Source organism: Lolium perenne, chromosome 6, assembly GCF_019359855.2.
Source record: "Lolium perenne isolate Kyuss_39 chromosome 6, Kyuss_2.0, whole genome shotgun sequence".
In the NCBI taxonomy this organism is placed as follows: Eukaryota; Viridiplantae; Streptophyta; class Magnoliopsida; order Poales; family Poaceae; genus Lolium; species Lolium perenne.
The window spans coordinates 37718999-37791087 of NC_067249.2; the positions used below are offsets into that span (position 1 = coordinate 37718999).

The 72089-nt window shown below is 47.5% G+C and overlaps 2 protein-coding genes across 3 annotated transcripts in view; one reads left to right on the top strand and one right to left on the bottom strand.

The window, feature by feature from the left end:
- Window positions 1–21729: 21729 nt before the first annotated feature.
- Window positions 21730–56895, bottom strand: LOC127308327 (putative disease resistance protein RGA1). 2 transcript variants are annotated; one of them, XM_051339119.2, is made up of 5 exons: window positions 56618–56895; window positions 56357–56445; window positions 24728–25893; window positions 22264–24643; window positions 21730–21931 (listed from the first exon to the last, which is right to left on the bottom strand). In XM_051339119.2, the coding sequence occupies exons 3-4, from the start codon at window positions 25881–25883 to the stop codon at window positions 22518–22520; spliced, it is 3282 nt and encodes a 1093-aa protein (XP_051195079.1). In that variant the 5' UTR covers window positions 25884–25893; window positions 56357–56445; window positions 56618–56895; the 3' UTR covers window positions 21730–21931; window positions 22264–22517. The 2 variants fall into 2 exon arrangements, with proteins under 2 accessions (XP_051195079.1, XP_051195078.1); XM_051339118.2 differs by having other exon boundaries at window positions 22264–25893.
- Window positions 56896–71771: 14876 nt separating this feature from the next.
- The window catches only part of LOC127309721 (uncharacterized), a 1595-nt gene continuing 1277 nt past the window's right edge, over window positions 71772–72089 (top strand). Inside the window, exon 1 of the mRNA XM_051340466.2 lies at window positions 71772–72089. This exon is cut by the window's right edge and continues 171 nt beyond it. Within this exon, the coding sequence (XP_051196426.1) occupies window positions 71923–72089 (167 nt within the window). The 5' untranslated portion in view covers window positions 71772–71922.

The following is a 72089-nucleotide window of genomic DNA, read 5'->3' on the forward strand; positions in this document are numbered from 1 at the left end:
AGTATAGGGGATCGCAACAGTCTTCGAGGGAAGTAAAACCCAATTTATTGATTCGACACAAGGGGAGACAAAGAACACTTGGAAGCCTTAACAGCGGAGTTGTCAATTCAGCTGCACCTGGAAAAAGACTTGCTCGCAAGAGTTTATCAGTAGTAACAGTTTTTTAGCAATAGCAGTAGTGAAATAACAGTAGCAGAGTAACACAGACAGCAGTAGTGATTTTAGTAAACAGCAGGATTAAAATACTGTAGGCACGGGGACGGATGACGGGCGTTGCATGGATGAGAGAAACTCATGTAACAATCATAGCAGGGCATTTGCAGATAATAATAAAACGGTGTCCAAGTACAAAGCAATCAATAGGCATGTGTTCCATATATAGTCGTGCGTGCTCGCAATGAGAAACTTGCACAACATCTTTTGTCCTACCAGCCGGTGGCAGCCGGGCCTCAAGGGAAACTACTGGATATTAAGGTACTCCTTTTAATAGAGTACCGGAGCAAAGCATTAACACGCTGTGAACACATGTGATCCTCACATCGCTACCATTCCCTCCGGTTGTCCCGATTTCTGTCACTTCGGGGCCATCGGTTCCGGACAGCGACATGTGTATACAACTTGCAGGTAAGATCAATAAACAATGAATATCATGATGAAACAATAACATGTTCAGATCTGAGATCATGGCACTCGGGCCCTAGTGACAAGCATTAAGCATAACAAGTTGCAACAATATCATCAAAGTACCAATTACGGACACTAGGCACTATGCCCTAACAATCTTATGCTATTACATGACCAATCTCATCCAATCCCTACCATCCCCTTCGGCCTACAGCGGGGGAATTACTCACACATGGATGGGGGAAACATGGCTGGTTGATGTAGAGGCGTTGGCGGTGATGGCGGTGATGATCTCCTCCAATTCCCGTCCGGCGGAGTGCCGTAACGGAGACTTCTGGCTCCCGCGACGGAGTTTCGCGATGTGGCGGCGTTCTGGAGGGTTTCTGGCGACTTCGACTTCTCCCCGTGCGTTTTTAGGTCGAGGCCGATAAATAGTCCGAAGGAGGGCGTCGGAGGCCGGCCGAGGGGGCCACACCACATGGCCGCGCGGGCCCCCCCTGGGCCGCGCCGCCCTATGGTGTGGGGCCCTCGGGCCTCCACCTGGTTTGTCCTTCTGGCTCCGTCAGTTCTCTGGGAAAATAGGGCCTTCTGCATAAATTCTGAGGATTTTCCCGAAAGTTGGATTTCTGCACAAAAACGAGACACCAGAACAGTTCTGCTGAAAACAGCGTTAGTCCGTGTTAGTTGCATCCAAAATACACAAATTAGAGGCAAAACAATAGCAAAAGTGTTCGGGAAAGTAGATACGTTTTGGACGTATCATCCACCTACCATCCCCTTCAGCCTACAGCGGGGGAATTACTCACACATGGATGGGGGAAACATGGCTGGTCGATGGAGAGGCGTCGGTGGTGATGGTGGCGATGATCTCCTCCAATTCCCCGTCCCGGCGGAGTGCCAGAACGGAGTTTCTGGTCCCGAGACGGAGTTTCACGATGGTGGCGGCGTTCTGGATGGTTTCTGGCGACTTCGACTTCCCGTCTCGTGTTTTTAGATCGAAACCCTTAAATAGTCCAGAGGGGGGGCGTCAGAGGCTGGCCGAGGCGGCCTCACCATAGGGCGGCGCCCCCCCCCCCCCAGGCCGCGCCGGCCTATGGTGTGGGGGCCCTGGGCCTCCCCCAGGCTTGCCCTTCTGGCTCCGTGACTCTTCTGGAAAAATAAGCCCTTTGACATAAATTCCGGGGATTTTCCTGAAAGTTGAATTTCTGCATAAAAACGAGACACCAGGGCAATTCTGCTGAAAACAGCGTTAGTCCGTGTTAGTTGTATCCAAAATACACAAATTAGAGGCAAAACAATAGCAAAAGTGTTCGGGAAAGTAGATACGTTTTGGACGTATCAGGTATCGCCTTGCCTTAAACCTTTTTTTGTCTGGAAATATCTAACAACATCATCATTGACCTTGATAGCAACACTTCCTACAAAAACAAAGTTATTAATTAGAGCGCGCCACTCATCGGAAAAACCTTTCATCCTGAGTGTATGTTGAAGAAAAGACCATTTGACCTTGTCATAGGCTTTTTCAAAGTAGATTTTGAGTATTACCCCATTCAACTCTTTGCGGTGCATCTCATGAATTGTTTCATGCAAAGTGAAAACACCATCTAGGATGTATCTACCTTGCATAAAAGAAGTCTGGGATGGAAGTACCACATGATCAGCCACCGAATTAAGCCTAATAGTAGCCACTTTTGTAAAAAAATTAAAGCAAACATTAAGGAGACATATAGCTCTATATTGCTGGATCCGTTCTGCATCAGTCACTTTTGGTAAGAGAATTATTTCACCAAAATTGATGCGAAACAGTTCAAGTTGCCCCTTATGTAGTTCACTAAAAAGTTCTAACAGATCATTCTTAATAGTGTCCTAAAAAGACTTATAAAATTCTGCTGGGAAACCATCCGGCCCGGGCGCCTTATTATGTTCCATTTGGAAAACCGCTTTTCTTATCTCCTCCTCAGAATAGGGGGAAGTCAAGAATAGCGTTTTCTTGTGGGGACACTTGAGGAATATCATCAATCTGGATTCATCCATGGATATATCAGATTCCTCGGGGGCTCCGAACAGACCTTTGTAATAAGATGTAATATGGGACTTAAGCTGTTCATGAACTTCAATCACGCCCTCTTCCAGGACTAAAGAATTAATGAGTTTCTTTATGTGTCTGCCATTGGCTACACTATGAAAGTATCTTGTACCGAATCTCCTTCCAGCAAAAAATGGGCTTTAAATCTTTGGTACCACTTGAGTTCCTCCTCCCTTAGTAGACCCACTAACGTTGCATTGAGTTGACTTTTAAGATCAATCTCCTGCGTAGTTAACGGTCGTACCTCGGCGAGTGCCTCCAGATCATCTACTTTTGATGATAGGCTGAGTTTCTCTTTCTTTAGTACTCCAGTCATGTGCTTGGACCAACCCCCAAGGTATCTACGTGTCGAGCACAATTGATTATTCCACCTTTTGATTGGGTTGTTCTCAGCAACTGGCTTGTCCCATATAAATTTAATCATATCCGAGAACCCCTCGCTTTGTAGCCATCCAAGTTCAAATTTGAATGGACGTCTACAATGAGGTATTGGGTTCCCGGTTGAAAGTAAAATAAACGCATGGTCTGACAAGGCTTCAATACGTGGCAGAACCCGTACCGAGACTAGGAGAAATTTTAATTCCCAATCTGAGTCCATCAATACACAGTCTAGCTTCTCGTAAGTAGGCTCTGGGAGGCTATTTGCCCAAGTAAATTGTCTCTCAATCATTGAGACCTCCCTTAGATCCAAGCTATCGATGACGACATTGAATAAGAAGGGCCAATGCGTGTCAAACCTGCCCCAGCTCTTTTCCTGAGGGTATCTTAGCATTTAAAATCGCCCCCGATAATGATGGGGTGCGGATTATCCTTTGCTAGATTCACCAACTCACAAAGAAAAGAAGGTTTAGCAACGTCCTGAGCCGCCCCACAGATGGAAACCAAACTCCAAATGAAATTATCAGATTTCTTCCGGATGTGGAGTTTGATATGAAAATCTCCTCCAGAATTATCTAAACTTTCCATAGTAGAAGTTCGGACTGCAACTAGTAGGCCACCCGAACGCCCCCGAGGCGGGCGGGATACCCAAGCAAATTCTTCCCCGCCTGAAAGGCGATTTAGAAAACTTGTTGAATAATTCCTCTTACCCGTTTCAGCAATAAAATCAAGACAATGTTCCCTAATGCAATCAGCGATGTGTAAGTGTTTAGCCAAGTCTTTAAGACCTCTACTATTTCTGAACATGCCATTCATTTGGAAACAATAGGAGATTTAGTTGCCTTTACCTTTTTGTTAGGCCAAGCATTTCTTTTAATAGAGGAAGCTCTGGATTTGCGTTCCGCTGCTTTTAGTTCAATACATGAACCCAACGTCTCATCATCCAAACCAACCTCCGAAACCTCTCCAACTAGATGTGTGAGAAGTTGTCTGTCTGAGACGGAATACACTTCCTCATCATCTTCGTCAGAAAGTAAGGTATCATGCTTACTCAAAATCGTAAGAGAGAGTTTAAAACTATCAAACTCCATACGTCTAAGAGCATTAGCCGAAACCGAAATAGCATTAACAGACTTACCAATGAAACCCCCACATTATTAAGATTCACATTAATTAGTGGTGTTGGGAAAGTTAGAAAGGATTTAGAACTTCTATTTATACTTGAGAAGTCTAGGTTTGTTATCGCCTTGCGTCCAATCGCTCTAGCTAGCGAATCCTCATCCGACGCCGCAGCCCCGTCTGGGCCGACACCATGGCGCATACTTCGCCTAGACGGAGTGGCAGCAGCCGCCCTAGGCGGAGCCGTCGGCCCCTTTAGCCGACCGAGAGAGGCACAATCAGCCTTAGGGGAGGCAGGTGAAGAATGCCTTCCCCTAAAACTAGATGGCGGCAATGCCGCACGATCCTCCTCCACCGTCACCGTCTTGGTCACAGTTGGGGGAATAGGTGAGGTAGATATCCTCCCCCATGACAAGCCGAGGCATGCCCGCCTCCCACTGTAGATGAAGACGACTCGTAGAAGGCGTCGGAGGAGGTAAAGGTTGGAGAAGACCCTCCCCCGCCAACAGCCTCTGCTGTAGGCATCTCGGCGTGAACTCCCACCGGAGCCACCGGGGAGACGACCACTGCAGTACCCCGCGTAGAGGAGGGCACAATAGCGTGCGGCATGGCTGGCCAGGCTGCAACTGTTCCGGGGCCTGCCCAGGCCGGATGGCTGCCCCAGAAGATGCCGCGCCTCTCTCCAGGTGTGCAGCCCCACGTGGCGAGGCCGAGCGCGGCGAGTCCCTGCCAGCCTCCGTAGTCGGTGTAGAGGAGGCACAACCCGAAGGCGAAGCAGAGGCACGACGCGACGCCGAGTGGGTGAGGCGCCCAAGGGTGTGAACGCGCCCTCTAGCCATCATGTCCGAAGGTGTAGAACGCAAGCCGGGGTGGTGTCAAGCGCACCGTCCGAAGGCCGTGGAGTGACCGATGATAGAGCCCTCTCGAGCTCCTGTGCAGAAACAATAGATCGAGGAGACCGTCTCTCGAGACCGGGGCTCAGGACTCGTAGCTTCGCCACCACCGCCTTGGCCAGCTGAGTTTGCGGGTTGGGGTTGAAAGGATTAACTACAATGCAAACTATCCGTGCACCCCTGGCACCTCCAGAGCTAGAAGCAGCATTCTGAGCGTGCAGCGTGGTGGACTGTGCAGGCTCTAATATGGCATCAGATGTATCCATCGCATCATCATCAACACAATCATCATTACCTCCCTCATCGATGTCATCCTTCTTCACCCAAACTAGCGGTAAGAACCTAGCATCAGGCACAAAATCATCTGGCTCGCGGGGAAAACGAAAATCAAAGCCCTTGAACTGAACCAGTACATCAGTCTTAAACAAACACAGCAGAATCTTGCCTAAGATTCTACAGCACCACATAGTCCATCATGGCTACCTGAATGCGAATAATCCCCATGCACTTGAGAGTGGTGAGGTCTACATCCACAGTCTTTCCCACAAGAGAACCAGCCGTCCATAAGCCTAGAAAGTGGCGCACACTGTGTGGCACCCCCTCCACATGAAGCCAGATCTTTTGCAATTCAAAGTTATGGGGCACCTCAGTAGAAATCCACCTGGAGATAGCCAAAAAAGAGCCAAAACCTGGGACCCCGACCTGGATCCCATCCACTCTGTCCAGATCCTCAGAAGAAGGAACACGGATCAAAAACTCCATGTCCCCATTAGGCAAAGCTTCCAATTTCTAGTTCTGGCTATCAGCACACCGTCTCGCAACCTGCTTGGCGACCACATCCGCAGACACTTCATCACCTAAAATGACCACCCTTGCAACCGGAGACTGACTGGGGACCAAGCCATCAAGAACCACAGAGTCAGGAAGCGACGTGAAGTAAGTCTCTAGTTGACCTGTTCCCAAAACAAGTGCAAGGGGTCTAGGTGCGCGGAGAACTAGCAATAGTGCTGAGCCGGATGAGCTCGCTAATCACACACATAGCAATAGTGCCTCAACTTACAATCCTTGGTCGCATGCGTGTCCACCGTGCACTTCCAACACCACACCCCTTTCTTGCCTTTACCGGAAACCCTGACTACTGACTCCACAGGCGCTACCACCGGTTGCACTGAGGGAACGGGAGGGCCAGCCGGAACCTGCGTCTGCTGCGGAACAGGCGAAGGAGCCATTGACCGCTGCGGTAAAAACTGAGGCATGAACTGTCCCTGCTGAACAAAACGATGTGACTATGGAATAGAAACCGCGACCCCCGGCTGCTGCGGCACAAACTGAGGCATAAAATTACCCTGATGAAAGAGCTCCTGTCCCTGCGAAACCTGTCCATGAGCAACCTGCACTTGTTGATCGCCGACAAAGCCATGATGGGGTTGGTCTTGACCGGAAATAGGATGGATGACCTGCTACCCCGACCTCTTTTTCTTGTTCTTCTTTGGCTTCAGATTGACACCTGGAGCAAATGCAACCGGCTGCTGCTGAGACACCGTTGAGTCAAGTCCTTGTTGCTGCCCAAACGAACTCCCCATATGCTGCTGCGGCTGACTCGCAAAATGCTCACCGGAAAGGACCCCAGGTTGGGAATACCCGTAGACCGGTGGCCGGTATGGAAAAGCTTACTGCAGCACTTGTGGCTGCTACTGTTGAACTTGAGGCTGTGGCTGCAGCGGCTGCTGCATGGGCGTAGGAAGGAAGGTCCTCGGGATGGCCGGCTGCAAAGGTGGGGGCGGCCGCATCCCCGGGGCAGCGAGAGGAGGTCGGACACCACCCTATTGAGGTTGGCCAGGGTCCCGTCCCGACGGTGGCTGCTGCGTCCCCACCATCGGTAGCCGCGGCAGCGCCGCAACCTACGCGAACGATGGGCGGCGAACCGGGTTCCAGCCCCGGCGCGTGGAGCCAAAGAGCGGGGAAGAAGTCGATGGCGTCCGGAGTGGCGACGATGGAACCAGCGGCACTGTCCCTGGCGGTGTAGAGGACGGAGCGGGCGGGACTCGGTGGGACGACGAACTTAGGGGCGGCGCGATCGGAGATGGAGGCGAGCGTGGCGGCACGACGTAAGCTGAAGGAGATGAAGCACTCGTGAACGTGTGTGCATGCGGTTCCAAAGCCCCTGCATGCGCTGGGCCAGGCCGGCCCAGGAGTAAGAGCGCTGGGCCCCACTGTCATGCAACGATGCCCGAAACCGTTCCTCCGTCTCCGCTAACGGACGCGACGTGGATGGCGTGATCGGCAGCGAGGACTCCATCGCAGCCGGGAAGAATTGTCCCAAGACCGCCGGCGGAGAGACGCGATGGGGCGGCACCGGCCCTCTCCACGCGCCGGACCGTGGCTTCCTCGGCACCGTAAAGACGCGCGATGCAGTCGCCTGCTTGGCCACCGCTGAAACCTGCTGCACCCCCACGTCGACGTCTTTCCGCTCCGCCGCAGCCGAAGAAGAACCAGCGCCAGACCTGCAAAAACGAAGCTCATCATCGTACTTACCTTCGGCTGACGGAGACGCAACCTCCCAGAACCTTGAGGCCGGGGTGGGATAGCCTATCTCGTTCCAGAAATCCCGCGCAAGCTCCTCGTCCGAACGCCCACCTTGCCGGACCACCGCCGAACCATGACGAGACGTAGGGGAGTCGAGAACGTCCTCCGCCGATTCAAACGGCACTTCGGAGTCACACGAGTCGTCGCTATCGACGTCCTCGATCAGCACCTCGAACCGCGACCCCGAGGGTGAGAGCCTATCCGCCGACGGCTTCCCCTCTCCGATCTGGAGACCCCCAGGAGGTAGCGTGAGTCTACGTCGCCGGCGGGCAAGGGCGCCGGCCGCGGCTACCTCAGACCCAACGGTCATTGTACATTCAATATAGAATATTAATTCTATATCTAACCTTAAATGATATACTTCAAACTTCAGTGCAAAACCTTTATGGTAAATAAATTATCATGATCAGGTATGCAAACACGGAAATGTGCATAATTATGTATTGGTAGCTTTAGACTATCCATAATTATTCACAGCCATGACACTAAGTTATCTATTTATATACATGTTCCTTTATAGAACCATGTTATATATCCGGCACAATTATCTTCGTTCCTGAGAGAGCTGCTCAAGTACAAATCAACTATGTTATATTCTTACTTCTTTGGTTGTTTTCAATTTCTGACACAGTTTTATTTGCATAGTACCTGGTTGCTCTGCATGATAAAAGCCCTCCTGCTTCGATTACTTCAGAAATTATGAGACCATTTTATGCTTGCTATGGAGCGGTTAACAATGCACTGAATTTAAGATGATTTTTTAGATGTCTATAATATAAATCTGTTTTCTGGGTGCTTCCTGTGCACATGTATATATACTGCATTTTATTCCAACTTTTGGTTATAGATACATTGTAGGTTTTCTACCAGATACAAAACGTTTTCATATCTTATCTTTGTCACTCTCCTATATCTTTTTTCATATTACATCCCATGTTAAAGCCTGTCTTTTGTCCCAAGGTGATATGCTTGATAGTTTTTTTTACATATACATCACCTTGGGTCATCTCCTCTATCTTTTTTTACAAATGTCATTTGTCGTACTAATGCACATGACTTTGGATTTCGCTAAAGAATATTTTTCATTTCAAAATATATAAGAGTATAAAAACATTTATGAATGTTTGTCGTATTTTTATCTCATCTCCTTATTTTTATTTTACTTTACTTTATTTTTCTCAACCATTTTTACGCTACCAAGAAATTCTACACTAATTAATTATACATGCAAAACTCAATATATATTCTCTGTTAAACATGTCGTGTGGCTCTCACAGATGGGGTCGAGGTGGGCGAACGGTGTCTTCCACGTACATGTCACCCCATGGTTCTAGCATCAGGCGGATCAAGGTCTCGCTCATTAGGTCAAAGGTGGAGAAGCTATCTTCCATGGACGCTTCCCGAGAGTGAAGAGTGAACTAGGCATGGCAAGGTAGAGTCGGGGGGGGGGGGTTCTTTTTTGACGAAATCGAGGGAGATCTGTAGTCGGGAGACATAGAGCAACAAACGAGAAACGTAGAGAAGGTTGCGTCATAATTATGGAGCAATATCGCAAGACGCAGTGCGACGAGGATGGGTGTTGATCCGTTGGCTAGCAACTCTGGTGAGAAGAACGGCACGGTGGTGCTAGCGAAGTTGTGAGATAAATCGAGGGGGGTGTGAGTAATGTTGTTGTGATGGTTCTCTTTTGCTGTACATTTTTTTAGCGCAACCATGGAGACATGGGTGACAAGACCGAGTGGAAAACTTTTTACCAAAAGAATCATTCTGGAGCCTGTAAAATAAATACCTAGCCAAAACTTAATGGGAAAACAGAGAGGCCCATCATGGTGGAGAGTGAAAATTGTGATTACACCTCTCCCTTCTTCCTGTCATTGCTCCTTGTCCCTAGAACTTCTTGTCTATTTTACTATTGAGGAAAAGCTACACTAGAAAAATGATTGTTCGGTTTTTCGACAGGTTTTGGTCATGCGCATTACAAACAAAAATACACAGGTATCCAAATATTAATACCTAAATCTAATACTAGGTACATTGGTAGGTAGACAACAGAAGCTCGACTGCAGGTTATATACCAGTCTGTAAATGCTCATTGAACTCATCAGAATTAGAATTTTGTAGAAAGATACATCATTGATACGCGTACAGCACGCGTCCGTTGGGAACCCCAAAAGGAAGGTGTGATGCGTACAGCGGCAAGTTTTCCCTCAGTAAGAAACCAAACTTTATCGAACCAGTAGGAGCCAAGAAGCACGTTGAAGGTTGATGGCGGCGAGATGTAGTGCGGCGCAACACCAGGGATTCCGGCGCCAACGTGGAACCTGCACAACACAACCAAAGTACTTTGCCCCAACGAAACAGTGAGGTTGTCAATCTCACCGGCTTGCTGTAACAAAGGATTAGATGTATAGTGTGGATGATGATTGTTTGCAGAGAACAGTAGAACAAGTATTGCAGTAGATTGTATTCTATGTAAAAGAATGGACTGGGGTCCACAGTTCACTAGTGGTGTCTCTCCCATAAGATAAATAGCATGTTGGGTGAACAAATTACAGTTGGGCAATTGACAAATAGAGAGGGCATGACCATGCACATACATGATATGATGAGTATAGTGAGATTTAATTGGGCATTACGACAAAGTACATAGACCGCTATCCAGCATGCATCTATGCCTAAAAAGTCCACCTTCAGGTTATCATCCGAACCCCTTCCAGTATTAAGTTGCAAACAACAGACAATTGCATTAAGTATGGTGCGTAATGTAATCAATAACTACATCCTCGGACATAGCATCAATGTTTTATCCCTAGTGGCAACAGCACATCCACAACCTTAGAACTTTCTGTCACATCCTGCATTTAATGGAGGCATGAACCCACTATCGAGCATAAATACTCCCTCTTGGAGTTAAGAGTAAAAACTTGGCCAGAGCCTCTACTAATAACGGAGAGCATGCAAGATCATAAACAACACATAGGTAATAGATTGATAATCAACATAACATAGTATTCTCTATCCATCGGATCCCAACAAACACAACATATAGCATTACAGATAGATAATCTTGATCATGTTAGGCAGCTCACAAGACCCGACAATGAAGCACATAAGGAGAAGACAACCATCTAGCTACTGCTATGGACCCATAGTCCAGGGGTGAACTACTCACTCATCACTCCGGAGGCGACCATGGCGGTGAAGAGTCCTCCGGGAGATGATTCCCCTCTCCGGCAGGGTGCCGGAGGCGATCTCCTGAATCCCCCGAGATGGGATTGGCGGTGGCGGCGTCTCTGGAAGGTTCTCCGTATCGTGGCTCTCGGTACTAGGGGTTTCGCGACGAAGACTATATGTAGGCGGAAGGGCAGGTCAGGAGGCGTCACGGGGCCCCACACGCTAGGGCCGCGCGGGCCCCCTTGGGCCGCGCCGCCCTAGTGTGGCGGCGCCCCGTGGCCCCACTTCGTCTTCCCTTCGGTCTTATGGAAGCTTCGTGGCAAAATAGGCCCCTGGGCGTTGATTTCGTCCAATTCCGAGAATATTTCCTTACTAGGATTTCTGAAACCAAAAACAGCAGAAAACAGCAACTAGCTCTTCGGCATCTCGTTAATAGGTTAGTGCCGGAAAATGCATAAATATGACATAAAGTATGCATAAAACATGTAGATATCATCAATAATGTGGCATGGAACATAAGAAATTATCGATACGTCGGAGACGTATCAGCATCCCCAAGCTTAGTTTCTGCTTGTCCCGAGCAGGTAAACGATAACAAAGATAATTTCTGGAGTGACATGCCATCATAACCTTGATCATACTATTGTAAGCATATGTAATGAATGCAGCGATCAAAACAATGTAAATGACATGAGTAAACAAATGAATCATAAACCAAAGACTTTTCATGAATAGTACTTCAAGACAAGCATCAATAAGTCTTGCATAAGAGTTAACTCATAAAGCAATAATTCAAAGTAAAGGTATTGAAGCAACATAAAGGAAGATTAAGTTTCAGCGGTTGCTTTCAACTTGTAACATGTATATCTCATGGATAATTGTCAATGTAAAGTAATATAACAAGTGCAATATGCAAGTATGTAGGAATCAATGCACAGTTCACACAAGTGTTTTCTTCTTGAGATGGAGAGAAATAGGTGAACTGACTCAACATAAAAGTAAAAGAAAGGCCCTTCGCAGAGGGAAGCATCGATTGCTATATTTGTGCTAGAGCTTCGGTTTTGAAAACAAGAAACAATTTTGTCAACGGTAGTAATAAAGCATATGTGTTATGTAAATTATATCCTACAAGTTGCAAGCCTCATGCATAGTATACTAATAGTGCCCGCACCTTGTCCTAATTAGCTCGGATTACCTGGATTATCATCGCAATGCATATGTTTTAACCAAGTGTCACAAAGGGGTACCTCTATGCCGCCTGTACAAAGGTCTAAGGAGAAAGCTCGCATCGGATTTCTCGCTATTGATTATTCTCAACTTAGAAATCCATACCGGGACAACATAGACAACAGATAATGGACTCCTCTTTAATGCATAAGCATGTGGTAACAAATAATTTTCTCATATGAGATTGAGGATATTTGTCCAAAACTGAAACTTCCACCATGGATCATGGCTTTAGTTAGCGGCCCAATGTTCTTCTCTAACATTATGCATGCTCTAACCATTGAATGAGTGGTAAATCTCCCTTACTTCAGACAAGACGGACATGCATAGCAACTCACATGATATTCAACAAAGAATAGTTGATGGCGTCCCCAGGAACATGGTTATCGCTCAACAAGCAACTTAATAAGAGATAAAGTGCATAAGTACATATCCAATACCACAATAGTTTTTAGGCTATTTGTCCCATGAGCTATATATTGCAAAGGTAGAGGATAGAAATTTTAAAGGTAGCACTCAAGCAATTTACTTTGGAATGGCAGAGAAATACCATGTAGTAGGCAGGTATGGTGGACACAAATGGCATATTCGTTGGCTCAAGGATTTTGGATGCATGAGAAGTATTCCCTCTCGATACAAGGTTTAGGCTAGCAAGGTTATTTGAAACAAACACAAGGATGAACCGGTGCAGCAAAACTCACATAAAAGACATATTGTAAACATTATAAGACTCTACACCGTCTTCCTTGTTGTTCAAACTCAATACTAGAAATTATCTAGACCTTAGAGAGACCAAATATGCAAACCAAATTTTAGCAAGCTCTATGTATTTCTTCATTAATAGGTGCAAAGTATATGATGCAAGAGCTTAAACATGAGCACAACAATTGCCAAGTATCACACTATCCAAGACATTTTAGCAATTACTACAAGTATCATTTTCCGTTTCCAACCATATAACAAATTAACGAAGAAGATTCAATCTTCGCCATGAATACTATGAGTAAAGCCTAAGGACATATTTGTCCATATGCAACAGCGGAGCGTGTCTCTCTCCCACACAAAGAATGCTAGGATCCATTTTATTCAAACAAAAACAAAAACAAACAGACGCTCCAAGCAAAGTGCATAAGATGTGATGGAATAAAAATATAGTTTCACTAGAGGAACCTGATAATGTTGTCGATGAAGAAGGGGATGCCTTGGGCATCCCCAAGCTTAGACGCTTGAGTCTTCTTGAAATATGTAGGGGTGAACCACCGGGGCATCCCCAAGCTTAGAGCTTTCACTCTCCTTGATCATGTTGTATCATCTCCCTCTCTTGATCCTTGAAAACTTCCTCCACACCAAACTCAAAACAACTCATTAGAGGGTTAGTGCACAATTAAAATTTACATGTTCAGAGGTGACACAATCATTCTTAACACTTCTGGACATTGCACAAAGCTACTGAAAATCAATGGTATCGAAAAATCCATCAAGCATAGCAAAACAGGCAATGCGAAATAAAAGGCAGAATCTATCAAAGCAGAACAGTTCGTAAAGACGAATTTCTAAGAGGCACCAGACTTGCTCAAATGAAAATTCTCAAATTGAATGAAAGTTGCGTACATATCTGAGGATCACTCACGTAAATTTGCATAATTTTCTGAGTTACCTACAGAGAATTAGGCCAAGATTCGTGACAGCAAAGAAATCTGTTTCTGTGCAGTAATCCAAATCTAGTATGAACCTTACTATCAACAACTTTACTTGGCACAACAATGCACAAAACAAAGATAAGGAGAGGTTGCTACAGTAGTAACAACTTCCAAGACTCAAATATAAAATAAAGGTACTGTAGTAAAAACATGGGTTGTCTCCCATAAGCGCTTTTCTTTAACGCCTTTCAGCTAGGCGCAGAAAGTGTATATCAAGTGTTATCAAGAGATGAAACATCAACATCATAATTTGTTCTAATAATAGAATCAAAAGGTAACTTCATTCTCTTTCTACGGAAGTGTTCCATACCTTTCTTGAGAGGAAATTGATATTTAATATTACCTTCCTTCATATCAATGATAGCACCAACAGTTCGAAGAAAAGGTCTTCCCAATATAATGGGACAAGATGCATTGCATTCAATATCCAAGACAACAAAATCAACGGGGACAAGGTTATTGTTAACGGTAATGCGAATATTATCAACTCTCCCCAAAGGTTTCTTTGTAGAATTATCAGCAAGATTAACATCCAAATAACAATTTTTCAATGGTGGCAAGTCAAGCATATTATAGATTTTCTTAGCCATAACGGAAATACTTGCACCAAGATCACATAAAGCATTACAATCAAAGTCATTGACCTTCATCTTAATGATGGGCTCCCAACCATCCTCTAGCTTCCTAGGAATAGAAGTTTCGCGTTCTAGTTTCTCTTCTCTAGCTTTTATGAGAGCATTTGTAATATGTTTCGTGAAAGCCAAATTTATAGCACTAGCATTACGACTCTTAGCAAGTTTTTGTAAGAACTTTATAACTTCAGAGATGTGGCAATCATCAAAATCCAAATCATTATGATCTAAAGCAATGGGATCATTATCCCCAATATTGGAAAAAATTTCAAATAGCTTTAATGAGCTTTATGATTTCAGGCAGTTTTTCGCGCTTTGCATTAGAAGTGGAAACATTGCCAACACCAATTATTTTACCATTAATAGTAGGAGGTGCAGCAACATGTGAAGCATTAGCATTACTAGTGGTGGTAATAGTCCAAACTTTAGCTATATTATCTTCTTTAGCATTTTCTTCTCTTTCCCACCTAGCACGCAATTCGGCCATCAATCTTATATTCTCATTAATTCTAACTTGGATGGCATTTTCTGTAGTAACAATTTTATTATTATGATTTTCATTAGGCATAACTTTCGATTTTAAAAGATCAACATCAGCAGCAAGATTATCGACTTTAGAAGCAAGTATATCAATTTTCCCAAGCTTTTCTTCAACAGATTTATTAAAAGCAGTTTCTGTACTAATAAATTCTTTAAGCATAGCTTCAAGTCCAGGGGGTGTGTTCCTATTATTGTTGTAAGAATTCCCACAAGAATTACCATAGTTGTTGCCATTATTATAAGGATATGGCCTATAGTTGTTACTAGAATTGTTCCGATAAGCATTGTTGTTGAAATTATTATTTTTAATGAAGTTTACATCAACATGTTCTTCTTGAGCAACCAATGAAGCTAACGGAACATTATTAGGATCAATATTAGTCCTACCATTCACAAGCATAGACATAATAGCATCAATCTTATCACTCAAGGAAGAGGTTTCTTCGACAGAATTTACCTTCGTACCTTGTGGAGCTCTTTCTGTGTGCCATTCAGAGTAATTAATCATCATATTATCAAGAAACTTTGTTGCATCGCCTAGAGTGATGGACATAAAGGTACATCCAGCAGCTGAATCCAATAGGTTCCGCGAAGAAAAAATCAGTCATGCATAAAAGGTTTGGATGATCATCCAAGTAGTCAGTCCATGGGTTGGGCAGTTTTTAACCAAAGATTTCATTCTTTCCCATGCTTGTGCAACATGCTCATTATCCATTTGTTTAAAATTCATTATGCTACTTCTCAAAGATATAATTTTAGCAGGAGGATAATATCTACCAATAAAAGCATCCTTGCATTTAGTCCATGAATCAATACTATTCTTAGGCAGAGATAGCAACCAATCTTTAGCTCTTCCTCTTATTGAGAAAGGAAACAATTTTAATTTTACAATGTCACCATCTACATCCTTATATTTTTGCATTTCACACAATTCAACAAAATTATTGAGATGGGCAGCAGCATCATCAGAACTAACACCAGAAAATTGCTCTCTCATTACAAGATTCAGTAAAGCAGGTTTAATTTCAAAGAATTCTGCTGTGGTAGCAGGTGGAGCAATAGGTGTGCATAAGAAATCATTATTATTTGTGGTTGTGAAGTCACACAACTTAGTATTTTCAGGAGTACCCATTTTAGCAAGAGTAAATAAAGCAAACTAGATAAAGTAAATGCAAGTAACTAATTTTTTTGTGTTTTTAATATGGCAAACAAGATAGCAAATAAAGTAAAACTAGCAACTAATTTTTTTGTATTTTGATATAATGCAGCAAACAAAGTAATAAATAAAATAAAGCAAGACAAAAACAAAGTAAAGAGATTGGGATGTGGAGATTCCCCTTGCAGCGTGTCTTGATCTCCCCGGCAACGGCGCCAGAAAATCTGCTTGATACGCGTACAACACGCGTCCGTTGGGAACCCCAAGAGGAAGGTGTGATGCGTACAGCGGCAAGTTTTCCATCAGTAAGAAACCAAGGTTTATCGAACCAGTAGGAGCCAAGAAGCATGTTGAAGGTTGATGGCGGCGAGATGTAGTGCGGCGCAACACCAGGGATTCCGGAGCCAACGTGGAACCTGCACAACACAACCAAAGTACTTTGCCCCAACGAAACAGTGAGGTTGTCAATCTCACCGGCTTGCTGTAACAAAGGATTAGATGTATAGTGTGGATGATGATTGTTTGCAGAGAACAGTAGAACAAGTATTGCAGTAGATTGTATTCTATGTAAAAGAATGGACCGGGGTCCACAGTTCACTAGTGGTGTCTCTCCCATAAGATAAATAGCATGTTGGGTGAACAAATTACAGTTGGGCAATTGACAAATAGAGAGGGCATGACCATGCACATACATGATATGATGAGTATAGTGAGATTTAATTGGGCATTACGACAAAGTACATAGACCGCTATCCAGCATGCATCTATGCCTAAAAAGTCCACCTTCAGGTTATCATCCGAACCCCTTCCAGTATTAAGTTGCAAACAACAGACAATTGCATTAAGTATGGTGCGTAATGTAATCAATAACTACATCCTCGGACATAGCATCAATGTTTTATCCCTAGTGGCAACAGCACATCCACAACCTTAGAACTTTCTCACCGTCCTGCATTTAATGGAGGCATGAACCCACTATCGAGCATAAATACTCCCTCTTGGAGTTAAGAGTAAAAACTTGGCCAGAGCCTCTACTAATAACGGAGAGCATGCAAGATCATAAACAACACATAGGTAATAGATTGATAATCAACATAACATAGTATTCTCTATCCATCGGATCCCAACAAACACAACATATAGCATTACAGATAGATGATCTTGATCATGTTAGGCAGCTCACAAGACCCGACAATGAAACACATAAGGAGAAGACAACCATCTAGCTACTGCTATGGACCTATAGTCCAGGGGTGAACTACTCACTCATCACTCCGGAGGCGACCATGGCGGTGAAGAGTCCTCCGGGAGATGATTCCCCTCTCCGGCAGGGTGCCGGAGGCGATCTCCTGAATCCCCCGAGATGGGATTGGCGGCTGCGGCGTCTCTGGAAGGTTTTCCGTATCGTGGCTCTCGGTACTGGGGGTTTCGCGACGAAGACTATATGTAGGCGGAAGGGCAGGTCAGGAGGCATCACGGGGGCCCCACACGCTAGGGCCGCGCCGCCCTAGTGTGGCGGCTCCCCATGGCCCCACTTCGTCTTCCCTTCGGTCTTCTGGAAGCTTCGTGGCAAAATAGGCCCCTGGGCGTTGATTTCGTCCAATTCCGAGAATATTTTCTTACTAGGATTTCTGAAACCAAAAACAGCAGAAAACAGCAACTGGCTCTTCGGCACCTCGTTAATAGGTTAGTGCCGGAAAATGCATAAATATGACATAAAGTATGCATAAAACATGTAGATATCATCAATAATGTGGCATGGAACATAAGAAATTATCGATACGTCGGAGACGTATCAATCATCATCTTTGGGGATTTTATATCATGCAATATATAAAAGACAAGAATGTGTCTCTTCCCCTATACCTTGAAATGTTCACAAGTTTAGGTTATAGATGTTTTTATTCGTATACAAATATGGTGGTATGTCCCGTAAACAATTTAAGATCAGGTTTGAATTTTTTAATTTAAGTAACCTTTGTATTGGTGTGTTTATTTTTTGATTCTGTGGCAACGCACGGACATTCAACTAGTTTGCATAGTAGCTGGTTTCTCTGCATGATAAAAGTGCTCCTGCTTCGATTACTTCTGAAATTATGAGACCATTTTGTGCTTGCTATAGAGCGGTTAGCAATGCACTGAATTTAAGATGATTTTTTAGATGTCTATAATATTAATCTGTTTTCTGGGTGCAACCTGTGCACATGTATGTATACTGCATGTTATTCCAACTTTTGGTTATCGATACATTGTAGGTTTTCGACCAGATATAAAACGTTGTCATATCTTATCTTTGTCACTCTCCTATATCTTTGCTAATCCACTTACTCTCACTCATTCTTCCTTGCAGAGCACAGACACATGGGGAGGCTTAGAACCTGAAGGAAGAAGGCTTAAAACCTAGACTCTAGGTAGCTCTTTTGGTCAAATAGTTCTTGGTTTTCTTTTCTATTTGACTTGATTTTTATTCAAAGAACTAACATTACTATACACTTATGTAGCTTATAATTTGTTTTCGGCATACAAATTTTGTTCCAGAAAACCATCAGTCGGCATCTCATTTTAGGGTTAGGCACACATTCTTATGGCCATAGCTAAATTTTGCTAAGTGAGAATAGGTGAACCATTTTAGGATCTAATTATTCAACTTATTGATCCCAGGATATTATATATATAGAGGAATCTGCACTTATATTTCATGGTTTGTAATGCTACATTTGCATTATGGTTTGCCGTTGACTTGTGTTTCCATGGTGGATAGGCATGCCCGAATGACCCAACGGTTTGAAGTGAAGTTATCAGGATGTTGTCCTTAGCATCATCCAATATAGTGTATGTTTAGGGCTAAAGGATACGTTGATGGCGTGGCCTCCACTGCGGTGCTTGTGTATCCCTACAATTTGCTTTGTTTCCCTAAGGATGCAAGATGTAGCGAGGTCGCCGTTGAATTCCACATGATGACGGTTCACTTAGAGAGTTGTACTAGCTTTCCCATCTCCAGGTGATCCGGTATTACTAGGAAATGTAAGGACACCACACCTTCTTTCTTTTGGCCTTCCGTTCCCTTTCATTCAGAAATTAATATGGGCATGGGACCAAATAAGGAGGCCTCGATTCAAAAAAAAAAACAAATGAATTGATCTTTCAATGCTTATCCTTTGGTGCTTACAATGTGTGACATCCTCATTTTCTTCTGTATCATGTTACATACTGCAGTTTAACATAAAGGGTTTGCCTAATGGGTAGGTCTCCATATGCCTAGATCTTCCTATCCCCGCACAGGCAAGCCAGTTGCTGATTTGATGTGACTTTGACTGTTGTTTTCGTGCCATGACCCGCGAAACCGGTCAAGCCAGGTTCCGCATATGTGAAACATACACTTCATGCTTTGATGATGACCTTCACGGGGGAAATCCCGCGTGCACAACTGGACTATGCTAGCTACGGTGGTAAGGGGCGCTAATAGCTTGCCATTCTAGGAATTTTTTAACGCTGTGTTTGGATGCGGTGAATTGGGCGTAGAATTGAATTGGAATGAAAATTCCAAATCTAAGATAGAAATGCATTGGCACCCAATTCAAATTCTTTTGTTTGGGCGTGCTCGAAATTTGTTGTTGGAATTAAAGAGTGTATCCAATTCCAATTCTTGTTTGGATGTACAAACCATGGAATTGGTTGTTTTCATAAGTTTGGACTGTATAAACTTATGCACATGTACAAAATATAGCATGTATGTATTAGAAGGACATCGATCTTGTTAATTTCTGCAGAAAAAAATTAGAACAACACTAGACAAATATTTTGGACAGAGAAGAAATAGACTGAAGACGCCATGGCTGGCCGTCGGGGCGAGCAGCAGGGCAAGGTCACTACTGACATAGCCCTTGCCGTTCCCCAGTCCCCTGCTCGACCAAGGTTTGGGAAGGGCAGGGCAGGGGTGGACGCCGTCGCTGCATCCGGGCGGTTATGGCCAGGGGACGGCGGCCGGGGACATCGCTGCGTCCGAGCGGAGGGCGTCCGACTAGGGGGCGCCGTCGCTGCATCCGGACGGAGGGTGGTCATGGCCGGGCGATCGGAGGGCAGCTGGGCGGAGGGCGGAGGGCAGGAGGACGAACGACGGGCGGGTGGGGAAGACATGGCGCGGCGCCGGCGGCTAGCGACTTACTGGGGAGGAGGGCGTCGCTCACTAGTTCATCTGTCACGCGCTTGTTTCGTTTAGGAAGAAAGCCTCGTACCTCTTCGGGATGGGCAATTCCACACAAATTCAGAGGTTGTGACCTCCGAATTAGACACAGAAGAAAATGACTCCCGGTGGGTGCGGGGTGGAATTGCTTCCGGTTTCCAGACTATAATTCTATGCACATCCAAACAGCTGAATTTGAGGCTCAAATTCCAATTCCACGATTCCAGGTTTAATTCATTGCATCCAAACACAGTGTAATCGTTATTCATAGAAACGTGCACATTGTATTTAGCTATAACTTAAAGAGATATTATTGCATATGTTTCTGTATGGAAGCACCTATTAGTGCAAATGTGTTTTAATAATTGTTTCAGATAACGGTGGGATTTTCTCATGTACATGGTACATGCTCTAATATTAGCTGATAAGAAAACCACACATTTATTGGACTATTTTGTGTCTATATTCATAATGCATATTCCGACGAGTGATAAACATCCCATGTCATGGACCGTAGAAATTATCCTATATATTTGTCCTATGTGTTCGTTTAATACGAATTTATCTTGTGAAGTGCTTTATCCTTGTTATCAGTTTGTTCAAAGTGGCATCAGACAAGAAGATAGAGAATTTTATTGCTGTCACATATAAGAAATAACTTTATGATGGTTAGAAAATAAAGTTGTTGGAATATATGGTGTGTGATACACAGATCAGTCGGTGCAAATGATAGTAGCCATAGTGGAAACTGCAAATTTAAAAATAGGAGGAAATAGAGGATCTTTTGGAGTATAAGTTATATTTTCATGATGCATCGGTGATATAAATTTGGTAATTTTTAGTGCCAATAATGTATACTCTTTATTATACATGTGACTATTCACTCACATGTAATATATTGACATTGACGTGTGTTTGGAAAAAAAAGAGGCAGTGGGAACAGACGGACACTGAACTATTAACAAAAGAATCTACGTAACTAACTAACAAAATTGGCTGACATGGCAAGCTTGAGACAAAAGATGGAGGGAAGATAATTAGCATCACACGGCTGTGAATATGCGATAATGTTGCTTTCTATTGTTTCAAGTTACATCTTTTTTGTTTTTTTAGTATGTATTTAGTCTACTTTAGTGTGTAGATTGACTCACTATGAGATGTATATAGTTTATTTTAGAACATGTAAAATATAAGCATCTTTTATATATGTAAAGCAGAGGGAGTACAAAAATAAATAAAAGAGGGCCAGATAGAGTGGCAAAATTTCCCCGTCTGCATGACCCTGCTAGGCTGCTACCGCATCCGCTCTAGCCCCGGATCGGAGAAGGAAGAGCCCATCCATTCGCTAGCTTCCGCTACCTGCGGTTGCTCTGCGGAGAGGGCGGGGGAGAACCGGAGGCCGGTGGCGGCGAAGCCCGTGCCCAACGTCCGAGGTGCGTGCGCGTCCCCGAGTTCTTCTTGGGTCTTGGGTTCTTGCTTTCAGATATGCCTCCGGCGCCCCGTCGCGGTTCCCCTTTCTGATCTTCCTTGATTTCTCCTCTATTTGTGCAGAGATGGGGAACCGGAGGCCACTCAGGGAGATCAACAACGTCGTGGAGGCCACTCAGGGAGATCAACAACTTAGCGAGTCAGCCTGTGAAGGTAACCAACACAAAAGGTGATATGCTATCAGCGAGAATGTCTAAGGAGGATTCTAAGTTCAGATCGTCTCTTCAGGATAAATAAACTACCAACCATAGATTTTCTAATACTCATTAACACTTGAGTAAAGTTATGTGTCTGTAGTCATGACTGTGATCACTACCATATCTCTGAACTCTAGTAATTCTACTAATTAAAAAATATTTCCAACCCTTGAGGAGGATATCCATTATTCCATTCCACACATCAGACATGCTCAGTCAGAGATAAGCACAAATTTTAAAGAAAGTAGGACATGGTGATAAGAATTATGAAGTTATATACCTTAAGCCAGCAAGCACATTCGACCGTCATAATCTGTATCATGCACTTCTTCAACTTCAACAGAGTAGTAAAAATTTGCCGTGGACCCACTCTCTCAATAACACATCTTCCATTGGGCATTGTATGATTGAAACCTAGACATGAAAAGTAGTATGCCTTCCACTCATGATTGGCTTCTTTCACTATCTAGGACCAAATGCATGCTTTCAAATTTGATGGTTTTGGGATGATGAAGAAGCATCAGTTGATAGATTTTAGATAGTCTTCCCATTAAGACGAATGTACGGAACATGGCAAATGTTTAACCATTCCGACCCTCCAGGCTTGAACTTATCTTCCCAATCAAGTGCATAACCCTCTAGAATCAGTTCCTGGAGGTTCGCTGGCACAGTTCCTTGTCCCGGTAACACTTTCTGTGAGTTCACAATTTTAAGTACCCTCAAGGAGGTAAGTCTGCCTAGTGTTGAAGGGAGTCCTCCAAGAAAAAAACAGTATATAAAATCAAGACATTCTACAGATATTAGTTTCCCAAACCATTCTGCCTGCTCCACAGTAAAATGATCAGCCTCCAAGTAAGTGATCATTACATTTCGCAATGAGGGCACAAAGCAATTTCCATGTAATAAGCTGACATCTGTGCATAGAAATATTAAATGGAGTGAACCTTGCTCATCTTGTCTAGTTGACTGGTCTGATACTTCCATAAGAATATCAGGACAACCAGAAATCCCCACTTTCCTAAGGTTGGAGAAGGAGCATATTCCATCAACCAAACGTAGCCCAACACAATTTTCGATTGTTAGATACTCTAGTAACTTGAAATGATGACCAGAGAGTTGGAGTACTTGATTGCAGTCAGCTATCCTTAATGTTTTGAGACATGCCATGAGTTGTGCACATTGTGGTAGTGCTTTGGCATAGTTCCCACAAACTGAAATATCTAGTTCTGACAGGGAAGACATGAATGATAGGTAGGGCACTTCTTCTAGTACAGGGCAATTCAGAAGCTGAAATTTTTTGACGTATGGAAGGAAGGGACCATGATCCTCTTCTACATGTGACCAGACTATCCATGCTCTCATTGAAGAAACTTTGAACTCCTCCAAATTTTGCAGACAACCAAAGGATGCTCCATCAGCATGCTTCACTGATGGCAAGCTATCAAGAGTGAGATTCTTGAGTGAATGGAATTTTCCAAATGGCGGAAGTACCTCTAGAAATCGACAGTTTACAACATGAAGGGACTGAAGATTTGTGAAGACATGGCCTTGTAACATCCAGTCTGGGAATATTCTGGCCCCATAACCTTCAATCTTGAGCTCTTGCAAATTACGGTGTGGCTGCAATCCTTCCAATACATCCCTCAATACAATTTTCCCCTTTAACTCCAAGGATTCAAGATGTTTCTTCTCAATCATATTGGCGTCCTCTGCCTCGTGAACATTCTTAATGATGTGGATATTGTTGATGCTAAGTTTACCTGTTAGCTCTTGCATGTTCTTCAATTCATTGATCATGAATCCAGGTTTCTTTCCAGCACTAAAGCTCTCCAGTTCTTGAAGTTGGCTTAGTTGTCCAATAAATGGAATCCTAGAGAGAGCTGTCGCATCAACATACAAGTGTTGTAAGTTGACAAGCTTATTAATGCTGTGAGGAATAGAATCATGTCTGTACCCACGGAGATACAGAACTTTGAGATTGCAAGGGAAGTTGCGCAAATTATTCATTCTTGTGAAGGAGAGATCAAAGAACCTCAATTTTCTCAGGGATGAAATGTTTGGTAGGATTTTTCCTAGCACCTTGAAATAAGATAAGTCCAACACTCGAATGCTTCTTGAATTTGCTAACATGGTGTCAAGAACATCACAAATTTCATCACTATCACATTGACCAAATAGTAAGATTGTCCGCAAATTTTTGTACTTGTTAAGTTCAGGAATGTGCAGTTGAGTACCAACTTGCACAGCTAAGTGGCGAACAGTGGGTGATGCTATCTGTGATGTTCCTTTGTGGAGAAAGTACTCATGTGAAGAAACAGCAATGGCCAGACCTCTTACTAGATCATGCATAGTGTACATCTTGTTATCAAATGTGGGCTGGAAAAATGACCTTTCAACAAGTTCCTCAAACAGTTTACTTCCAACATCCTCTAATCTGGTGCCATCAAATCTGTTGTGCTCGATAAAATCATGAGAAATCCACATATTGACCAATCTTTTTTTATCAAACAAGTAATTGTGTGGAAAGATAGAACAAAAAGCAAAGCTACGTCTCTGTCTGTGTTGTAGGTTCTGATAACTCACTCCCATATACGGAAGGATTCCATGTAAAACTTCAGTAAGATCCCACCAATCGCTCTCCAGGATGCATCTCCACTGATCTGCAGATAATCTAGATCTCAATAAACTTCCTATTACTTTTGCTGCTAATGGCATACCTCCTAGTTTTTGTGCTATTTCCTTACCAATTAGAAGAAGGGTGTGGCTGCTGCTCATAGCAACAACACTAGTAATTCCAAATGCATAATACTGGAAAAGTGGCCAAAAACTCTCCCATGGCAAAGGTGCTAGTGGAACTTGACACATTGTTGATACTCTGTCTGCAACACTTTTGCTTTGTGTTGTTACAAGAACTACACTTCCTGGCACTTCGCAGGCTATGGCAGTGAGCAAAATATTCCAATGGTCACACATGTCATCCCAAACACTGTCTAGCACAAGAAGAAATCTTCCATCCCGTGGGATGACATTTTGAATATTGTTTATAGTTGTTTCCAAACTATCACTGTAATCAAAATATGAATCATTCCCTTTAAAAGAGCATAACATCTCTTGCAATGTCCTCTTTATGCTGAGATGCTTTGAAACATACACCCATGCTCTCTTACAGAAGTGTTCCTTCACATTTGGATGATTGTAAATGACTTGAGCAAGGGTTGTCTTCCCAACCCCGCTCATACCAACAATCGGAAGAACATCAATACCACCAATGCGGCACCTTGCCACAAGTTTTTCTCGTCCACTGCTAGATTCTGCTTCAGTTCCAGATGAACCCAGAATAACTTTTAGTATTAACTCTGAAACTTCATCACGTCCAAATACCTTGACATCAACTGGAAGACGAGAAGTAGTCTCTCCCGCAATTCCCTCCTTCATGGCTATAGAATTACTCTGCTTCACCAGCTCAACAAATGTGCCAGACGTTGCACAAAGGTGGTCCAACTTTTGCACAACACACTCAAGCATTTTTATGGTCTCATTGGGTACAATCAAACTTTTAATGATTCTAACAGATGATGATATGAGCTCGCTCAGCTTGCGTTTTCCTGTCAGTACTTCATGACTGTCAATTCCATCAAGCACATCCTCCACTTCATATGAAGCATCATGAAGGTTCCTTAACCACTTGGCAAGACTAGGGCTGACGATGAGCTGGTTGTCTGCCGCCTCAGCAATAGCCTTTACCATAGTGAGGCGTGATCTGAGTTTGTTGAGAAGCTCTTCAGTAGCATGACTCAGATCGTAATTGCTCTCTAGGAAGTTTATTATCTTGTCAGTGGTGTGTTCAATAATAGCCGATGAGAAACCACTAGCCACCTGGTCTGCAATTGCAAACATCATAACCTGGACCCTGAAATAGTGAGAGGATTTATTATTGTGTATCCCTATTGCAGTTGTAAAAAGTTCTTTCTTCGTAAAGAAAAGATGAAAATATAAGTTGATACTTCTTGATGGTAAATATGACTAAAACTGAAACTAATATTTTCAAGCACACTTTTCTATCTAATGAATCATTTTGTTCAAGACTTGGAACCAAGATCGACAATTTCCTTTTATCAAAGAGAGAAAGTTAGCCCACATAATCAATAGAGAGAGAGTGTGTGTGTGAGTTTGAAAACTTTGTGTGTCTGTATGATGCATGGATAACATATACATAGTTGGTATATATTCTTTTAAACATATACTGGCCTATACATTGGTCTCATCACTAAAACACAAGGAAAACCATACGCTCAACACTCCCTTACAAATGAGCTGGAGGCCCTCCGATGGCGCCTGGGTGTCCCAAATAAAGTATTTTTTTTTTCTTTATCCTCCAGCCGGTCCCCGGCCTCCCCTGATCTTGCCCAAACATGCCACTTCAGATCTGGCCAGGCCGATCTGTGTGCGCCAAGGGCTGGCAGCTCCTCTGCGCTTCCTCCATTAATTGTTTGGAGGTGCATATGTCATGGAGCCGAGGTTTATTGGCTGGCCAAAGTTTCATACTGCCCTGCCAGTAGTCTTTCACAGCTGAGCCAACTCGGGCTCCGCTCCCAGGTCGCATGCTCGGGCGACCCTTGAGGGCAAACTCTAGATCGAGCAAGCCCCTCCCTGTCTGCTGCCGCTACCGAGGCTGGCGGTTTTGGCGGCGGGCACATCAAGGCGAGGCCTGTCGGGCCTTCCTCATGCGGGGCGGGGCCATAAGCTGCGCGGCGCGCACTGGCGGTGTCAAGCGGCGGCGCGACAAGATGGAGTGGAGGTGCTGCTCAGGTGGCTCAGCAGGGAAGAATGCGTGCGATGCGAGGACCAAAGGCGGTGGCGCGTCGAGGTGGCGGCACGGTCCCCAAGGTGGCGGCATGGGCTTTCTAGGCCATTAAGGTTATGCAAGTAGTGCAGTAGTGGAGCGTTGGATTCCTGGACGCAGCGGAGGCCGTGCAGGAGCAACGCCAGCGGGGCTCGTTGCTGGTGGTGCGGGCTAGAGGCTTCGGTTGTAAGAGCATCTCCACTCGTGCCCCCGACGAGGCCCCCGAGCGACGTTTTTACGGTGAAATTCGGCCCAGTCGCACCCCCGGTTTCTCGTTTTCATCCGGATTGGCCCTTCATCCATCCGGCGAGCCCACGCCATCCCCGGCCCCCCGGGGCGCGCTCGGGGACTCCGGACGAAAGATTTTGGCGCGAAACGTCGTGTGGACCCGCGTAGTCGGCGACTGGAAAACCAAATCCTGTCGATTTTCCCTCCAATTTGCTTGCATATCCCCATTCCCTCCAATTTGCTTGCATATCCCCATTCTCTCCCGCCGAAATTCCCCAATCTCCTCGTCTTCCAGCTCCAGTTCCCGGCGGCGTCTTCTCGTCCACCACCACTCTCCTCCTCGTCCTCTCGTCCACCAAAATGCCGCCGAAGGCGCCGGCGAGGAAGATGCGGGCGAAGAAGACGAAGCCGCCGGGCATGTCGAACGCCGAGTGGGCGGCGGACGAGAAACGACGCGAGGTGGAAACAAGCGGCAGGGCGGAGAGGGTGAAAAAAGCCGCCGCCAAGAGGGCGGCGGCGGCGGCCCAGGACGAACAAGCGAGGATGATCAGCATGGCCATGGGCGGCGGCAGCATGTTCCCCAGCCAATGGCCGACGCAAGGTACAACCAGTTCCCCGTCGTCCTTCTCCCCTTCGCTGTACTCGCCGTCGCCGACTGCCGTGTTCCAAGAGGGCGCCTACGTCCAACCGTCCAGGTCCACGCCGTCGCCGCCCGAGCTTGACGTCGGCGGCGGCGGCCAGTTCGAGGACACCTCGCCGGCCATGCGACGAGGGCCGCTCGCGTTCGGTGCGATGGCGGCGCCGAACGAAGAGGAGATCCACGAGATGATCACCTCCGGCTCCGCCGCCGCCGCTGCGAGCCCGGGGTTTTTCATGGCCGCCGCCGCTGCGTGCCCGGGGTTCTTCACGCAAGAGGAGCAGAGGGCGACGGCCGCTGTGGCGGCGCGCAACGAGCATCGGGAGGATGTTTCCGACGGAAGCCAAGCCGTCGAAGAAGAAGACGAGGAAGAAGAAGAGCCAACACAAGCCGCCGCCAACCTGTCGAAGGGGAAGAAGAAGAGGAAGAAGGACTCGCCGCCTGCCGAACCGCGTATCAAATGGACGCCGAAGGAAGAGGAGTGCCTCGCCGAAGCTTGGAAGACCGTGTCCATGAACGGCATAATCGGGGCCAATCAGTCGTTCGACACCGGCCTGCAGTTCAAGTTCCTCAACGTCTACGCCCGCCTCGAGAACTGCGAGAAGTGGAAGGAAGTCCGCACGACCCTCTCGAAGTGCAAGACCGAGCAGTACAACCCCGACGCTCCGGCGGCAAGCGCGGCGGAAGGGCGCCCTGAACTCGGCCAGAAGAAGCTCAAAGAGCTCAAAAAGACGGGCAATCCCGCCGACAGGATGCAGGCGTCGATCGACAAGTGCTGGGCCGACTTGAGGTCGCACGCCGACGGGAGGAACGACAAGTTCGACGGCAGGTGGCGGGAGATGCTCGCCAACCAAGGCGTCTGGATCGCCCTGCTGAAGACGACGGCGGCGGCGAAGAAGAGGAACACAGACTTGGCGTTCCTCATGGGCGGCGGCGACATGGAACTGATGGACGAGGAGACGAGGAATTGGTACCAGGGCCACCGCAGCGACATCCTCCGAGCCACTCCGGCCAGTCCTTCGTCGTCTCCGCCGGCTCCTACCTCGTCTGCCTCACCATCTACCTCGTCGACTGCGGCTGCTTCGACGTCCACTGCCGCTGCTTCATCGTCGGCCGCCGCAGCCGCTTCGGCCACGACGTGTGAGGAAACTGGTCCGTCGGACACCGCCGTGCCGGCCGGGACTGCCGACGAGCCTGTCTCCGTGTAATTTCCCTCCGATCGCCGATCTGTGGCTGATCCTTTTGCTCCTTTTGCCGATCAACTGGCCGTACTTGTAGCGCGGGACGGCGATTTGTTTGAATTTAAACTCTATCCGCCGAACTCCGGGTGGACGACTGGAAATACGGTACTCCCCACGACTTATTTTCGTCCAATCCGGCGGTTGTTTCGTCCGGATTTGGGCGTGGGGAGCGCCAACGAGTGGGGATGCTCTAAGTTGTAACACAACTGTCGGGGGGCTGCGGGAAGGAGAGATCTCGTTCGTGCGGGTCATAGGACTTACACGACACTTCATATGCGATGGTCTAGTGTTGCGGTGGCGGTCGTGTCTGAAAGATTGTTGCACTAGCCAACTAAATCTTTTTTTCTTTTGTTTTTAAAACTGCGTGAGTAGCATCTTGAACTTGAGATCTCTTGGCTCTGATACCATGAAAGATTGTTGCACTAGTCAATTAAATCAAAAGTCTGAACTGATAGAAAGAGACTAGGCAATATATTTATATTCAATAGTGTGAACATGAACGGTATCCTTGTATGGCTGGTAGGGAGGGAAGTGTGAAGTTATACGGGTGAAAATCTTGCCTTCCTTCGGTCGATGCTAGCGACGACGGCGACCGCGGGTGTCGTTCCCCTCCTTGGAGAGGCATTGCCAAGGTTTGTTAAAACTTCTCTTTCTCTCTCCCATTTTTTTGGTAGATGACTCGGGTGAAAGCCTTGGTCCAGAGTTGGGAGCATCCCGTTTGGAGACATGACATAGAGGTTCATGGTTACCCTCCTCCGGAGCTCGCCGTTGTCCAAGGTCATTCTTCAGGGGCATAATGCACGACATTTTCGGTGAGTCCAAGGCGATGCCTTCACATGACCAACCAAGTTCCGCCAGCTATCTCCTTTAGATGGTGCATCGACAAGGAGATTTCTTTTGGAGATGTTGGTCTTCGAATGCATCTGGACTCTCGGTCGAGACGAGGCTTTCTTGTTTAGCTTAGGAGAGGCTCTTTCATCTTGTGTTGTTGTTTTGTCGGTGGTGGATGTCTTCGGACTAACCGGTGTGGAGTTGTTGCTACGCTCGTGGTAGTATTCTTGTACTCAAACATCTATCTTCTATAAAAGTATGGCATTTCTTTGACGTAGTCTCGAAAAAAGTCTTCATAGAGAAGTGCAATTGTACTCATGGAACTCTAGTTCAGATGGGTCCAGTTCGTGCGTGTCCACAATGTTATGGATATACTTCATGGGTATACCAGTGATAAAGTCTAATACCAGCAAGCCCAAATGGCTCACAGATGATGGTTTGGCCATAATTGTTGATTAACCATTATGGGAAGTCCAGGATCAGAAGGTCTATTCGGATCTGCACCGACATAGTTGGTTGGATCCATACCGACATAGGTTAGTCGGATCATTACATGCACGAAAAGTTGTAGCTAGTTAGGATAGTTTTAGTAGAGTCCAACCTAGACTACTCCTTGTAAACCCTAGTACTTTGCGCCTTATAGGTAGGATCTTGGGCTATCTCATTGTAATTGCGCATCTTTTGTCTTTATAGTGAATTATAGCAACATATAAGGTTTTGCCACCGTTGCGATATCTGAAGCTGGGTAACTCGTAACTCACAGTGCCGGTAGCTCCTGCCTTTCGTCCACCTCTCTCTCCATGCTGTGAGGTACCCTCAGTGATGTACTTGCCATTCACACGACGACACAAACCTTTTTCCATACAGCTTTTAGGAAATGTGCAGTGAAGCCTTGCTTTTCCGTCGGCACCATCGGGCACGTCAAGTCATCATCTCGCTCGTGATTACCAAGGATAGTATGACTAGAAGACCAGAAGATCTTGATAGCTTGTTTGTTCTATGAGATTAAGACGATGCTTTGTAGAATATTATGCAAGTACAACTATCAAAATTGTAAATGTGAAGGCTGTGACCATGTGTTTGGTGATTTGCAGCAACATCCTTTGCAAATCGGGCAACGGCACTACGTGACTTCATTTTTTGTGGTGTTTTTTGATTAACAATGAAAACTCTATGTCTCATCTTTATTGGTTGTACCTAGCAATGACACACTCCCTGCCGCTTCCTTCAATAAGGCACTGTTTGGAGAGCTCTAACTTTATACATGATCTGTTAGGAGTGCCGGTGTATTGTTTTTTATGGAGTCGTCACTATTGGAGAAATTCTTATGCAATGCGGATGTTCCAAATTTTCGTGGTTTGGGTAAAGTTGCCACGAGTCACTAATTACCATGATGGTTCTTCTTTTTTTGGCTATGGGCATCCATATTGTCTTGACATGGTCGTGATATTATATCGGTGCATGGACTAAGTGTAATTGGTATCTCTTGATATATTTCTTTTGCAATAAAAGTATAAATACGACTAAGATATTAGGTGTGTCAGCTATCAAGTTTGTGAAACATACTTGTTTCTCTTTTTTATATAAAGAGAATATATTTGTACATAGACGATACCAAATATTCCCAGCTTTTACATGAACATAATGGTGAGAGCTAGTATAGACACGAGAGAAACTCAGCCAAAAGGGAAACAAAAAAAAGAGAGAGAGAAAGAAAAAGACCCCGGTGAGAGAGATCAGAGACTTGCAACAACATGAATAAACCACCACCACTAAGGACACCTTGGCTCCGAGAAAGATTCTCCATAGAGACACCTCTAAAAGGTTAATAATGCACAAGGGTTGTTATTGATCGGTCTCGACATTATAGTCAGATTATTGTTTTTTCACTCTCTAGAGATTCAATTTTTGTACAATTTCTACAACAACAAAAATGGTTAATCATGTGTAGTCAAACAAAGTCAACATGTGTATCCACCCCCACTCCTCAAGAAAACTACTATTGTTTGCCGATCGTCAAACTAACAGTCATCACGTGGATGGTTTTGATGTATACAATGCCACATAATGAAACCATTTGCACACAATGAACAGTGAATCTTCATCTTCTAATCATCCTCTCCTTATCTTCAGAGAGTAGTAGATCTTCAAACGGAAGTACGCAACTCCCGTGATAATCCATACATCAAAATCTTGGTTCGTAATAGGGGCCATCGAGAAGATACCCAAGGTTTCAACACTATGTTGTTGACTTCACCAATCACCCAAGCACGAAGCCTTCTACGGCATTGACGATGTATCTAAGTTTTCGTATTAGATCGAGGTGCACTTTGTGGTGGATCAAGACGCAGTGGGTGTCACCCTTGGGGCATGGGCCATCTAGGACCTTTGGACAGGTAGCGACACTAGGCCACAAGTAGCTGCCATAGCCAAAGTGGCCTAGCATACGATGCGATACGGTGCAATCTAGCAACAAAATATGGCCACAACCATGTGGTGGGTTGCCAATGCGATCTTGGATTGCAATTCGGAAGGAGAAACCAGAAGCGCCACACACGTCGTCCACCAAACGAGTTGCTACCATTAGACAGTCGCGCCGTCACCTTCCATTGACGAGCCGGAGAACCGCCTCCTCGAATCCCCAACCCAAGCGCCCCATCATCCACACGCGGTGACCTCCACTAGGAGAGAGCGCCCCACCACACTTTGGTAGCCAGAACCTGTTGGTAGCAGGCCCGCCACCGCGCTGCTCAGGGCAACGACAGCAGCTATAGAGGGAGCCGATAGGGAGGCGCTTAAGCCGGTTCAAGGTTTCACTCCTCGCGTCGCTCGAGGCAACGAGAGTGGTATATCATGTATGTTCTGCTGCCTAGTGTTAAATAGCTCTGCCCTACTTTTTTGATCACACCATGCTTATTTTTAGGGAGGTGAATGTATAAGGACACTCGTGCACCAGTTTTTGTGTGTCCAAATCGTATTCTGTGTTGCCGTCGTATTAAGGCTTGTCGGGCCTTGTTTGGACGCTAACTCTATACCATATAATCGTACTAAAGCTAAGAAGATACATGAAATGGCAACAATTTCATGTTGTAACCAAAACAACGATGCACTTTTTTGATAAAAGGGAATAAATAAATATCGAGAGATACTAATTACATCCAGCTTCTGAAATAATGCAATACCCTAATGACGGTATAGATGCAAACAAACAAAAAAAGAAAAATAACAAACAAAATAAAATAATCTAACAACAATATATCCACCACCAAGACAACACCTGAAACTCTAGACACTCTAAAAGCGATGCCTTTAGGATGGGAACAGTGCACAAGCGTCATCGTCGCCCAATCAAAGATCTTAGGTTTTCACCCTGAAGATAATCCCCGCTCTCAAAACAATACCTTCAACCAAGTCATTTCCAGGCACAACCAATTAAGGTCTGACCTTGAATTTTCACCCCGCACTTACATACTGTTGCTATGAAATTCAGAGCACCAAACAAATCCCGCAACATCTACTTTATAGAATTCTAGTAGTAGATTAGTCGATCAATCACCCATAACCAGCATTTTGTAGGCATCCTTAATGAGCATCCTGGGATAATTCCCCCGACCCCCGCCAACAGAAGGCGCGATACATCATCTCAGTGCAATCCCGCATTTGCTTTATTGAAGTAAAAAAATTTAAGCGCAATAAAACAAAAAAATCCCAGTGGAAAAAGAAGTCCGGAGACCTCTTTCATTCAGGATTCAAGGCATCTTTTGCTTTCCGATATATTTTGGGCATGATTTTGTTCCGTTTGCGTTGAGCAGTGGCATGAAAATGGCTACCTTTTTCTAACATGTCCGTATGCATCCTCACCTTTCCCAGCGGTAGTATATATTATTTTATCGGTAAAGGAAGATCCCTTTTGTGTGCTAGGAGTGGCTAGCATATAAACACTTCATTAATCATTGAGGAAAGAGAGAGGCAAGCCAGGCCACGCACGACCGTGCAAACACATTCACACTGTAAATTTGGTTTAGAAATGCGTACCCTTAGTAAACATAAGGCTATGAGCCCGGCTTTATATATAAAGCCCCAACGGAACCGCAAAAGCGTCAGATACAACACACCCAAGATCTCAACAAGTCTGCACGGCAACCCTGCCTAGGCCAGCACACATGCCCACACGAAGTACTCACGGAGATACATCAAATGACAAGCCCTGGAGCGGGTCGAAAACAGTAATAGCATAGCACAAGCAGTCTCTGACGGCGTCTTCTACCATCCGGCTCTACTCCTCGCGTGCAGCAGTCGTACCGCCTCGAGCGCCTCGTCCAGCAGCGCCCTGTCCCTCCGTCTGACCAGTACCCTCCAAGACTGCATGTGAAGCATCATATGGTAGAAGGCGTCAGTCGGGTTGTTAATCAGCTTTCCTTCAATAGTTAGTTTATTCCTAATGTTCCAAAGAGACCAAGACATGGCCGCAAAGGTGAACCAAACTAAACTACGAAGAGGGCCTGAAATGCCCTGAGCTAGCGCAATGAAATCCCCTATCCCGCCCGGGTTCCATTCGCAGTGCAGCAGTTCCCTAACTCCCGCCTACATGAATCCCGCCATGTGGCAAGTGAAGAAGATGTGGTTGCAGTCTTCCACCTCTCCGCACAAGGAGCATCGGCCATTAGACGGAGCACGCCGCTTGGCCACCTGCTCAGACGATGGTAGCTTGCCCCTGATAAGCTGCCAAAGAAACACCTTGATTTTTGGAGGCACCCGTGCCCGCCAAACATCTCTAAAGTGTGACACCGACGCCCCCTGCGTCAGTCCGTAGTAAACCGACTTAGCCGAGAACATCCCTGAGGGTTCCAAGGACCAGGAAACTACGTCGTGTTGGTCATCAGTGGGGAGCTCTTGTATCTCGCGACAGAGGTTGTCCCACTCGACCGTCTCCGCCAGGCTGAATTGCCTTCTAAAGCGGATGCGCCACGCTCCCGGCGCGCCGCCCCTATCCCTTGCCGCATCCACCGTAATGAACGGTTGATCACAGCAGCTAAAAAGCCTAGGGAATCTCGCCCTGAGGGGGCCAGGCCCCGACCACCAGTCGAGCCAAAAATAGGTCCTTTTCCCATTCCGGACCTTGTGCCTTGCTCCAAGTTTGAAATACCACTTGATCTTATGAATGGCGTTCCAAAACTGGGAGCCTCTAACTGGCACGTCCCTATCAAATAAGTCCCTATCCCCTAGGTACTTTGCGCGAATCAAATCAGCCCACAGCCCTTCTGCGTTCTGATAAAGCTTCCATATCCATTTAAGCATCAGCGCGATGTTCATAAGCTTCGTGTTGAGGATACCCAAACCCCCCATCTCTTTCGGCTTACAGACCGTGGCCCAATCAACCATATGGTATTTGCGCTTGTTCCCCACTCCTTCCCAAAAGAAGCGGGACCTCGGTCTGTCCATGGCAAGATGGGTCGCGTCATGGAGCAAATAGATGCCCATTGCGAACATAGGTAAGCTAGACAAACACGAGTTAGTCAGCTCAAGGCGCCCGGCCGAGGCCAAAAAAAGGCCTTGCCATGGGTCGACCCTATGTCCCACCTTCTCCGGGAGGAAGCACCAGTCCGCTACCCTAAGCGGGCGATCGCTCACTGGCAATCCTAAGTATTTCATTGGTAACGAGCCCAGTTTGCAATTAAGCATGTCCGCTACTCTATGCTTCTCCACCGAAGCGACCCCTGTCACAAAAACCTCACTCTTGTCAAAGTTGATTTTTAACCCGGACATGTTCTTGAAACTAAGTAAGAGAAACTTGAGGTTAGCGATCCCCAGATCGGACGGCAGGATCAACACCATCGTGTCGTCCGCGTATTGTAAATGAGTAACCCCCCAGGGATCAAGTGTGGCACCACCCCTTCGATGTGGCCTGCCTCATTGGCCTTAGACAACATGGCTGCCAGGCCATCGACCATAAAATCAAAGAGGATGGGGGAGAGTGGGTCGCCCTGACGCACACCCCGAACATTACGGAAAAAGGCCCCGACCTCACCGTTAACGTTGATAGCAGTTTGGCCACCCATGACCAGCTGCATCAGGCGGTGGACCATCATCCCTGAGAACCCCTTGCGGAGCAAAACCTCTCTAAGGAAATCCCAGTTGACGCGGTCATAAGCCTTCTCGAAGTCAAGCTTGAGCAAGAGGCCCCCAAGCTTCTTGGCCCGCAGCTCGTGAGCAATCTCATGGAGAGCCAACACTCCCTCGTGAAGGCATCTGCCACGAATAAACGCCGTCTGGCTCCGATCAATGATCCTGTGAGCCAACGGGGCCAGCCGAATCGCGTAAGCCTTTGCCACAAACTTGAATATGACGTTAATAAGGGCAATAGGCCGGAACTGTCTGATCGAGTCCGCGCCTGGGACTTTCGGAATCAGCGAGATAACACCAAAGTTGAGCCTTGCGATATCCACCCTCCCAAGGACGAAATCGTTAAGGAGCTGCAAGATTGGTGCCCGAAGGGTTCCCCAAAACCGTTTGAAGAAAGACACCGGCAGGCCATCCGGACCTGGGGCCGTGTCCGTCTTCATACTCAAGAGGACCTCGTCCAGTTCCTCTTGAGTGAAGGTGAGCTCCAAAGCCAGGTTCTCTGCCGGCGAGACCCGCTTCTCCTCTCCCCAGAGGTTTGGAGCCAGGGAAAATACCCTCTCTTCCCCGGACGACCCCATGAGGCCAATGTAGAAATCGTATACGTGCTTCATGAGGTCGGTTTGATCCTCAATTTCTCCATGATCAGTGATCAAGCGCGGTATGGCGCACTTGCGTCGCCTCCCATTGGCAATCGCATGGAAGTACGCCGTGTAGGAGTCCCCCTTTAGGGTCCATTGCACCCGACTGCGCTGTCGCCAGTACTCCTCGTCGAGCCTATCCAGCGAGATGAGCTGGTCCTCCAGGAAATACCGCAGCGCCCAGTCGTCCTCGGCAAGCCCTGACGAGTCTGCCCGACGATCGAGATCCGCGACCTGAGCGAGTAGGCCCTCCTTGAAGAGGCGCTTCTCTTTGCCCAGGTTGGCTCCCCAGCCCTTCAGGAATTGGCGCGAGTTGCGAGCCACCCGCTGCCAAACGTCGATCGAACATCGGTCCAACCCACGCGACTCCAGGTAGCTCCCTAGCTTTCCTGTCATCGGCTCCTGGAACCCTCGGACTCCAAACCACCACGTCTGGAAGAAGAAACGCGGTTGTCGGCGCGGAGCCTCCTCACCACTGTCCAACAGGAGGGGGGTGTGGTCCGAGCCGATCCGGGTAACAGCCGTCAAGGAGCACAAAGGGAAGGCGGCCTCCCAAGCCGGCGAGACGAGTACCCTATCCAGGGCGCATCTAATGGGGTTCAATTGCCTATTGGTCCACGTAAACCTAGCGCCAACCCGGCACAGTTCCCGCAGAGCCATAGAGGCAATGGCCTCATTGAACCGGCGCACCCTAGGCCAGCAAATGTTGTCGTTGCTCTTGTCGCCAGCCGTGCGGATGAGGTTAAAGTCCCCACCAACCACAACTGGGAAAGGAGCCGCTAGAACTTCCCGTTCCAGCTCGACAAGGAACTCGTCCGTCCTGCGGTGATCCGCTGGACCGTAGACGAGGAAAAAGCACCACTTCAGCCTGGTCTTCCGCTGAAACACCGTGGCGCTGAGGAAGAATGTCCCCTTCTTCCACGAGCCTACCTCGAAGCATTCATCCCGAAAGCCGAGAAGCAGGCCCCCTGAGTGTCCATCTGCTGGAAGCCAGTTCCAAGCAAACTGTCCCCCACACTCCAGGCTACGAAGCTCCGCCGTCGAGAAATCCTGTTTAATAGTCTCCTGAAGGCCAAGGATGTCCAGACGATGTTGCTTCATGTAATCTTTCAACTGTGTGCGCCGGCCCCCACTGCCGAACCCACGAAGATTGTAAATGAGGGCTTTCATTTGGCGATGGACTTCTTGCCCCTTCCCTTCCGCACGGTCAACATGGACCTGCGTGGAACCCTAGCACGAGTCCGCCGATCCCCCTCGGCACCTGTCGTCTGCGGGAGATCCCCTCCCAGCCCTGCAGCCAACCCCTGGCCGCTCTCGTCATCCTCCACGCCGCCCACCCCCTGGTCAGCGCGAGGAGAGTCCTGCGTCGTCGCGGAGGACGACGCGAGGGTCTGCGCAGCCTCCCTGGCCGCGCCCTCAGCTGCCTCCTGCGCCTGGCGGCGCGCGACCGCCGCAAGCGAACCCTGCAGCCTCTCCTTGTCCCGGATGAGTGACAAGGCCTCCGCGGGCGTGCCCGCACTCGGGGTAGAGACAAAACAGCAATCCGAAGCCACGGAAGATAAATGCGAGTCAGGGAGATGGTCAAGGACAACGAAATTACCTGTCTCGAGATTCTTCTCCGCGGCACGCTCCATCGCCTTCTCCAGCACCGGCTTCGACGCCGTCATGCCCTTGTGCCTCGAGCTCTTGCGCAGCGCCGCCGGAGTGGACGAGGGTGGCACCGGCACCGCCTTGGAGCGCCTGCCCCTCGCCGTGGCAGGTACCGCCGGCACCTCCAGCGCCACCATCGCATCCGGCGCGCCCTGCTGCACCCTCAGCTCCTCCTCCACCACCAGAGTCTCAGCACCCTCCAAGCTCCCCTCCAGACCGTCATCGCCAGCCATCTCGTGCGTCGCCAGGGGCCCAGCGCCCGTCTCGGGGCGCGCGGAGCATGGGCTGGGGAGGAGCCACGCCTCCACCGGGTCAGTGACCTGTGAAGTAGTCTCACCGGACACCAGCGAGACGTCCTCGCCCCCAAGCCCCACCTCCATGACTTCCGCCGGCAACCTCTTCTTGACCACCAGCCCCTCCTGGTCGACCGCGGTCGGGATGATGGCGCCCTTGGACACCACCGCCTCCAGCAGGGAAGGAAACGCCCCCAGGTTGGAGCCGTACTGGTTGTCGATGCGGAACGCCGGTTTGCCCGACACCGGGGCACTCCATGAGCCCCCGCCGCGGGAGAGCTGCGACGCGCCCCCCGCCCAGGTCTGAGCTCCCTGCTCCGCGGACGACTTGGCCTTGCCGTTCCCTTTCCATCCGTGCCGGTTCCAAGTCTCCACCTCCCCGCTAGGGTCGGACTCGTCGCCGCCGTCCTCGTCACGCGGAGCCGGGGGCTTGGGTGGCACATCCGGGGCCGAGCCGCCCGACGCCCCACCCAGCTCCGCCTTCACTCCGATCGTGTATGGCTCCCCATTCACACACAGTTGGAAAGAGCCCTTGATGCGCTCGGGATGGCGGCATTGGAACCGCACACGCACCGGCTCCGTGGTCCACTTCCTGAGCGAGAGCTCATCGACGTCGATTGGACGCCCAACCAGGACCAAGGACGCCATGAGCCGGTCCCAAATGCGTACCCTTAGTCAGTTAGGGTCATGCCGCTAGATAGAAATATTGGCGTAATTTTTTTGATTGCGTCGGGCCACGAAAGATGTCCTAAGTGTTATGTCAAACGAACGCCAGGACAGGATTCGTACATATAGGAGAGTTCTTAAAATGTATTCTATACTTCTCAGCGCTCTCCCCAGCTTACTGTAGCTCACAGATAAAGTTACGTTTCTGAAATCCAAACACTTCTGCTTCGGTCGTCCTCCTCTAGAAAAAATCTGGGCCCGTTAAACACAACAACAGTGGAGATTTTTTCATACCTATTTGTAAGTGGAGCAGGATCGTAATTTTAGTGTTGGTCCACCGTCCGTACAACTCTGTATAGGCCCATATGAACCGTGTTGTGTTGTACCTCGTTTTTGTACGTATCTACGATACGAGAAAGGTCCTATAAAGATCTTGCTCACTTGACCTCTTTTTCTTTCTTACGCGACGTATACATACCGTTTCAATACAGACATGTATACATGGACTGAATATGGATTTCAGTGAACCCAACACAGGAAAAATAACCAACTATGACCCTTCAACTTTGTTTAGGGGGAGCACCGGAGCAGCCCATGAATCCAAAACTTTAAGCCAGTACTTCCATAATTTATACCTAATAATAAAGAAAATAAAACTTCTTGTTCGTCCGTCTATTTCAAGCTTCTTGGCTTGGCCGAGGCGGGCCGGAGGTGGTCGGGGAGAGGTTGGAGACGAGGACCGCAGTGACGACCGTTGCCACCAGCACTCGGAGTCGAACACGGCCGTGGCGAAGGAGAGGGTTTGAGGACGCGCGAGAGGGCGCGCGAGATGCGCCTTGTCAGAGCTGCCAGAAACGCGCGGCGCGGCTGTAGGAGACCACGAAAGCATGGCCGGCGACGAGGACCTGCGGGCTGCCACGACGGTCACCATTGGCAAGAGGAGCCAGGAAGGGAGAGATGAGGAGAAGAGGTCCAGGCGATGCGACGTGTTACCTGGAAGGCGATGGCGCGGTCGATGAGGCTAGGGGAGGACGGTAGCGACCGGAGACGACGATTTTGTCGCCGGTGTTGGAGACGAAGAACTCAAATTGGTTGTCGATTGGGAGCACCCACGATTGATTAGCGTTAATGGAGGAACAAGGACTTCTAGGCGCACAGGAAGGTGCCCTCATGACGGTGAGATGAGGTCTATAAAGGTGGGGCGACAACGAGGAGATCACGGTGGCTCACGTTGATTGGGGAGAAGAACAGGTAGGGGAAGAGGGATGGCGATGTGAGGAGGGGAAAAGGGTTGCGGCACTAGGGTTTCCAGGAGAGGGATAAAGAGGGGAGGAGCAGGTGGAAGGGTTGGTGGGGTGGTGAGGACCACGGCATCACGCTGCTCGCGTGGGAATGAAAACGACATCCACCTCCATCCATTCTCGATGCAAAAGAAAATGGAGTGGGGGGGGGGGGGGGGGCAATCGGTATGGCCAGCTGGGCTGGGCCAAGGAAGAAAGAAGGGACAAGAGAGAGTGGACCGCCGGGGAGAGAGAGGGGTTGGGCCACCGAGGTAGAGGTCCAGGGAGGAGGGTTAGGGTTTTATTTTCTCTTTTTTTCTTTTCAAAACTGTTTTGATAAAAAAAATTGAAAAAAAACAAAACCATAACAAAATAGATATGATTTTTAATTTTGAAAACTTTTGAAATAGATTTATTTTGTTTTGTAGTTTTGTTTTCAGGATTTTGGTAAATGAATAGAAGAGGAGGGTTTTTTTACAGCCATATGAGAGGGAAAGGAAAATAGTTTTTATTTATAAACATATTTTATTTGATAAAATATTGTGTCTGATATGATGTATGATGCATGATGATGCATAAAAAGAAAAATGCAAACAAAATCTAATGGGGTACTACCTGGAGCCGTTACATCAGCGCTCTCCCCAGCCCATACTGTGTGGCTGACAAATGAAGTTATATTTCGGAAATCTAAACACTTTTGTGCTCCTCCTCTGGGAAAATTCTAGGCGCGTCAGAGAAAACAATAGTGGAGATCTTCTTATACCTGTTTGTAAGTGGGGGCACGATCGTAGTTTCAGTGTAGGTTCACCGTCCGTATAACCCTATATAAACCCGTATGAACCGTGTTGTGTTGTACCTCATTTTTGTATGTATCTACGATCACATGCGTGTGTTGAAATAGAAAGGTCCTATAAAGATCTTGATCACGTGACCTTTTTTTTTCTTACACGATATAGACATATCATTTCAGTATAGACATGTATACAGGGGCAATATGAGTTTCAGCGGACCGAACATAGGAAAAATAACCAACTATAACCCTTCAACTTTGTTTACGGGGGAGCACCGGAGCAGCCCTCAAATCCAAATCTTTAAGACAGTACTTCCATAATCTATACCTAGAAAATAATTTATCCGTTTATTTCTAGGAAAGCGCTAGCAATCCTCCGGAGGCACCAAACATTCCAGCCTCCTGCTTCACATGTTGAGACGCGTCTATTTTAGGCAAAATTCTGACTTTGCTTCGTCGCAACAAAAATAGTCCCGCTTTTGCTTCATTGAAGCAAAAAAGGTTCGTTTATAAAAATCCCAACTTTGCTTCGTCGCAGCAAAAAAAAGTCCCGCTTTTGCTTCAGTCTATAAAATAAAACAAAACAAAAAATTCGTCGAACACAGACCTCGCCGGAGACCTCACCAGGGACTCACCGGAGACCTTGCTAGACACCTCACCGGAGACTCGTCGGAGACCTTGCCGTAGACATTGTAGCACAAGAATTATACTAAAGTAGCAGAACCACATAATATTTGTAGCATAAAAATATACAATTGTAGCATCGTGAACTACTCCTCGTCAGTGCACCGCCGACAGCATTCCAACACCGTCTGGCAGCACCGTCACTTCCTTCTTGCAGCACCACCACAGACTGGTGGTAGCACCGTCGGTGACCATTTGCAGCATCGTACTTTGTCAAAGCATGGTACTTGGTCGGAGACCTCCTTGTAGCAATGTTGCCCGCCAATGACAGCACCACCACTTGCTCCTTGCAACACCGACAACAGCCATTTGTAGCACCGGTGATCGCCGTTGGCAGCACAAGCAATGACCATTTGCAGCACCGCGCGTCGGCGTGGTAGCACACGTGGCCGGTGTTGGCAGCATATTCAGCCACCCTTTGCAGCACCATCGGCCGCTGTTGGTAGCAACAGCAGGAAACATTTGCAGCCCTTGGCCACCGTTAGTAGCACACAAAGCACTCAGGCTGAAATTGGATGAGCGGGTCAGATTGTTGCCGCACGGGATGAAGGAGAGGGGAAACGGCGGCGCCGACGTTAGGTAGAAGAGCGCGCCTTCTGCCGCAGCACAGGTCTGAGACCTCACCGGCAACTCCGTTACAAAAGGCCACGGCGGCCAAGCTGCTCGAATCCACGCACGCCATGGGGCAGAATCCACGGTGTGGCAGGGGATGGTTTTGGGCCCCGACGACACTCGGGATGGAGGTGGCGACGCGCGGGACGGAGGTGGCGGCCGTCGCGGTGGACGGAAGGACCACCGCGTTCCCGCGGACGCGGAGGAGGACGAACGACGCAGGGAGATCAGCGGAATGAACGCGGCGTGGCGGTGTTGTCCACCAGCGAGGCTGCTCCGTTGAGAGGGGCGGCCGACGAGGCTGCGGGAATCGGGGACATCGGCTGGCTGGAGGTTGAACACGGCCGAGCGGAGCTGTGGAGCAGGACGAATGGAGGGAACAGATAAGTGTGCTGGTCTCGTGAGGACGATGGGTCAGGAGGTTGGAGAACATGGGCGGGCCCCACTTTGACACGCGTGTTGGTTCGTTGGATGAAGCGCATCTAACGCTGGCCGAGCCGGAGGTTGCGGGGGCATTTTCCTTATTTCTACCCCTGTATTTCAATCGAAATTACGAGTACTGTCACCGTTAAGTCAAAAACATGTTCGCACAATGTCGTTTCCTAATCCCACCACAGACGCATCTGTGCCGACGCCTGACCTACGCCCCGCCACCCCGTCGTCCAAGCCCCCCTTCGTGCCGCTACGCACAGACTGGCAAGCCAGCAGCGGAGTGAACAAAGGGCCGGTCGCGGCGTTCAGATGGTCAAGGTGCTTCACCTCATCTCTTTTTCCCCCTCCCTCGGGGCCTCCTCTGTCTCGTGTACGGCGGCAGCTGTGAAATTAGGGACGGTGATTGGAGTGGGAGACGAGAAAATGAGGCAAGTGAAGGACGGCGCGGAGGATTCTTCTCTCTCTCCTTGCTGACTTTTCTCTTAAACGTTGACCAACGGGGGAATGATCCCTCCCTTGGCTATACGTTGTTAGGAAAGATGAGACTCTCCCGCGGATGGACGCGGATGGATGATAACCCGGTTTATTCGCCCCTCCTGTGAAATTACCGCGGATGGGGATTCGAACCCGGGTGAGCTGGCCGCGCACTCGCTTGCCTTGCCGCTGATTTTTCTCTTTCTCTCTCTGATCTGTTTTTCAAGGAGTAAGGAAGCACTAGTGGAAAACAGGGCTTCCGTGGGAGCCTTTTGTCGCGGGCGCGCCTGCACCCGCGACAAATGGCCTGGCCACGTCGCCCCGAAACCATGTGGAGCGCGCGGAGGCTTTTGTCGCGGCCTTTTGTCGCGGGCCGTATTACGACCCGCGATAAAAGGGGTAGGAGCGACGTGGCCACCCCTTTTGTCGCGGGTCGTAATACGGCCCGCGACAAAATGTCCCCCCCTATATATATATATATAGAAGCAGCCAGCCACCCCCCCACCTCATTTTTTCCTTGGTGGTGAAGGTGGAGGTGTATGCTAGCTCATTTTTTCTACATGTGCACAAGAGGTGTTTGATGGAATGCTTGTGAGAGGGATGCCACTTGGTTTTATTTGATAAGATTTCTCCTCTTTTTGATCCAAAAAGGTTAGCAACTATTTTCTCGACTATATATATATGCATAGTCCGTACAATATTAATTTTAGCAAGGTGATTGCATCGATACATATATAATTGTGCTTATGATGCGAGATGAGTCATCCATGGATGTACGGTAACCGATGTGCTCCCGCTTTCGGAGAGGGCGTGAATTCTTCCTGCTTGTGGCCGAGGCCAACAAGTCGAAGCAAGGTTTTATGTGCTGTCCATGTCTAAAATGTAAGAACGAGAAGGATTACTCTTGCTCAAGAGATATTAAGAGCCACCTGCTTCGGTTTGGGTTCATGTCCAGTTATAATGTTTGGACCAAGCACGGAGAAGAAGGGGTTATGATGGAAGACGGCGATGAGGAAGAAGATAATGATGAGAAGTATTATCGATCTATGTTCTCTGAATGCTTTGATACCGCAATGGACGACAATGAAGAAGAAGGAGGTGAAGAACAGGCATCAGATGATCCTGTTGATGATGATCTTCGTCGGGCCATTTCTGATGCAAGAAGAGACTGTGACACGGATAAGGAGAGGTTGCAGTTCGACACGATGTTAGAGGACCACCACAAATTGTTGTACCCAGGTTGTGAAGATGGGCATAGAAAGCTGGGTAGCATATTGGAATTGCTGAAATGGAAGGCAGAGGTCGGTGTGACTGACTCGGGATTTGAGAAATTGATGATAATATTAAAGAAGCTGTTTCCAAGAAATAATGAATTGCCCATCAAGACATATGAAGCAAAGAAGCTTGTCTGCCCTCTAGGATTAGATGTGCGAGAAGATACATGCATGCATTAATGATCGTATCCTCTACCGCGGTGAGAAGTACGAGAATTTGTATAAATGCCCGATATGTGGTGCATTTCGGTATAAGTTCAGAAAATATGACCCTTGTGATGTTGAGGGCGAGCCACCCAGAAGAGGGTTCCTGCGAAGGTGATGTGGTATGCTCCAATAATACCACGGTTGAAACGTTTGTTCGTAAACAAAGAGCATGCCAAGTTGTTGCGATGGCACATGGAAGAACGTAAGAAAGACGCGATGTTGAGGCACCCCGCTGATGGTCGGCGGTGGAGAAACATCGGGAGAGAGTTTCCGGATTTTGCAGGTGAGGCAAGGAACTTATACTTTGGTCTAAGTACGGATGGCATGAATCCTTTTGGGGAGCAGAGCTGCAGTCCACAAAGACTGGCCCGTGACTCTATGTATCTACAACCTTCCTCCTTGGTTGTGCATGAAGCGGAAGTTCATTATGATGCCAGTGCTTATCCAAGGCCCAAAGCAACCGGGCAACGACATTGATGTGTACCTAAGGCCATTAGTCGATGAACTTTTGGAGTTGTGGGCCAAACCAGGTGTACGTGTGTGGGATGAGCACACGGAGCAAGAATTTGACCTACGAGCGTTGCTATTCGTAACCATCAATGATTGGCCTGCTCTCGGTAACATTTCGTGACGTACGAACAAAGGATACAATGCATGCACACACTGTTTAGATGAGACTGAAAGTAAATATTTGGGAAAAAGCAGAAAAGTTGTGTACCCGTTCAATCGTCGTTTCCTTCCGCGCAAGCATCCCTTAAGGAAAAAAGGCAAGCATTTCGATGGCGAGGCAGACCGCCGTCCGAAGCCTGTACCCCGTAGTGGTGCTGATATATTTGACATGGTCAAGGATTTAAATGTTATCTTTGGAAAGGGTCCAGGCAGTCGACCTATTCCGAAAGACGATGACGGACACGCGCCCATGTGGAAGAAGAAATCTATTTTCTGGGAGCTAGAATATTGGAAAGTCCTGGAAGTCCGCTCTGCAATCGACGTGATGCACCTGACCAAGAATCTTTGTGTGAATATTCTAGGTTTTCTGGGCGTGTATGGAAAGACAAAAGATACACCAGAAGCACGGGAGGACCAGGAACTTCATAAAGGACGAAACGGCAATCATCCAGGGCAGTTTGTAGGGCCTGCCAGCTACGCTCTTACCAAACAAGAGAAGGAGATCTTTTTTGAAGCCCTATTCAGTATCAAGGTTCCGTCTGGTTTCCCGTCGAATATAAAGGGGATAGTAAATATGAAGGAGAAAAAATTCCAGAAACTTAAGTCCCATGACTGTCACGTGCTTATGACACAATTTCTTCCGATTGCATTGATGGGACTTCTACCATAAAATGTTTGACTAGCCATTGTGAAGATATGTGCATTCCTGAACGCAATTTCTCAGAAGGTAATGGATCCGTAAACTTTGTCGGGATTACAGGAAGATGTGGTCCAATGTCTTGTCAGCTTCGAGTTGTTGTTCCCACCATCCTTCTTCAATATTATGACGCACCTCCTCGTTCACCTAGTTGAAGAGATTAGAATTCTCGGTCCTGTATTTCTACACAATATGTTCCCCTTCGAGAGGTTCATGGGAGTCTTAAAGAAATATGTTCATAACCGAGCTAGGCCGGAAGGAAGTATCTCAAAGGGCTACGGAACTGAGGAGGTCATTGAGTTTTGTGTTGACTTTCTTCCTGACCTTAAGCCGATTGGTGTTCTGAATCTCGGTATGAGGGGAGGCTGACCGGAAAAGGCACACTAGGAAGGAAAGCAACGGTGTGGAGGGACAAGATTTCTTTCAATCAAGCGCACTACACGCTCTATACAATTCCAGCTTGGTGGCTCCGTACATCGAGAAACATAACAATGTTTTACGAGAAATAAACCCGGGCCAGCCCGAGTCCTTGATTACACGTCAACACATGAATACCTTCGGCAGTTGGTTGCAAAGACATCTCATTAATGACCCATCTGCGGTGGAGCAGCTGTACTTGTTGGCCAGGTTACCATCTTCAAACATATGTACATTCCAAGGGTACGAGATAAATGGGAATACATTTTACACGATCGACCAAGATAAAAAGAGCACCAACCAAAACAGCGGTGTCCGCTTTGATGCAACAGACGAGAATGGGCAGACCACCACATATTATGGATACATAGAGGAGATATGGGAACTTGACTATGGTCCCACTTTTAAGGTCCCTTTGTTTCGGTGCAAATGGGTGAAGCTCAGCGCTATACATATTGACGATAAGTACGGTATGATAACAAAGTGGATCCCAACAATCTTGCGTACCTGGACGAGCCTTTTGTCCTAGCCAGCGAGGTGGCTCAAGTTTTCTACGTGAAGGACATGTCTAGCAAATCAAGAAAAAGAAATCAACAAAAGAATACATCAATCAAGGAGCCAAAGCGCCACATAGTTCTTTCGGGGAAAAGAAACATCGTGGGAGTGGATGACAAGACAGACATGTCAGAAGATTATAATAAGTTTAAAGAAATTCCGCCCTTCACGGTGAAAATTGACCCAAGCATCTTGCTAAATGATGAAGATTCTCCATGGCTACGGCGTAGAAGATCACAACACTAGATGGCGATGTAATAATGTATTCTTCATATATAGTTCCCAAGACAATCTCTACATTTATGTAATAATGAAGATTAAACCGTAGCTTGGCTTGTTGATCTGCTTGGCAAGGCGTATCGATGCTCCTTTTATAGGCACGGCACCGCTTCTACTTTGTCTTATTCCTTCGACAGGCCGTCATGCGCTACATGCTTTATCTCATCGAGCAGTGCGTCCACCCACGCGTCCTTATCCTGCCGACACCTTTAGTCGCGGTTGCAGCCACCAACCGTGACAAAAGGTTACCGACACATCCTTATTATCCTGCCGACATCTTTAGTCGCGGTTGCAGCCACCAACCGTGACAAAAGGCCCTCCTAGATAAGCCTCCCCCAGTCTTTTGTCGCGGTTTGAGCCTCCACCCGGGATGAAAGTTTCGCGCGCCACTTCGTTCCCGCCTATTTTCTTCCCGCATTCCCGCCATTTTTCCACTATATATATGTAGGCTTGGACTCTCATATCTGCAAACCTCATCACTCTCTCCCATGGCTTCCATCGTATGTCTAACACCCCGGGAGGCGGAGGCGCTTTGCGCCTCGAACTACCCCTGCCCGCCCGGCTACCGCGTCCCGACCGGCTGGTTGCGGAGCGGCGGAGGCGTACCGGTCCCTCCTATCCCTGTAGGTGTGCCACGCGAGATGGCCATCACGAACCACTACTATTTCGAGCTCACGCCTGAGCAGCGGAGGAATCCCCAGTGGCATCCCGACTACAGCCCGACTTGGGACAGCTTCTTCATCAATCGACGTGAGAGGGCGGTTGCCAGGTACGAGGAGGACGGCCCGCCTCCTTCGAACTTCAACGAGGCCGGCCGTCGGATGTGGTGGCGCGGCCGGACTCTCCGGAGCGTCCTGGCCTATCGTGGCCCCCGCCTGCGCTACCCTCAATCCCAGCCCACGCGTGGTCATCCGCCGAGGTTCGACAACCGCGACCCCGATGCTAGCGACGATGACGTCGGCGACTTTGATGACTACAGTGGCGACGTGTATAGGACTAGGCACGACTATGATTGAATGGCTCCAACATTCGAATCTGGCCATGTATCTTATTTTTCAGTTGAGCTCTGTACTTTAATTTCAGTTCAATCGTAATAAATTTCGTGTCAACCACTTTATTGAACAAAAACAACCGACAACGACTTTATAAACTAAATTTAAACTAATAGAACCGACAACGACTTTATTGAAATTACAATAAAATAGATAAATTACTAGTCTAGTCTCTACTCGTCGTCGGAGGTTGTCTCCGTCCAAAGGTCATCCCACCGAGGGTCGTTTCGGTCCAAGTTGTATTCGAGTTCTCGAGCTCGAAGGCGGCGACGGCCCGACGGTGGCGCCTGTTGGACCTGCGTTGTGCCCTAAGGTTAGCAAAGAACGCGTCGGGGGACCGCGCCCTCCACTGGCGCATCAACTGCTCGTCGCGCTCGGCGATGGCGATCCTGCGCTGCACCTGGCGATGCCGGTGACGGTCCTCGTCGGTGACGAGGCACGGCGGTGGCGCGAGGAACTCCGCCTCCTCTAGCGATTCAACATCCGGGAAGTTTATGTCGTGCCCTGGCCGCCGAAGCGCCACGCCGCCGCGTCGTAGCGCGCGCCGCCTCTTCCGGCGTGTTGTACGTGCCGAGGGTGAGGCGGAAGCCACCGGCGCGTATCTCGGCGGTGAACCTACCGCTCGGATGCACTCGAACGCCACGGAAACCGGACGCCCTCGACGACATGGAGGCATCCCGGAGATGAATGAGCGGAGGCGGTGGCGACGTGTGGTTGCGCCCGCACTCGTCGCTCTATATAGCGCACGCGGGGCATGGCACGTGTCGGCGGTGGCTACACGTCGCACGCCGGCGTCGGCGGGGAGGCACGTGTCAGCGGTGGCTACACGTCGCACGCCGGCGTCGGCGGGGCGAGGCACGTGTCAGCGGTGGCTAAACGTCGCACGCCGGCGTCGGCGGGGTGAGCCACGTGTCAGCGGTGGCTACACGTCGCACGCCGGCGTCGGCGGGGCGAGGCACGTGTCAGCATTTATATATGCGAGATGCAAATAGTTCTATGGATGTCATATTCATGTTCATTGGATTTTTCTGATCAATTTTCATATATAACACTTTTCTTTTTGAGTTACCATTTAAAAGTTATTGAAATAATAGTTTTTATTTAAAAAAACAGAAAAAAAGAAAAACAAAAAACAGAAAAAAACAGAAAAACAAAAACGGTCCAGGCCTGATCCGCGTCCAACGGCTCCAGGCCGTTGGATTCAAACGGCCGGAGCCGTTGGATGCGCTTCACGCGGATCGGCCGCCTCCCCCTCCCACCCCCTATTGTCGCGGGTCGAGCCACGGCCCGCGATAAAGACCCCTTTTGTCGCGGGTGGGGGCTTGACCCGCGACAAAGGGGGTCTTTTGTCGCGGGTCAAGCCCCCACCCGCGACAAAAGGCCCTAGGTATAAATACCTACCGCCGCGGGCGGAGCCCCCACCCGCGACACCCGGAGGCCATTTTCCTTAGCAAAAATCGCGCCGTCAGGCTGCCGAAATCCACCGCCGCCGCCGCCGGCCATCTTCCTCGCCTCCGGCCGCCGCCTGCCACTTCGAGCCGCCTCTTCGCCGCCCCCGCCCTCTGCGCCACCTCCGCCACTCTGCGCCGCCTCTGCGCGCCGGCCGCGCCTCTCGCGCGCCACCTCCGACGAGATCTCGCGCGCGCCACCTCCGGCCGCCGCCTCCTCCGGCCGCCGCCTCCTGCAGGACACCCCGGCCGCCGCCGCCCTCTCGCGCCACCCTCGAGAAGCAGGTAGCCGCCACCCTCCGCCGCCCCGCGCGCGTGTCTTGGCCGGCCATGCCCCGACCTTTTTTCGTTAAGTTTTTTCATTAAGTTTTTTAATTAAGTTAGTTAGTTTAGTTTAGTTAGTATTAGTATTTAGTTTTAATTAGTATTAGTTAGTTAGTATTAGTATTAGTATTTAGATTAAATTTAGTATTAGTTAGTTAGTTTAAATTTTTGTAGATAGTTAATTCAAATTTCGTAGTTACTTAGTTTAAATTTTGTATTAATTCAAATCTTGTAGTTAGTTAGATTAAATTTTGTATTAATTTAAATTTTATATTAGTTAGCTTGTAAACAACCGACGCAAACACTCTCGCGAACAACACTCGCCGACACCGCTCTCCCTCTCGCGAACAACACTCGCCGACACCCCTCTCCATCTCGCGAACACTAGCCAACACCCCTCTCCCTCTCGCGAAAACCATCGACGCCGCAACTCCCCTCTTCTCTCCCTTCTCGCGAACAACACTCGCCGACACCCCTCTCCATCTCGCGAACACTAGCCGACACCCCTCTCCCTCTCGCGAAAACCATCGACGCCGCAACTCCCCTCTTCTCTCCCTTCTCGCGAACAACCGACGCCGACACCCTCTCTCTCTCTCTCTCTCGCAAGCACGCGTCGCCGACACCCTCTCTCCCTCTCTCGCAAACACGCGTCGCCGACACCCTCTCCCTCTCGCAAACACGCGTCGCCGACACCATCTCCCTCTCGCAAACACGCGTCGCCGACACACTCTCCCTCTCGCAAACACGCGTCGCCGACACCCTCTCCCTCTCGCAAACACGCGTCGCCGACACCCTCTCCCTCTCGCAAACACGCGTCGCCGACACCCTCTCCCTCTCGCAAACACGTGTCGCCGATTAGGGTTAGGGTTTGGTTTGTGTTTGATTAGGGTTAGGGTTTGGTTTGTGTTTGAACATTTACTTATCGATTTAATTCTTTTGCAGAAACAATGGATCAATTCGAACGGGACTTGGAACAGGAAGACATATTCGCGGACATAATCCGCGATGGTACAGAAGCCGACCGAGCCGGCTCCGGTGATGGAGAAGCCGACGGCTCCGGTCATGGAGAAGCCGACGGCTCCGGTGATGGAGAAGCCGACGGCTCCGGTGACGGAGAAGCCGACGGCTCCGGTGACGGAGAAGCCGACGACGGCTCCGGTGACGAGGTATTAATGGATTTCTATATGTACATATGTATTGAGGCATTAGTATAGAGGCATTAATGCAATTCTATATGTATTCTCTTAGGCCTCCGAAGATAAGATAGAGAAACGAGGCCCGGCAAAGAAGTTGACCAAGAAAGACCACTTCACAATTGAAGCTATATCACCGGAAGGCCAACCGGTGGTACCCGAGAATGTCGGAGTGAAGTTCAAAAATCAGTGCGGAGTTGTGGTTAGAGATCGTGTCCCGATCACTGTCAGAGAATGGAACAAGACGAAGAATCTGTCCGAAAATCAGGTTGCCGATAGGTACAAAGACACACTTTTCAGAGACCTGATGGCACATTTCACTTTGCCAGATTTGGGATCGGAGTCTGAGAATGCTAAGCAGCGAGAGCTAGTGAAGAAATGGGCTCTTAAGAAGATGGGGGAACTTTTCCGGGCGTATAAGAACCGGTTATGGAAAAATTATAAGAAAGACAAGAAGCCTCCATTATTCGAGAACTACCTAGCGAAGCAGGAGCATAAGCAGGAAGAATTTGTGAGGTACAAAGAATCAGAGGAGGCTGTGAACCTGTCAGCGAAAAACAAGAAGAATGCAAGCGAGAAGAAATATCACCATCATACGGGGCGAGGGGGCTACGGAAGAGCCATGCCTAAGTGGGATGCACAAGAGGCTGAGATGGAGCTGAACGGGATCACTCCGAACCCACGCGAGAAGGATGGGACATAAGGGCTCGAAATTGGTTCCTCGCGCATGGCTGTGAGTATGACATGAAGACAGGGAACATTGTTGAAAGTGACACCAGGGTTAGGGTACCCAGCAAAAATGGATTGAAGTGACGACAGATATAAAGGCGGGAAAACTAAAGTTGGCTCCCGATAGAGAGAAAGACTTGCTGACGCTTGTCCTCGGTAATCCTGAGAAGGGAGGACGAACAAGAGGCTTCGGCCCTAGTGTTCCGTGGTCGCTTGGGTTTCCGGCCGACGCGGAGACTTATAGAAGCCGAGCGAGAGCTAAACAACGCCAGCTGGAGGTGCAGAATGACCGGATGGCCGAGTTCCAACGCCGACTTGACCAGCAGCGGCGGGAGCTTCAGCAGCAGCAGCGGGAGATAAATGAACTAAAAGGACAACGCCCGCGTATAATACCGCTGAAATATCTCAGCAACGAGACAAGCGCGTGGCCGACTCGGAGGCCCCTCCTACACGGATGATGATAGATGCCGGTCCTGGCGACCCCTTGGATGGAATCAAGGAGACAACACCTTGTGATCTCCATGAGGTGTTCAGGAAGGTTTCGTTAAGGTGGCGGTCGGCTATGTCTTACCGGCATTTGGACCTGAAGGTGAGCCGGCAACATGGCATGGCAATCCGATTCCAGCTTGGCTATGCTCGTGTCGGGGTGGATTCGGTTGTCCCGCAGTGGGAGACATTGGAGCTCCATATCCCTGGAGGTGATGGGGGGCTTACACTCGTAGAGGTGCCGGGAGAAATCATTCTCTGGGAAAAGAAGAACATCAGGCTGCCAGGCTGGGTAGCACCTAGTACCGGTCGTCCCAGCGGGTCACCATCACCTCCTCCAGGTGATCGCAGCCACCATCACCTCCTCCTACTGATCACATGTCGCCACCATCACCCCGTGGGTACGACGTCGACCACGACATCGGTAGTCCATCTCCATCTCCGGCGCCGCCGCCTCCGCCCACTAAGACTCGGAATGCACCCAGCCGGAAGCGTTTCAAGAGTCCTATCCCCAAGAGGTCGCCCCTCCCAAAAGTACCCAAGGTTCCTCCCCCGTCCTTGGGATCTTACCGTCGAGGAAAATGCGGCCGCTGTTGCGAAACACAACTATGATCATTTCCATAAGCCAAAACCTCCAGCGCGAGCCATACACGAGAGAAGCAAATAGAATATGCTACTAGTTTTCTGAACACACCATCGCGATGAGTTACACGAGAAGAAGGATGACTATACACGCACTCTTGCGAAGGTAATTGACCAAAAGAAGGATGAAAAGGATAAGGAGAAGGACATTGCTGGCACGAGCAAATCATCAGCTAGAAGTGCAGATGAGAAAAGGTCAAGTTCAACAAGTGCACCCCTCAAGGCCAAGCAAACGACAAAAGGCAAAAAGAGAAAGGAAGTTCCCCTCCTCGGTGCTCAGCCCAAACAATCGATCCCAGGACTCACAGTGCTTAATGTTCCCAAGCTGTACCAGGAACATCATGGTGGTATCGATATGGAAGAAGCTGCAAGGCTAGCGGCTGCTTGTCTCGATTACCGTGGAGGAATTGCTGTCTGCAGCAGATGCCGACATACCCACCGCTGATATAGCTCCTAAATTTGTCTACGGGCCGACTTGGTCAGCAGAGAGCAGCTGCATAAACTGCCAACACATATGCGGAATTTGCATCTGTGGTACCTTGATGCATGCAAGGAGAAAAAAATGTACATCGTGGCGAGTATACCATGGGAATATTACTACCGAAAGGAGGAGATCCATATTGAGATGAATGAACTCTGGCAGTTATTCAATCTAGAAGCCCTCGACAAATCTCTCATGAGTTGCTATTGCTTGTAAGTTGTTAACTACATATAAGTTCATTTTCATTCAGTTCATGTTCGTTTTCATTGCATATATATACTCATTATATCTTATGGGTTCTCTTTTGCAGATCAAGATCGGTGAGTGCAAAAGTAATAATATTATCAATGTTGGGTTTGTTGACCCAGATAAAATACATGTTGAAACGGTGAAGCATAAACGCGAAGAAACGGGGGGAAACCTACTAAGGTTTTTGGGGCAGCAATATTTCTGTGATTCAATATTGTTTCCTTACAACTACGAGTGAGAGTCTTAATGATCTTTTATATATGCACATTCAATTTTTCTTACTCGATGTTAAGTGTAATTCCTGACGTATATGCATAACATGTGCAGCTTCCACTGGATTCTACTAGACATTCAACCTGATAAGGGAATAGTTGAAGTAAAAGACCCACTGAGTAGAGGCCTGGACGGGTTCCGGTGACTTGCGTAGTTGCTCCAAGTGTAATTTCCTTCATCGCCGCGCTTTATCTTTCGTGAGATATCAATTAATTATCCACTCATTCAATCATTCTTTTGCATGGCAGGGCTTGGCAAGCTTTGAAGAATGTTCATAAGGAGATTACCTTTGCAAAGAAGCTAACATTTAATCCTGTACCGTGCCCCCAGCAGCCACAAGGGACGAATCTATGTGGATACTACGTTTGCGAGTCCATTCGCATGTTAACCACTGAGAAGCAGAACAGAAATAAATTCGACGTAAGCAATAACATTCACAACTTTATTTATTATCATCAATATTTCGTTATCAAGACTGATATAGTCATACTCATCTCATTTTCGTATATAGGTCGACTTCATGCGGGACAGACTCCAACCAAAGGAACATGCACTAGGAATCGCGGAGTAACTGGCGGGACTTTTGGTTAGAGAAGTCATAAACAACAAAGGCTTGTTTAGTCCAGATAGTTGTTCTACCTCCAAATAGACGGTCGTTAGTACCGTTTGTCGATCGTGAGCTCCATGTATATATGTAGGGAACCTACGAATATGTGTAAGGGGAATCGACTTCTGCTTCCAATATTTGTTTGATCGATCTATATATATATATATAATGAATGAATGTGTACAACTTCTAGTAGCGTACAAATATATGCAACTTTTATTTTCGGACGAAAAAAATGAAATAACAGGCGGTCGGTGGCGGGGGGGAGGGGTGCTGCACCCCTCAAACCCTAAAGCAGAAGCGTTGTGCGCGCGCCACGTAGAGGGCCTTTTGTCGCGGGTGGTAATACCGCCCGCGACAAAAGGGCCTGTGCCCTGCGCGCCCCGCGGCTGCCACGTGGTGGACCTTATGTCGCGGGTCGTAAGTGACCCGGGATAAAAGGCCACCCTTTTATCGCGCCTTGCTTGTCGCGGCTAGCCGCCCGCGACAAAAGGCCCTAACCACCCGGATCAAAAGGCATGTTTTCCACTAGTGAAGATGGATAGGGGCGGGTGGGAAAACACGCCGGCAGATCAACAATTTCAGTTTCGGTTTGCATACATGCCTCTGAGGCCATCCTACCCCAGATGCTATCGCTTTTGAAAGTGCTATCAGTTGAATGCAATACTGACTGAGCATATCACTCTTCTTTTGCTTCAGGGAGAGCCCATCATACTCAACCTCACGTAGTGATGCACATACAGGCCGGTTAATTAGATATTGAACATGTAAGATACTACGTACTGTTTGATGGATTAATAAGTATTTACTCTTGCCAATCTGATCCCAAATTTAGTGTTTCAGTCTAACAAAAATTAAAACGTGGAATATTAGTGTGGATTGGTTTGACTGTAGGTGGCAACTGTCGTGAGCGGTGCGAGACTTCAATCAATGTGAACATCACTGACGTGCACCAATACAGCGGGCTGCTCAAAGGTTTTCACCCCTTGATGCCCCCATCTGCGGCCATTGGCGTGTGGTCGCATGGGAGGAATATAAATTGGCGCATAATTTTTTATTGAACTTACAATTTTTTTGCTTCTGGCATCCGACGCACCCCTAAAAAAAAAGACTCACTGGGGTCACAGTGGGGCTCATATTTCCTAGAACTTGTTGTAATTACAAGCATAGAAATCGCAATAATCATCGAAAGATCCGTAGCAACGCACGGACAACTTAATTTATTAGTAATTATAAACAATTTTTTTCGGTCAGGGCTTAGAAAAATAAAGCAATATGTTTCGTAAAGAAAAGTAAAAAAATTAATGCCATCTGTATAGGACCAAGCAAGCAATTCGTCGAACTCCTAATTAAATGGCACGAACAATACCTGAACTTGTTGAATCCCTTATCTCGGGTGCGGGGATAAACGCACTTTTTCAGCAAATTTCAATATTCGTACCAGTTAGTCCAGTTCTCCTGCAGTTTATAAAAACATGATGAAACATCATAGGACAAATGACAAATCTTATAGCACCAAATTAACGGTAGAAACATGCATGATAGTTATATATATCGTCCATGACTCTACGGCAGAAACGCGGCGTTTCAAACGCCATGTTCCGCGCCCGCGTGAGAGAGAGAGCTTTACCTTGCGGAGACAGAGCTAGGAGTGAGGACGCCGGCGGAGGCCGTTGTCAATGAAGTACTTGAGCAGTCGAGCGACGGAACGGCCGGGCAGATCGAGAAGGTGCTTGGAGGTACTGGGGCTCTCAGCGAGAATTTGATATGGGCTGTGAGGTGAAGGGTGAAGGGGCTCGGTGCCTTTCGAGATATCTAAAGAAGAGGGGAATCCAGAAATCCGTCGGATGAGTTTCTCGCCGTTATAACGGACGGGCGTGATGCGTCTCTCCGGAGACACAGCGGTCAAAACTGGATCTATTGCCTGTGTGGACGATCATGTCAAAAAACTTATCTTCTCGTCTAAAGAAAAAAAAAATCCTTATATTCTTGCCTAACAAACTCCATGAACACCAAGCGCCGCTGAGCAGCGTAGGCGCGGGAGCTGACAGAAGTAGGCAACTATCCACTTTGCCTTTTCTTTTGCGACGAGCTGACACAAATATGTTGTTGAGAATAAATCTTCATAGCCTTTTTTTGAGAGTCATCAATTCGTAATTTAAAAAAGTTGGCTAGTGCATCAATATTATATGGAATCAGAGCCACGATGTCTCGAGTTCGAGACCCTGCTCATCATGTACAACGTTGTACCCTCGTTAGAACAATTTTGTAACCCGACTTTTAGTGGTATACTTAATCAAAAATCGTATTTCTAATCTTTGAAAGTTCTAAAAAAGATCATGCAGGTCCAAGTGGATAGAACCTTGACTTCACAATGTTTTTTCAGTTGATTATTTGCATTATGGGGAAGAATATATCAACTAGTCATTTGTACCAGCATTAAACTTTAAATTTAATACCGGACTTTAGGAATAAGAAAAAATCTACAAATCAAATGTAGAGAAGTCACAACCCAAATTCTGTTGTTGGTTAGAAACTTCCCTTTTTTTGTGATCACACCGCTATGATGGTCAATATGTTGGTTTAAGTGGAGTTAGGAAAAGAGCTATAAGTCCTCTTGCCACAAGCAACTTGGCTTAGGACATCTCCAACGGCCGGACGCAAACAACCGTTTGCGATCGCACAGTCGAAAAATGCGCATGCACCAAGGCCCAACAGCCCCACACATAGTTACCGGGCTATCCGCGGAGACGCAGACGAGGCCTAATTAAATATGCGTCTCGGATGCATCTCGTCGGCCGCTGCGCAATGCGCCACATGAACGCTCGCTTCTCCCACAGATCCACCTGGCAGCAACCTAGGTCGATGCGTCTTCTCAAGCGCGTCAGTATTGATGACGGCAGTCTACGACACGTTAATGGTGATGCCTCGCCTGCAGCCGTCACCCACCTCTACCAATGAAATTAATGCCGTTGCCAAGCATGTTGCGCCTCTCGGCTTCCTCCGGCGTATATAAAGAGGGGCGCAGGCTCGGCTGCCTCATCCCCTCCTCAACCCTAGCCACCGCACAACCTCTCTTCTGCCACCTCCTTTGCCATGATGAGCAGCGCGGCAGCGGCCAGGCTACTCCGCCTCCACCTCCGACTCCACCTCCCCCAACCGACAACTCTGACATCGACGAGTTCGACGATGAGAACGAAGATAGCGTGGACAATGTTATCACCGCGGTGATGAAAGCAAAGTTCATGGCTGACGCGGAGCATGAGGCAGAGGAGGAGTGTGCGGCCCACGTCGGTTTCGACGTGGAGCAGCAACACTGTCGGAAGGCGGCGGGCGTAGAGGAGGAGTCAGACGACGACGACTACTGCATCGGGCATGACCCAAAGAAGAAATTGGCGAATTAGAGGGCCTTAGTCACGTCCTTCAAGACGCTGAAGAAGGCCCATGATGACGCCAACTACTGGATCACCGAGCTACTGGAGCATGCGGTGGCCCACCGAGCTCTAGCGAGCACGCACCAGATGGAGTGGCGGGTGGCGGTGGAGAAGCAGAGAAGGGAGGGAAGCAACGACGGGGCTGGGTCGTCAACCGCCCATAGGGACGACAAGTAGTCTAGGGACCTAACCGTTTTCATTTTAGTATTTGTTTTTCCTTATTTTTCGATTATTGCACATGTAAATTATGCTTTTCAATTGATGAGTGAATAAATGCTAAAAAAAAATTCGTCGGCGGCTGGGGACACCACCAGACGCAAATAGACACTCGGTAAAAAATAACCATTTTAGTGTTTACGGACCAACACAAATGGACTCCGATTTGTGTCCCTCATGCCCTTAGAGCTTCAGAGCCTGGGTCTACCACACTCATTAGTTACGAGAATCATCTTGACCAAGTTGCTTTGATACCACTTGCACTTTTTGTCGAGCTTTGGAATTTTCCGCTCCACAATTTAATAACATAAACTTGAATATATTGCTACGATTGTGACCCAATAAAGAAACAGCGTCAACATCATTTTATGTGGTCAAGAATCTAGGAATCATCATGTCCTCATCCTTTGTTGTAGACATCTAAGTCCATTTCCACTCACGTGGTGTGGCATTTTTTCCCACAACTTGTCTACCAACAACAATATAGATGCGAAGAAGTTGTAGGATTCAGGTGTGATATGAGCATTGAAAATAATATATTTCCCTTGTGCTTAATACATAATAAATGTGCAACTTCTTGTTGCTTTACGATGTTAGAGAATTTTTTACCAGCTTTTTTAAATAGAAAATCGTATTTCTAAGCTATAAAAATCTGTAAACGAATCATGCAAGTTCAGATGGATAGAAACTTGACTTCAAAATAATTCTTACCGATTATTTACATTCGGTGAAAAAAATCACCTGATTTGTACCAATAATGAACTTTGTATTTTATAGTGAACTTTTGAAAAATACACAAATCAATTTAGGGGAAATCAGAACCCAAATTTTCTTATTGGTTATTGGCTTTCCTCGTTATGTGGATTATAGCGCCCTATGTGGGTTTATGTGCTGATAGTGGAGTTACGAAAAGAGCAAAAACTTAGCTTGAGACAACCAACATGTATTGATATTGAGAGTTTGTGTTTAGCTCCCTCATTAAATGTGAGGTCCATCTTGACCAAGGTGCCTTGCTACACCTTGTTTTTTCTCGAGCTTTCAAAGGTTGCGCCCACAATCTATAATAACGTTAATGTTAACATATTTATCAAAAGTGACCCAATGAAAAATAAAAGAACGGCAACATCGTGTTATATGCACAAGAATCTAGGAATCCACATGATCTCATCCTTCAATGGCACAGCCGATGTCTACCATCACTCAGACAGTGTGTTATGTAGGAGGCACATATGTGTCTATAGAAGACTATAGTACTATATAGAAATCATCAGATCCTGATGTGATATAGGCACTAAGGAGAATCGAAAAGCCAATTGTGCTTACTACATAACAAATGCGGGACCTTTTCTTCGTAATAACCGATTTTTTTCCCAGACTTTATTTAATAAAAAATCTTTTGCTAAGCATTAAAAATTGGAATAAAATGATGGAAGTACATATGGATATAAACTTGACTTCAGAATGTAATTTTAATTCATTAATTGCTTTCCCAAATAAAATCATGCTATTTGTACCAATGTGAAATTTTACATTTAATAATTATATAAAATTAAAATACAACAAACAGCCAGTAGCAAATTCACAACTTAAAACTTTTGGTTGGTTAGAGAATTCCCTTAATTACTTGTTGTTTATCACAATGCTCAATGTTGGTCTGTGTTGGTACAAGTGGCGTTACAAAAAGATCTAGAAGTCAAATTGTGAGAAGCAACTTTTATTGAGCTTGAGAGCTTGTGTCTAGCTCCCTCATAAATTTTGAGAATCGTATGGACCAAATTGCCTTGCTACCACTTGTGTTTTTCATGGCCGTTTGAAGTTTCTGCCCAACAAATCAGTAGCACATATTTGGATCTTTCTGTTGAAAGTGACCAAATGAAAACAATAGAGGCAACATTATTTTATGTGGTCGAGAATCTATATGAATCCACTGACTTTTCATCATTTCTCGTCACCATGTATGACCGCTTCCGCTCTCATGTTGTGGCATTTTGGTGCACAACTTGTCTATAAAAGATAATAGAATCTAATGTGATTTGGACATCATTAAGCATGGAAGATAATCATTTTTTCTTGGGCTTAATACATAATGAATGTGGAACCTTTTGTTGCTTTACGCTGTTATAAAAGATTTTTAAGAGAGTATTTTAGTTAGATCACCTTCTCTGTTTTGAGAAATAAAAATATCATGCATGGATAGATGGATAGAAACTTGAGTCCACAATATTTTTATCTATTATTAAAATATCAAGGAATTTGTACCAATATTGAAATTCGAATTTAATAGTGGGCTTGTCGAAACATCTGCAAAAAAATGCAGAAAATTCAGAAACCAATTTTTATGTTGGTTGGGGTTTCCCTTGTTTTTGCTGATCATAAACAGCACTCTTTGTTGTTCTATGTGTGTGTACGGCTGGAGTTACGAAAGGGCTGAAAAACAGCTTGGAAGTTGGAACGAGAACCTTGTGTTGATCTTGAAGGCCTTCCTCTTGCTTCTATTTTGTATGATCCCTTCCGCGTTCTCCCATTTCAAAAAAAAAAAAAAACCCGATTCCTTCCCTTCTACTGTGTGTATATATGCAAGTACAAGTGGACTTACAAAAACAATCTAGATGTCAAATTGTGACAACCAACTTGTATTGAGCATGCTTTCTAGCTCCCTCAATAATTACAAAAAACATATGGACCAACTTGCATTAATTGCTACCACTTGTGTTTTTCCTTGACCGTTTGAAGGGTTTGGCCAACAGTTTAGTCACCACTATTGAATTTTGCAATCAGAAGTGACCCAAGAGAAAGAAAAAGCAGCAACAACACTGTTTTTCGTGATAGAGTATCTACAAATCCACAGGTCCTCATCTTACAATGTCACATTCTGTGTCCACTACTGCTCGCGTGGTGCAGCATTTTGGCAGCTTGGCTATGAAAGACAACACTACTGCTACAAGTGGGCTTACAGAAACATCTAAAAGTCAACCTATATTAAGTTTCATAGGTTGCAGCTTGCGCCCTCATTAGTGACAAGAATCTCAAGGGGGAGTTTCACGTCTACCACTTGATGTTTTCCCCTGAGTCTTCAAAGGCTGCGCCCGACAATGATTAATTGGAGTCTTGCAATCTAGGCTGACCCAACACAAAAAAGAGCGGCGTGGGCTTTTCCCACTTTGAAGCTTACATGATTCCTCATGAACTTTCCTCCGATGTCACTATTTGTGTCAACTTCCACTCACATAGTGCGGCTGGTTGGCGAGCAACTTGTCTATTAAAGGCATAATTGTTCTGAATCTCTCATCCGATTCCGATGTAATGAGGGGTGGTGATGAGCCTAAAAACAATAGGTATCTCACACTTAATAGATTTACAATGTTTTTTGTTGCTTTTAAATGTTAGAAATGATTGTTTTGAACCCCACAATTTAATTTAATTCTTTAGGAAAAACTCGTATTTGTAAGGTTTGAGGATTTTTTAAAATATTGATGGAAGTTCCTATCCATAGAAACTTGACTTCATAAATTTTAGAATTTTTTTATTTACATTATATGAAAAGAAATCATTCAATTTGTAGCACTACTAAATTTACATTTACTAGAGGACATATGTAAAAATCTAGGAGGTGTTTTTTTTGTAACAAAGTCATAACTCAAATGTTTGTTCATCATTGTGATCTATGATATGGTCTATGTGCTGCTAAAATTGGACCGACAGACGATATATAAAGAAGTCAACTTGTGGCAATTAAGGTGTATTTAGCTCAAGAGCTTGCACCTTGCTTGTTCATTATATTACCACAACCATCTAGGCCAGGTTTCCCTGCCACCACTTGCTTTTTTTTTTGTCATGGGTCTTCGAACGCCGCACCAAAATTGTAGTCACCCTAGTTTGAATCTTGAAATCGGATGTGAACCCAGAAAAAAAAACACAAAATGCGCTTCCCGAACTGGAGCTTCGAGCGATACTCATGAACTTATCCTTCGTTCTCAGTGCAAGCGTCCACTTCCACTCATTTGCCACATCTACTTGGCGAGCAACTTGTCTACCAGAGACAAAACTGCTGCAAAGAAGTCTGATTTTGATGTGATCGCATGGCAGTCATGAACATATTAGAAACAATATGTTTTACCAACCTTAATTGATTTCTAATGTTAACTTTTTTCCTTAGCTCCATTAGAGCTGATCATTTGAACCCAACAATTTCATTTTATATTATGTAAGTTAAGTTGTATTTCTAAGTTGTGAAACAATCTAAAAATAATTCTGAAACTACAGATGGTAGAAACTTGCATTGGGGTTTTCACATTGGGGATTTTTTAAATTTTTATTCTTGAAGTTTTCGACATACATGAGGATTTTTCGACTTATCTCTCACACATTCATTTGTTCTTTTCCTTTATTGTTTTGGAAGATGAGGCTTGGATCTAGCGGCGCCAACAGGACGACCTAACCGTCCCCGCACGACCTAACCCTCCCCACGTGGTGGCGCCGCGCCTGGGAGGCCGCCGGTGGCCCTCTACCCGTCCCCTCCTCAAGTCCCCTCTCATGCCATCGTCTCCCTCTGCGCTGCTAGGCAAAGCCCCGGTGGCGTGGCGGCGGCGGCCTCCACCGGTTCCTTCCACTTTATCGAGGGCGATGGCGGGGCAGCGACGGCCAGGGGCGGCGTGACGTGGTGGCGGTTCGGCCGGGTTCGACGGCGGGTCTTTGATCTGGGCCTATATGGGCCTAGGCTGGCCCGTGTGTCCGCCCTTAATCCTCCCTGCGGCTGCGGCGTTTTTCCTGGGCTTCTCCCGTGTATTGAGGTGGCCTGGGGCAGCAGCTCCGGGTATGGCGGTGGTGCTCGTCTTCTTCGTCAGAGACGGAAGGCCAGATTGGGGTTGTTCGTGGGGATATTTTGATTTCATGTCCAGTCTCAGCAATGAGTTGGCAAGTGTAGCTGCCGGTGAAAACCGTGCTCTAATTTTGGTCATGCCGGACGATGGCGACGTCACGCGCCGTTACCTTCTTTAAGGCATCGTCGCGCAGTCTACGGCTTCTTACTCATGCTGCTCCGGGAGAAATCCTAGATCCGATCCCGGATCGGACGATGGCGACGTATGGCGTCGTTCTCCCTCCTGGGGGCATCGTCTATGGAGCAGATGCAAGCTGTAGGGTCCTGAGGTGGAGTGACGTTTTTCTTTCGTGTTGAAGATCACTAGTGGAAAACAGGGCTTCCGTGGGAGCCTTTTGTCGCAGGCGCGCCTGCACCCGCGACAAATGGCCTGGCCACGTCGCCCCGAAACCATGTGGAGCGCGCGGAGGCTTTTGTCGCGGCCTTTTGTCGCGGGCCGTATTACGACCCGCGACAAAAGGGGTAGGAGCGACGTGGCCACCCCTTTTGTCGCGGGTCGTAATACGGCCCGCGACAAAATGTCCCCGCCCTATATATATAGAAGCAGCCAGCCACCCCCCCACCTCATTTTTTCCTTGGTGGTGAAGGTGGAGGTGTATGCTAGCTCATTTTTTCTACATGTGCACAAGAGGTGTTTGATGGAATGCTTGTGAGAGGGATGCCACTTGGTTTTATTTGATAAGATTTCTCCTCTTTTTGATCCAAAAAGGTTAGCAACTATTTTCTCGACTATATATATATGCATAGTCCGTACAATATTAATTTTAGCAAGGTGATTGCATCTGATACATATATAATTGTACTTATGATGCAGATGAGTCATCCATGGATGTACGGTAACCGATGTGCTCCCGTTTTCAGAGAGGGCGTGAATTCTTTCCTGCTTGTGGCCGAGGCCAACAAGTCGAAGCAAGGTTTTATGTGCTGTCCATGTCTAAAATGTAAGAACGAGAAGGATTACTCTTGCTCAAGAGATATTAAGAGCCACCTGCTTCGGTTTGGGTTCATGTCCAGTTATAATGTTTGGACCAAGCACGGAGAAGAAGGGGTTATGATGGAAGACGGCGATGAGGAAGAAGATAATGATGAGAAGTACTATCGATCTATGTTCTCTGAATGCTTTGATACCGCAATGGACGACAATGAAGAAGAAGGAGGTGAAGAACAGGCATCGAGATGATCCTGTTGATGATGATCTTCGTCGGGCCATTTCGATGCAAGAAGAGACTGTGACACGGATAAGGAGAGGTTGCAGTTCGACAAGATGTTAGAGGACCACCACAAATTGTTGTACCCAGGTTGTGAAGATGGGCATAGAAAGCTGGGTAGCATATTGGAATTGCTGAAATGGAAGGCAGAGGTCGGTGTGACTGACTCGGGATTTGAGAAATTGATGATAATATTAAAGAAGCTGTTTCCAAGAAATAATGAATTGCCCGTCAGTACATATGAAGCAAAGAAGCTTGTCTGCCCTCTAGGATTAGATGTGCAGAAGATACATGCATGCATTAATGACTGTATCCTCTACCGCGGTGAGAAGTACGAGAATTTGAATAAATGCCCGATATGTGGTGCATTGCGGTATAAGATCAGAAAAGATGACCCTGGTGATGTTGAGGGAAGCAGCCACCCAGAAGAGGGTTCCTGCGAAGGTGATGTGGTATGCTCCAATAATACCACGGTTGAAACGTTTGTTCAGAAACAAAGAGCATGCCAAGTTGTTGCGATGGCACATGGAAGAACGTAAGAAAGACGCGATGTTGAGGCACCCCGCTGATGGTCGGCAGTGGAGAAACATCGGGAGAGAGTTTCCGGATTTTGCAGGTGAGGCAAGGAACTTATACTTTGGTCTAAGTACAGATGGCATGAATCCTTTTGGGGAGCAGAGCTGCAGTCACAGCACCTGGCCCGTGACTCTATGTATCTACAACCTTCCTCCTTGGTTGTGCATGAAGCGAAAGTTCATTATGATGCCAGTGCTTATCCAAGGCCCAAAGCAACCGGGCAACGACATTGATGTGTACCTAAGGCCATTAGTCGATGAACTTTTGGAGTTGTGGGCCAAACCAGGTGTACGTGTGTGGGATGAGCACACGGAGCAAGAATTTGACCTACGAGCGTTGCTATTCGTAACCATCAATGATTGGCCTGCTCTCAGTAACATTTCAGGACAGACGAACAAAGGATACAATGCATGCACACACTGTTTAGATGAGACTGAAAGTAAATATTTGGGAAAAAGCAGAAAAGTTGTGTACCCGTTCAATCGTCGTTTCCTTCCGCGCAAGCATCCCTTAAGGAAAAATGGCAAGCATTTCGATGGCGAGGCAGACCGCCGTCCGAAGCCTGTCCCCCGTAGTGGTGCTGATATATTTGACATGGTCAAGGATTTAAATGTTATCTTTGGAAAGGGTCCAGGCAGTCGACCTGTTCCGAAAGACGATGACGGACACGCGCCCATGTGGAAGAAGAAATCTATTTTCTGGGAGCTAGAATATTGGAAAGTCCTGGAAGTCCGCTCTGCAATCGACGTGATGCACCTGACCAAGAATCTTTGTGTGAATATTCTAGGTTTTCTGGGCGTGTATGGAAAGACAAAAGATACAACTGAAGCACGGAGGACCAGGAACTTCATAAAGGACGAAACGGCAATCATCCAGGGCAGTTTGTAGGGCCTGCCAGCTATGCTCTTACCAAACAAGAGAAGGAGATCTTTTTTGAAGCCCTATTCAGTATCAAGGTTCCGTCTGGTTTCTCGTCGAATATAAAGGGGATAGTAAATATGAAGGAGAAAAATTCCAGAACCTGAAGTCCCATGACTGTCACGTGCTTATGACACAATTGCTTCCGATTGCATTGAGGGGACTTCTACCAGAAAATGTTCGACTAGCCATTGTGAAGATATGTGCATTCCTGAACGCAATTTCTCAGAAGGTAATGGATCCGAAACTTTGTCGAATTACAGGAAGATGTGGTCCAATGTCTTGTCGCCTTCGAGTTGTTGGTCCCACCATCCTTCTTCAAGATTATGACGCACCTCCTCGTTCACCTAGTTGAAGAGATTAGAATTCTCGGTCCTGTATTTCTACACAATATGTTCCCCTTCGAGAGGTTCATGGGAGTCTTAAAGAAATATGTTCATAACCGAGCTAGGCCGGAAGGAAGTATCTCAAAGGGCTACGGAACTGAGGAGGTCATTGAGTTTTGTGTTGACTTTCTTCCTGACCTTAAGCCGATTGGTGTTCCTGAATCTCGGTATGAGGGGAGGCTGACTGGAAAAGGCACACTAGGAAGGAAAGCAACGGTGTGGAGGGACAAGATTTCTTTCAATCAAGCGCACTACACGCTTCTATACAATTCCAGCTTGGTGGCTCCGTACATCGAGAAACATAAGAATGTTTTACGAGAAATAAACCCGGCCAGCCCGAGTCCTTGATTACACGTCAACACATGAATACCTTCGGCAGTTGGTTGCAAAGACATCTCATTAATGACCCATCTGCGGTGGAGCAGCTGTACTTGTTGGCCAGGTTACCATCTTCAAACATATGTACATTCCAAGGGTACGAGATAAATGGGAATACATTTTACACGATCGACCAAGATAAAAAGAGCACCAACCAAAACAGCGGTGTCCGCTTCGATGCAACAGACGAGAATGGGCAGACCACCACATATTATGGATACATAGAGGAGATATGGGAACTTGACTATGGTCCCACTTTTAAGGTCCCTTTGTTTCGGTGCAAATGGGTGAAGCTCAGCGCTATACATATTGACGATAAGTACGGTATGATAACAGTGGATCCCAACAATCTTGCGTACCTGGACGAGCCTTTTGTCCTAGCCAGCGAGGTGGCTCAAGTTTTCTACGTGAAGGACATGTCTAGCAAATCAAGAAAAAGAAATCAACAAAAGAATACATCAATCGAGGAGCCAAAGCGCCACATAGTTCTTTCGGGGAAAAGAAACATCGTGGGAGTGGATGACAAGACAGACATGTCAGAAGATTATAATAAGTTTAAAGAAATTCCGCCCTTCACGGTGAAAATTGACCCAAGCATCTTGCTAAATGATGAAGATTCTCCATGGCTACGGCGTAGAAGATCACAACACTAGATGGCGATGTAATAATGTATTCTTCATATATAGTTCCCAAGACAATCTCTACATTTATGTAATAATGAAGATTAAACTGTGCTTGGCTTGTTGATCTGCTTGGCAAGGCGTATCGATGCTCCTTTTATAGGCACGGCACCGCTTCTACTTTGTCTTATTCCTTCGACAGGCCGTCGTGCGCTACATGCTTTATCTCATCGAGCACAGCGACCACCCACGCGTCCTTATCCTGCCGACACCTTTAGTCGCGGTTGCAGCCACCAACCGTGACAAAAGGTTACCGACACATCCTTATCCTGCCGACAGCTTTAGTCGCGGTTGCAGCCACCAACCGTGACAAAAGGTTACCGACACATCCTTATTATCCTGCCGACATCTTTAGTCGCGGTTGCAGCCACCAACCGTGACAAAAGGCCCTCCTAGATAAGCCTCCCCCAGTCTTTTGTCGCGGTTTGAGCCTCCACCCGGGATGAAAGTTTCGCGCGCCACTTCGTTCCCGCCTATTTTCTTCCCGCATTCCCGCCATTTTTCCACTATATATATGTAGGCTTGGACTCTCATATCTGCAAACCTCATCACTCTCTCCCATGGCTTCCATCGTATGTCTAACACCCCGGGAGGCGGAGGCGCTTTGCGCCTCGAACTACCCCTGCCCGCCCGGCTACCGCGTCCCGACCGGCTGGTTGCTGAGCGTCGGAGGCGTACCGGTCCCTCCTATACCTGTAGGTGTGCCACGCGAGATGGCCATCACGAACCACTACTATTTCGAGCTCACGCCTGAGCAGCGGAGGAATCCCCAGTGGCATCCCGACTACAGCCCGACATGGGACAGCTTCTTCATCACTCGGCGTGAGAGGGCGGTTGCCAGTGTACGAGGAGGACGGCCCGCCTCCTTCGAACTTCAACGAGGCCGGCCGTCGGATGTGGTGGCGCGGCCGGACTCTCCGTAGCGTCCTGGCCTATCGTGGCCCCCGCCTGCGCTACCCTCAATCCCAGCCCACGCGTGGTCATCCGCCGAGGTTCGACAACCGCGACCCCGATGCTAGCGACGATGACGTCGGCGACTTTGATGACTACAGTGGCGACGTGTATAGGACTAGGCACGACTATGATTGAATGGCTCCAACATTCGAATCTGGCCATGTATCTTATTTTTCAGTTGAGCTCTGTACTTTAATTTCAGTTCAATCGTAATAAATTTCGTGTCAACCACTTTATTGAACAAAAACAACCGACAACGACTTTATAAACTAAATTTAAACTAATAGAACCGACAACGACTTTATTGAAATTACAATAAAATAGATAAATTACTAGTCTAGTCTCTACTCGTCGTCGGAGGTTGTCTCCGTCCAAAGGTCATCCCACCGAGGGTCGTTTTCGGTCCAAGTTGTATTCGAGTTCTCGAGCTCGAAGGCGGCGACGGCCCGACGGTGGCGCCTGTTGGACCTGCGTTGTGCCCTAAGGTTAGCAAAGAACGCGTCGGGGGACCGCGCCCTCCACTGGCGCATCAACTGCTCGTCGCGCTCGGCGATGGCGATCCTGCGCTGCACACACGGCGATGCCGGCGACGGTCCTCGTCGGTGACGAGGCACGGCGGTGGCGCGAGGAACTCCGCCTCCTCTAGCGATTCAACATCCGGGAAGTTCATGTCGTGCCCTGGCCGCCGAAAGCGCCACGCCGCCGCGTCGTAAGCGCGCGCCGCCTCCTCCGGCGTGTTGTACGTGCCGAGGGTGAGGCGGAAGCCACCGGCGCGTATCTCGGCGGTGAACCTACCGCTCGGACGCACTCGAACGCCACGGAAACCGGACGCCCCTCGACGACATGGAGGCATCCCGGAGATGAATGAGCGGAGGCGGTGGCGACGTGTGGTTGCGCCCGCACTCGTCGCTCTATATAGCGCACGCGGGGCATGGCACGTGTCAGCGGTGGCTACACGTCGCACGCCGGCATCGGCGGGGCGAGGCACGTGTCAGCGGTGGCTACACGTCGCACGCCGGCGTCGGCGGAGCGAGGCACGTGGAAGCGGTGGCGACACGTGGCACGGGGACGCGACACGAGTGGCACGGCGGCGGTGCACAGGGGTGAAACCTTGGTTCTCTCTAGCTAGGTCTTCTTTTTACCAAGTATACTGAACTGATTGTGAAATTATATTATCCAAAGCAATAAGAGAGTAATCTGCTCCTTATTTGCAAGTTTTTTTTTTTTTGAAAGCGTAGAACTTGTATTTAACCAAGTAGGAAAACAGTACAGGTACGATTACAAATACAAGAAGAAAAGAACAGCGAGGATACAAAGTCCGCCATCTTCCTCGTTTCCACCGGAGACCAAAGTCCTCCAACGCCGGCAGAGACGGCGGAGAAGAACAGCGCCCAAGTGGCAAACCCTAGGAGCAGGATGAGCTCCATGCCCGAAGGCAAAAACAAGCCGCAGTTAGAAACATAGAAAAGGGGTCTGAGGGACTGATCCTCGTCCAACGGCTCCTGGCCGTTGGATTCACTTGCCACGGATCAGCCGGAGCCGTTGGATTCACTTGCCACGGATCAGCCCCCACACCCTTTTGTCGCGGGTGGTGGCTCGACCCGCGACAAAAGGGGGGGGTCTTTTGTCGCGGGTCTACCCCCCCCCCGCGACAAAAGGGGGTGGGGGTATATAACCTCCGCGTCACGGGCGGAGCAACCACCCGCGACATTGGTGGCCAACCCTAGACCAAAAAAGCGCCGCCAGGCTGCCGGATTTTCTAGCCGCCGCCGCCGCCCCCACCTCCGGCCATCGGGGAAGAGCTCTGCGCCGCGCCTCCGTCCCCTGGAGCTCCTCTGCCGCCGCCGCGCACCTCGAGCTCCTCCGCGAGAGCTCCTCTGCGCGCCGCCGCGCGCCGGCCGCCTCCTCGCGACCTCCCCTGCCGCCGCGCCGCCGCGCGCCGCCGCCTCCTCGCGACCTCCCCTGCCGCCGCGCCACCGCCTCCTCGCGACCTCCTCTGCCGCCGCGTCGCGCGCCTCGACAGGTAGCCACCGGCGCGTGGCAGTACCGGCGGCCGCGCGCGCCGTCGCCCCTTTTTTTTTATTTCTTAGTTTTCTTGTTAATTAGTTTTTTATGTATTTAATTGGTTAGTTTTTAAGTTAGTTAGTAATTTAGTTAGTTAATAATTTAGTTTATGTATTAAGTTAGTTAATTAGTTTTCTTGTTAATTAGTTTTTATGTATTTAATTGGTTAGTTTTTAAGTTAGTTAGTAATTTAGTTAGTTAATAATTTAGTTTTTAAGTTAGTTAGTAATTTAGTAATTCACGCGTATATGTCAACAATCCATGTGTGTATGCCAAGTTCCGCGCGAAACCAACATTTTTTGTGTCATGTGTAAAAATGACAAGCAAATGTCTTGTGAAACGACTTTGCAAACACATAGAACATCAAGATGTATCTGTGACATTTTTTGTCAGAATTTTTTGACATTAAATAATATGGTGAAATTTTATTTTAAAAACCAGGAGCATGTGCTCCCGGGAGCAGAAACGACATATCCATTAAGTTAGTTAGTTTTAGTATGTAATTAGTTAGTTTATTTTTGTAAGTATTTTGTTGTAATTAGTTAGTTTATTTTTGTTGTAATTAGTTAGTTCAAATTTGTAGTTTAAATTTTGTAAGTACTTTGTTGTAATTAGTTAGTTTATTTTTGTTAAATGTAATTAGTTAGTTCAAATTTGTAGTTTAAATTTTGTTGTAACCGCCGCCGACACACCCCTCTCGCAAACACCCGCCGACACACCCCTCTCGCAAACACACCGCTCTCGCAAACACCCGCCGAGACCCCTCTCGCAAACAACTGACGTCGACTCCCTCCCCCCTCGCAAAAACCCGTCGCCGACACCCTCCCCCTCTCGCAAACACGCGCCCTCTCCCTCTCGCAAACACGCGCCGACACCCCTCTCGCAAACAACTGACGTCGACTCCCTCCCCCCTCGCAAAAACCCGTCGCCGACACCCTCCCCCTCTCGCAAACACGCGCCCTCTCCCTCTCGCAAACACGCGCCGAGACCCTCTCCCTCTCGCAAACACGCGCCGCCGAGACCCTCTCCCTCTCGCAAACACGCGTCACGAGCAAATCATCAGCTAGAAGTGCAGATGAGAAAAGGTCAAGTTCAACAAGTGCACCCCTCAAGGCCAAGCAAACGACAAAAGGCAAAAAGAGAAAGGAAGTTCCCCTCCTCGGTGCTCAGCCCAAACAATCGATCCCAGCACTCAAAGTGTTTAATGTTCCCAAGGTATACCAGGAACATGGTGGTTTCGATATGGAAGAAGCTGCTAGCCTAGCGGCTGCCTGTAAAGTTTCCGTGGAGGAATTGCTACTTGCAGCAGATGCTGCACTACCCACTGCTGATATAGCTCCTAAATTTGTCTACGGGGCCGACTTGGTCAGCAGAGAGCAGCTGCATAAACTACCAACACATATGCGGAA

Bases quoted from the DNA above. Each gene is read 5' to 3' on its own strand.
- LOC127308327 (XM_051339118.2), bottom strand. From the start codon at position 25,883: ATGATGTTTGCAATTGCAGACCAGGTGGCTAGTGGTTTCTCATCGGCT.